Genomic DNA, 72,089 nt, shown 5'->3' on the forward strand with positions numbered 1-72,089 from the left:
TTACTGAACTTCTGCAAGAGCACTCGGCCCCACCGGTACAACTGGTTCCCCCCCCCCACTTACCTCTCGTGCCCCTTTGCAGGCAACGGCATGTAATCTGGAGGGCGATATGTTACCTATCATCACTTCTGAGGAGGATGACGATCAGGATATAGCATTACCATCAGACGATGCGGACTCAGACAAGGCCCCAGTGACACAGCTCTCCTTATCGGCAGAGCTTATGCCCCTGATGCAATGGGCTACTGCAGAGTTGCAGGTACGCTGGCCAGTGACAAAGGAAAAAAGGCACTCTATTTATGATGAGCAGCCTACTATTGTCTCTGCTGCTCCTCTGGTCCACCCAGATTTTCTATTTGAACTGCAGTCCACCTGGGAGCACCCAGCTACAGCCATGGCCATTTCCTGCTCTGTGGATTCCTTGTATAAGGTGTTTGAAGCGGACAAACTGCGTCTGACCGAGTTTCCGCCAGTGGAGGCCCCCATTGCTGCACTTGTTCAACCAGCCAATCTGCCCTTGCTGTCCAAGACGCAGTGTGCCCGAACAAACAGTGCAGGGTGAAGGAGGTCATCCTTAAGAAGGCATATGTGGCTAGTGCGTTTATCACACACCTGGGAAGCTATAACAGCATCCTTGTGGCTTACCAGGCACACCTTCTTGAGTCCATCACAAAGACTCACTGACCCTCGTCTCAACAACTGGACGAGCTGCGCTTGGTCTCCAGGAACCTACTCCGGCTGTCCAAAAACAGTGGACAGGTGATAGGCAGGCACGGGTGCCTGACGCAGATAAGACAGCGCTGCTGTTCTGACGCGTGTTCATGAAATGCATGGAGGCTATACTGACCCCGTTGAGACTCAGTGGCATCAGAGTCCTCAACTACCTGGACGATTGGCTCATTTGCGCCGAGTCACCAGCACAGGCACACACAAACACAGAGCTTGTCACAAACCACATACATGGGTTGGGCTTGAAAGTGAATCATGTGAAGAGCCAGTTAGCACCCATTCAGATAGTCACCTATCTAGGGGTACGCCTGGACTCAAAATCCATGTTGGCCACTCTGTCGGACGACAGAGTAAAGAAAGTAACCGCCTGCCTAGAACTGTTCCAGCTTGGCAGGGCGTTAACAGTAGTGACTTTCCAGAGGCATCTGGCCACGGCTTGTCAGTTCATGTTGAATCTCAACCTCCTCCCCTCAGGCACTCTCTTGGTGGAGACAGACAGCCCATCTGCGTCTTGGCGTGGAGTTGGGTAGTGTCACCAGGAGAGAGGTCGTCATCACGGACGCATCCAACACGAGTTGGGGCAGCGTGTGGAATGACTGAGGCATGCAGGGTGTGTGGCAGCTCCCATGGAAGGGTCACCACATGAATATTTTGGAAGTGCAGGCAGTCTACCTGTCCTTGCAGAGTTTTTTGGAGCAGGTTCGGGGGAGACACGTGCTCATCGATACTGACAACACATCTGTCACCCAGTCTCCACCTTGTGGCCCACAAGCTGCTTTTGTGTGGTTCTTGTTATTCTTTTAATAGGTAATGTGGTGGGTAGTGAATGCAATTTAAAAAAAATCCTGTCTGAAAGGTATGTCATACTTCACTTTTTCTTAAATATCATGGAACAGGATGGGGCAGGACATTTTTTTGATAAGACAGGATGGGACAGGAATGAAAAAAAATTATATGAACGGAACAGTACGGGATGGGAAAATTTTCTGGTGGGACAGGATGGGAACAAAAAATTAATTGAACATTTTTTCACGGGATGAGAACATTTTTGATGGGATGGAACTCAAGTTTCATTCCTGTGTCACTCTAGTGTATGGTGACTAAATTGCAGCAAGGCAAAAAATTATAGTATACATTAGTTCTGACATCACAAAGTCAAAATTATACAAGGTTGATAACAGGCTATACTAATGAGCTCCTGGCAGTTTTAAGGACATTTACACCATTTTAAGCTAAATGTATACTTTAAGCCCATTTTTACTCTACTCACAGGTCAATAGTCTGAATACTCAATATTCAGAATTAGTATTACAGTCATGTAAAGAGCATTGACAGCATAAGGTAAACAGTGTTCTGAACAAGAGTATTCAGAATAAGATATGTGGAAGCTACAGTATCTCTTGGAATATTAGTTCAGGTAAACAGCATATTCCAAATACCTGCCTTTCTCTATCAATGTGCATGTGTGAAAATCCTCTGTACATATGGGGCACACAGCATTTGTATTGGAAATGGATAAACACATACCCAGACATGTGAAGTTTAAAACTATATGATGCAGGAAGGAACACAGTGGCAACATGCTAAGATAATCTGTGTAGTGCTTGTAATTAATACATAGAACATCTAATTACTGAAGTTAATCTTGCTTCATAAAAGCATGTAATCCTACCTTTGAACAAGGTATATAGTATTCTGTATATTTCTGTCTGAATGTAAACATGGAATTGTGTAATATTAAATTCCACTTGCATGTAAACAGATTATAGTATGTTTTTGGAATACCACAGTATTCCGAATATGTCTTGCATGTAAACATACTGCTTGTCACAGAGTAACATAACATGTAGCAGGAAATTAGGAGGAGGAATCTTGTGTTCTCGTTGGAGAATTTACATATAATTAAAAAAAAAAGTTTAAAACTGAACACGATTGTGTCTTTAAATGATAAGGATGATTTCAAATGTTACATTTGAGATGGTCTCTTTTATATTAGTTTGGAAAATCTACTAATTAATAATTAAATCCTGGCTCAGCCACTTACTTAACCTCCTCATGCTCCATCATTCAGACGAGATGTAAAACTGATGCCCTATTCTAAGTGACTCTGCAGCAGCAGTTGATCCATAGTTCACCTTTCGATAAAAGCATTTGCTAAATGACTAATAACAACGGAAAACTAATTTCCTTATAATAACTGGTGAGCCATTTTTTTCAATGGGCAAACACGCAACAGAACGAGACCCCAGCACGAGCTGTCAAACAAATGAATTCCAACTGTACCTCACATTGCTGCTGTCTTCTCTTGCTCGCTTTTCAGCCGGAAAAATAAATAAGTGCTCACCACAGATTATAAAAAATACTGCATGGGGTAGTGTGTGATAAATGAGAATGTAATCCCCGCCCTTGGGGTGGGATGCTTGGATAAACCCCTCGGGCTTCGCCCTCTGAGTTTATGTAGCTTCCCACCCCTTGGATGGGCATTAAATTCTCATATCACACACTACACCATGCATTGTTCTCTATTTAACTTACAGTATAAAACAAATAAATTAGTTTAACTCACTTACTTCTGTTATGTAAAAGTTTAACTTACTTACTTATGTTATGTAAAAGCAATGTGAAAATACTATTTGACTAGGAATAACAAATAAAACAGAAATTAGAAGTATTTTAATAGGCAATACAATGGCATATACAAAGTGTATGTGTACGGTGAACTTCAGTACAAATTCCTATGTTGTCTTGAAACACAATGCACTCAAAAGTACTTCTCTCCATCTATTGGAGTGCCTTAAAATAATATAAGATTTATTTTGCAACCAAAACAAGGCACAACACTCTTAGGCCCCAAGGTTTATCTCGTAGAACATTTCCTTGGTTTTTGCATTCCTGCAGGGTATAAGGAGAAAATCTCCTGGGGCCGGTTTTTAATCTGGATAACAGTGATCCGGATTTTATAATCCTGTATTTTGTGATCGAGATTACTTTTATCTGAAACATTTTGATCCATTTTTTCAAATAATGGCCATGATTTTTGATAACCTAATTTAACTATATATATATATATATATATATATATATATATATATATATATATATATATACACAGTACTGTGCAAAAGTTTTAGGCAGGTGTGAAAAAATGCTGTAAAGTAAGAATGCTTTCAAAAACAGACATGTTAATAGATTATATTTATCAATTAACTAAATGCAAAGTGAGTGAACAGAAGAAAAATCTAAATCAAATCCATATTTGGTGTGACCACCCTTTGCCTTCAAAACAGCATCAATTCTTCTAGGTACACTTGCACAAAGTCAGGGATTTTGTAGGCATATAGTCAGGTGTATGATGAAACAATTATACCAAACAGGTGCTAATCATCATCAATTCAATATGTAGGTTGAAACACAATCATTAACTGAAACAGAAACAGCTGTGTAGGAGGAATAAAACTGGGTGAGGAACAGCCAAACTCAGCTAACAAGGTGAGGTTGCTGAAGACAGTTTACTGTCAAAAGTCATACACCATGGCAAGACTGAGCACAGCAACAAGACACAAGGTAGTTATACTGCATCAGCAAGGTCTCTTCCGAAAAAGATGCAGATTTAAAACTCGAAATCTTCAACTGTTTATGAGCTGAAAACAAGTAAACAGCTCTAATTAAGTAATTTATTTGTTCAATTAAGGGTTCAGCTGGAGTGAAAACCAGAAAACACAGGGGGTCCCTAGGATCAGGTTTGAGAAGCCATGAAAACCCTGCAGATCTTTTCAGCATATTTGTATTTAGTGATGATAATATTGGAGGAGATATTTCACCTCTGCTTGAAAACACCATCAAGAAAGGGTTAAAGGGGGTAGTAAAGCCAATTTAATTTATAGCATGTCATAATACAAAATGTTCCTGTGAATCTTAAATAATTTTAAAGCAATATAAACATTACAACAAGGAGTTCTGGTGGTTTCTGTAAATTACTTGTACAGATATACTTAAACAAGCACCATCTATGCAAACAAATATCTACAATGTGCATACACAAATTGTATTTGCACAAATAGGCATCTTAATAAAAGGAAATACACACACAGTATCTTTATTGTAGGGGTGTGCTCATACAGTATTTTCCAAGCAATTACCTTTCACACCTATTTATTCATGTGTTCATGTGTTTCAAAACAAGAAAGGCTGCCCTTCCCTCACCTTCACCAATGAGTACAAATCGATGGCAATTAACTTCTGCACTGTGTTTAAAAAGCAGATTAGAGGTGAATTTTCCTCTCCTTTGGGAGGGCACTGACATTTTTACAGCCATACCAAGGCCATAAACCGACAATGGAAATATGTTGCAGAACTAGCAAATGCAACTGATTCATCACGTAAACGTGACCTTTTGTTAAACCAACCTACCAGTGTGGAATGGGATATGCATTTCTTTGTTGAGTTTAAATCAGAGGTAACAACCATGCCCAGGACGACAATCTCATAATTCACTGCAGAGGGGATGCATTTCTAAGGAAAGTGGGAGCAAAATGATTTAATATCAAGAAAAATAAAATAAGACATAAAATTGCTTATAAAATATGAATTGGTTTTAGTTTGATCATGACAGGTTCCATATTAAATACCATTGTCAGGTTGTTATTGATTGATACTCTGTAATTGTGTAAACAAGGGAAACCAAGGTAATTAACACATTTTATTCCATTTAATTAATACCTAACAACTTCAAATTTCTTACAGGTAATTACTATGAAAACACGACTTTAGGCACACCCCTACTTTATAGATATACCATAATTCATGTACAGTATGCACTACTCAATTTCTGCTGCTAATAAATGAGTAAGCTCAATTGTAAATTAGTTGTTTCCTCTCTTGCAAAGGACACCACGTTACATATAAACAGTATCATAGATTCTAGAATAATAAGCGTGTGAAATATTACAGGAGTGTTCATATTTTAATTTATAAAAGATCATTTTTCAGCACTAATGACTGATTTTTAAAGCAGAATAATTCATTGCATGCTTTTTCTCCATTGTAATCATTGTGACTTTCGACAGACTATGAATCAGCTGGCAATCACAACCTCTGACAGCTGTACAAATTAGAATGCAAACATCACTGCTGAAAGCTCTATTCTGTAACCCCAACACGTTACTTGATACAGTATATTTTATTTAACCACTTTCTTTGGAGAAATATACAGTATGGTTTGATTTTGTACTGATGGGAAAAGGAAATAGAATAAAGAATCTTCTGTACACGTGTATGAATTTAGGAATCACAAAGAACAGAGTTTTCCAGAGTAAAATCGTATCGAAAACTAGCCAAATTATCATTTATGTCCCCTGAAACTAGTGCATCGGGAATATCAGTAAAACTTGTCTGCAATGCAAGAATATGGGGAGCCAAAGTGAAAGGCACATCACTGAGAAGCTCAGACATCAGTGGAGCTCCTTCTGCAGTTTGATTCATCGCTTGTGTCGGCTCAACAGATGCTGAAGGTGGATTCACTGCTGTTGTCTGAAAAACAAATGAAAGAAACAACACACAAAACAGTCATAAAATCAAACTGGGAAAAAAAAGTGTTGACCAGTAACTTCTGAGGCTGTAGACAGATATTTTTACAAAAAAAAAAAAAAAAGTGTATACTTGTATGCTGCTTTGTCATCCCCAATGCTGGAAATGTTTTCACAATAGTTAATTTATTACATGTGATAAATTTATTGCATTTTTATACATATTCATCCATGTATTGCCATAATTATATTTCTGATATTTCCATTTAACCACATTTACCAAGAATATTTTCAAAAGGCCCTGAGGAATGACACTTTAAAACTACAGTATGTTAAGGCTCAAAATACACAGCTAACTTAGCAAGTCTGAAGAATTTTATACACAATTCATGTACGATGTGATACAAATGGGACTTCCCCTTTATATGAATGTTTATGAACAAGTCAAGCCCAATATCCAAATCTTTTTTTTACACATTTCTTTTACATAGCTATACAGCCAATAATTACCACAGTATACTGTACCAACACAAATAGTTTACTTCCTGAAATTCGAAAGACAATTGCTAAAGGTCTTATATTGTGTCATCACGTGTAAATAGAAGTTCTATTTCAAAGTGCTCAGTCCAATATGATACGATGACTAATGAAAGCAAATTATGTAGAAATATGCTTTGCATAGCAAATTGCCTACACAGTAAAACTCTCTCATTCATATACACATTTACGATGCATATGTTGTTATTATTATTATTATTATTATTATTATTATTATTGCTGCATCTCAGTTAAAGTAATCAGGTTGAAGGTTGATATAACATTTGTGTACTAAAAACAGCTGCATGAGCAGAGAAGACATTCAGCATTGGTCACATTTGATTCAATTTCCCTCTAATATAATGTATGCCTATTTATCTGGTTTCTATGGAACACAAAGCTGGCAAAACACATTCCCCTGACATGTCCTAAACCTATAATCAATCAGCACAAAATAACTTCAATTAACACTTACTGTAGTTTTAAAAAAAACATGTGCTATAACAAATCAAGTACACTGCATTTCACTATCATTAGAAGTCTTGCCCATGGTAAAACATTGCTTACACCTTCTTTCAAAAGCAAGTTTTACAAAAGACATTAAGCTAACTGGGTATTATATTTCTAATGAGAATGTATATTATTAAACAGTATACAACTTATTTTTGTAATCTTATTTCATATGCAGAACATACTGACCTTATTGCTGATATTGCTATCTTTTAAATTATTGATTTTTGTGAGCAAATAAAAGTTAACAAATATTTTAGACCTAAAATCTAGAATGTAGTGTTTATCTTCTAATTATATATATATATATATATATATATATATATATATATATATATATATATATATATATATATATATATACACACACACACACACACACACACACACACACATACATATATACACACAGTATATACAGATGTGCTCAAATTTGTTGGTACCCCTCCACAAAAAACGAAGAATGCACAATTTTCTCTGAAATAACTTGAAACTGACAAAAGTAATTGGCATCCACCATTGTTTATTCCATATTTAATAGAAGACTTTGCTTTTGATTTTCTATTCAACATAATATTGTAAATAAGAAAACAAATGAAAAATGGCATGGACAAAAATGATGGGACCGCTAACCTAATATTTTGTTGCACAACCTTTAGAGGCAATCACTGCAATCAAACGTTTTCTGTAGCTCTCAATGAGACTTCTGCACCTGTTAACAGGTAGTTTGGCCCACTCTTCCTGAGCAAACTGCTCCAGCTGTCTCAGGTTTGATGGGTGCCTTCTCCAGACTGCAAGTTTCAGCTCTTTCCATAGATGTTCGATAGGATTCAGATCAGGACTCATAGAAGGCCACTTCAGAATAGTCCAATGTTTTGTTCTTATCCATTCTTGGGTGCTTTTAGCTGTGTGTTTTGGGTCATTATCCTGTTGGAGGACCCATGACCTGCGACTGAGACAGAGCTTTCTGACACTGGGCAGTACGTTTCGCTCCAGAATGCCTTGCTAGTCTTGAGATTTCATTGTGCCCTGCACAGATTCAAGGCACCCTGTGCCAGGCGCAGCAAAGCAGCCCCAAAACATAAACGAGCCTCCTCCATGTTTCACTGTAGGTATGGTGTTCTTTTCTTTGAAAGCTTCATTTTTTCGTCTGTGAACATCGAGCTGATGTGACTTGCCAAAAAGCTCCAGTTTTGACTCATCTGTCCAAAGGACATTCTCCCAGGAGGATTGTGGCTTGTCAGTATGCATTTTAGCAAATTCCAGTCTGGCTTTTTTATGTTTTTCTTTCAGAAGTGGAGTCCTCCTGGGTCTTCTTCCATTAGAGCCCACTTTCGCTCAAAAAGCGACGGATGGTGCGATCAGAAACTGACGTACCTTCACCTTGGAGTTCAGCTTGTATCTCTTTGGCAGTTATCCTTGGTTCTTTTTCTACCATTCGCACTATCCTTCTGTTCACTCTGGGGTTGATTTTCCTCTTGCGGCCGCACCCAGGGAGGTCGGCTACAGTTCCATGGACCTTAAACTTCTTAATAATATTTGCAACTGTTGTCACAGGAACATCAAGCTGCTTGGAGATGGTCTTGTAGCCTTTACCTTTACCATGCTTGTCTATTATTTTCTTTCTGATCTCCTCAGACAACTATCTCCTTTGCTTTCTCTGGTCCATGTTCAGTGTGGTGAACACAATGATACCAAACAGCACAGTGACTACTTTTCTCCATTTACATAGGCTGAATGACTGATTACAAGATTGGAGACATGTGTGATACTAATTAGTTTGAAATATCACTATAATCCAATTATTTATTATCTTTTCTAAGGGGTACCAAATGTGTCCAGGCCATTTTAGAATATCTTTGTAGAATAAGCAATAATTAATCTCTTTTCACAGCTTCTTTGCTTTATTCTATGACATACCAAAGGCATGCAAGTATACATGATAAAATAGCTTTAAATTTCGTCACTTTTCAGGAGGAATGAAACATTATTTCATTGAGCTGTAAGGGTACCAACAAATTTGAGCACGTCTGTATGTATATGTATATATATATATATATATATATATATATATATATATATATATATATATATATATATATATATATATCTATATATATATATATATATATATATATATATATCTCCATACAGTGCCTTGCAAAAGTATTCAGACCCCTGACCAATTCTCTCATATTACTGAATTACAAATGGTACATTGAAATTTCGTTCAGTTTGATATTTTATTTTAAAACACTAAAAATCAAAATCAATTATTGTAAGGTGACATTGGTTTTATGTTGGGAAATATTTTTAAGAAAAATAAAAAACTGAAATATCTTGCTTGCATAATTATTCAACCCCTGTGCTGTGGAAGCTCCCAGTTTACACCGATGAAAGAAATTGCCCTAACGAGGACACAATTACCTTACCATTGGCCTCCACCTGTGAACCATTAAAGTTGCTGTCACATTTTCTGGATAAAAACCCCACTGTTGAAGGATCACTGGTCAGGCTGTGAATCTGAAGGAAAATGAAGACCAAAGAGCATTCTACAGAAGTAGAGATAAAGTAATACAAATGCATAGATTAGGGAAAGGGTACAAAATAATATCCAAGTGTTTGGATATCCCAGTGAGCACAGTTGGATCAATAATCAGGAAGTGGAAGCTGCATCACACCTCCCAGGCACTGCCAAGAAAAGTCTGTCCCTCAAAACTCAGTGCTCAAACAAGAAGGATACTTGTGAGAGAAGCCACAGAGAGGCCAACAATCACTTTGAAGGAGCTACAGAGTTCAGTGGCTGGGAGTGGAGTAATGGTGCACCAGTCAACCATATCAAGAGCTCTGCATAACACTGGCTTGTATGGGAGGGTGGCAAGAAAGAAGCTGTTACTCAAAAAGTACCATCTGAATGCACATCTGGAGTTTGCCAGAAAGCATGAGAGTGACCCAGCTGCAATGTGGGAAAAGGTTTTGTGGTCACATAAGACCAAGATAGAGCTTTTTGGCCAAAACTCAAAGCACTATGTGTGGCGCAAACCTAACACTGCCCATGCCTCAAGACACACCATACCTACAGTGAAGTATGGTGGTGGCAGCATCATGCTGTGGGGATGCTTCTCATCAGCAGGGACTGGGCATCTTTTTAAAGTTGAAGGAAGAATGGATGGAGCAAAATACAGGGAAATACTGCAAGAGAACCTGCTTCAGTCCGCTAAAAAAACTGAAGCTTGGGAGGAAATTCACCTTTCGCAGAACAATGATCCCAAGCACAAAGCCAAAGCAACATTGGAGTGGCTCAAGAACAAAAAGGTGAATATCCTACAGTGGCCCAGTCAAAGTCCTGATCTCAATCTCATTGAGAATCTGTGGCACGATTTGAAAATTGAGGTCCACAAGCGTCGTCCAACCAACTTGAACAACCTGGAGCAAATCTGCCAAGAAGAATGGGCCAAAATCACTCCGACACTGTGTGCAAAGCTGGTACATACTTACCCCAAAAGACTTAAAGCTGTTATTGCAGCGAAAGGTGGCTCTACCAAATATTAATATGTGGGGGCTGAATACTTATGCAAGCAAGATATTTCAGTTTTTTATTTTTCTTAAAAATATTCCCCAACATAAAACCAATGTCACCTTACAACAATTGATTTTGAGTTTCAGTGTTTTAAAATAAAATATCAAACAGAACGAAATTTCAATGTACCATTTGTAATTCAGTAATATGAGAGAATTGGTCAGGGGTCTGAATACTTTTGCAAGGCACTGTATGTATTTTTTTTATAAATATATATATTTTTATTTAAGCTTAAAATTTTGAAATCATGTTTCACTTCTGTTTTACACACATCTATTTATACATATTTATATATATACATATATATATATATATATATATATATATATATATATATATATATATGGCTAAGGAAACATTTTTGTTTTTCTACAGAGCAACGGTATACAAGAACTGTATTTACACAGTGTGGTGTACACTCAGAGGCCAACTCCTATATTCTAATAAACAACTTGCCAATAACTTGTTGGTTACTACAATCTGAAATGTACCACCTAGTACCCTTCACTTACAAATACGTGTGAAGTAGTGGTTAGGGCTCTGGACTCTTGACTGGAGGGTCCTGGGTTCAATCCCAGGTGGAGGACACTGCTGCTGTACCCTTGAGCAAGGTACTTTACTTAGATTGCTCCAGTAAAAACCCAACTGTATAAATGGGTAACTGTATGTAAAAAATAATGTAATTGTATGTAAAAATAATGTGATATCTTGTAACCATTGTAAGTCACCCTGGATAAGGGCGTCTGCTAGATGTGGGGGGGCAGACGATGCTGGCGAGAATGTTCTTGTCGACTCCAAAGAGATTATAGCTACAAGAATATCTTCGGGTCCCGGCCAAACCCTTCAGTGCACATTGTGTGCAACTATGCTGCGCCCTGCTGGTGGCCTTTTAAGTGTTTGTGTTTACAAGAAACAGATTTTTTTCCCCAATACCCAACTATTCCAGACACACTGCCCTTTCAGTTTGAGCTATAGATCTTAACAAACATTTCCAAATTTATGACAAATGGGGCATCAAACTTTCTAGCAATTGTTCAACCATTTCTTCTAAGAGAATAACATTTTACCTAAAAATTCTACAAATTACAATACTGTGCAAAAGTTTTAGGCAGGTGTGAAAAAATGCTGTAAAGTAAGAATGCTTTCAAAAATAGACATGTTAATGGATTATATTTATCAATTAACTAAATGCAAAGTGAGTGAACAGAAGAAAAATCTAAATCAAATCCATATTTGGTGTGACCACCCTTTGCCTTCAAAACAGCATCAATTCTTCTAGGTACACTTGCACAGTCAGGGATTTTGTAGGCATATAGTCAGGTGTATGATGAAACAATTATACCAAACAGGTGCTAATGATCATCAATTCAATATGTAGGTTGAAACACAATCATTAACTGAAACAGAAACAGCTGTGTAGGAGGAATAAAACTGGGTGAGGAACAGCCAAACTCAGCTAACAAGGTGAGGTTGCTGAAGACAGTTTACTGTCAAAAGTCATATACCATGGCAAGACTGAGCACAGCAACAAGACACAAGGTAGTTATACTGCATCAGCAAGGTCTCTCCCAGGCAGAAATTTCAAGGCAGACAGGGGTTTCCAGATGTGCTGTCCAAGCTCTTTTGAAGAAGCACAAAGAAACGGGCAACGTTGAGGACCGTAGACGCAGTGGTCGGCCACGGAAACTTACTGCAGCAGATGAAAGACACACCATGCTTACTTCCCTTCGCAATCGGAAGATGTTCAGCAGTGCCATCAGCTCAGAATTGGCAGAAAACAGTGGGACCCTGGTACACCCATCTACTGTCCGGAGAAGTCTGCTCAGAAGTGGCCTTCATGGAAGACTTGCGGCCAAAAAGCCATACCTCTGACGTGGAAACAAGGCCAAGCGACTCAACTATGCACGAAAACAAAGGAACTGGGGTGCAGGAAAATGGCAGCAGGTGCTCTGGGCTGATGAGTCAAAATTTGAAATATTTGGCTGTAGCAGAAGGCAGTTTGTTCGCCGAAGGGCTGGAGAGCGGTACACAAATGAGTGTCTGCAGGCAACAGTGAAGCATGGTGGAGGTTCCTTGAAAGTTTGGGGCTGCATTTCTGCAAATGGAGTTGGGGATTTGGTCAGAATTAATGGTCTCCTCAATGCTGAGAAGTACAGGCAGATACTTATCCATCATGCAATACCATCAGGGAGGCATCCGATTGGCCCCAAATTTATTCTGCAGCATGACAACGACCCCAAACATACAGCGGAAGCCATTAAGAACTATCTTCAGCGTAAAGAAGAACAAGGAGTCCTGGAAGTGATGGTATGGCCCCCACAGAGCCCTGATCTCAACATCATCGAGTCTGTCTGGGATTACATGAAAAGAGAGAAGCAACTGAGGCTGCCTAAATCCACAGAAGAACTGTGGTTAGTTCTCCAAGATGTTTGGGCCAACCTACCTGCCGAGTTCCTTCAAAAACTGTGTCCAAGTGTACCTAGAACAATAGATGCTGTTTTGAAGGCAAAGGGTGGTCACACCAAATATTGATTTGATGTAGATTTTTCTTCTGTTCACTCACTTTGCATTTTGTTAACTGATAAATATAAACTATTAACATGTCTATTTTTGAAAGCATTCTTACTTTACAGCATTTTTTCACACCTGCCTAAAACTTTTGCACAGTACTTTATAAACCATCAAGTTATTGTCTAATTCCTTAATGCAATTGCATAATACAGGTCCTGCTACAGTATTATTTACTATGTTTTTACAACAGCACAAATTATCCACTCCTTGTAAAAGGAAATAATAACTTATCACCATGACCGACATCCACATAGAAAAAGGAATGTATCAAATAAGTATGTACAAGCAGACAGCCAGGGAGGTACAGTCTCCAAATATCCAGATTCTGACACTCAATAACAAACTTCAATGTGGAGTGTTTATTTATATACAAAAGAAGAACAGCAAAAGCATATTTAAAAAAAATACATATACACAGTAAGCTTGATTTGTGAAGCATGGTGGTAAACTGTGTGGTTTTTGGTTGTGACAGTTTGTAGCTGTCCTGAACACCTGCAGACTTTGTTGTGTAAAGATTCTACTTTAACAAATATGCACGCAGAGAACTACAGTACTACTGCAGGCATAATTGAACAGAAAACTCTGTGACCTTCAGGCAGTGGACAGATTTCATGTCTGAAATGATCTTGAGACAAAAATTGACATCTAAATAGAAATAAATTGTGTATAGTCTGGCTACTACATTATACCAGGGATCTGTCTTCACAGTATGTACATGAAAAACTACTACATTATTATTTATTTGAAGTGTTACAGTATAGTAGTTCAGCCACTTCACATGAAGGGTTTCACTTCATCGAACACCTTTTCCTATGGTAGATCTAACATTCTTTCTGTGTCCGAAAAAAAACAAAACCTAAAAAAACGTGATTTCTACCTGGCATTTGAAATATTTGTATTGATTGGATAATAGGTCATTTTATTCCCCATGCAGAGTTGCATAAACTGAGAACTTATTTGGTTTTTTGTACTTTTTTTTTTTTTTTTGCACAAGAAAATCCTATGTAATTATGTAAGTATGACAAGACTAGAATATATGTGTTTTCACCAAGGTGTCAGTCAATATTACAGTTAGCTGGACGTTTCATGAATTTAATACAGGAGGAAACAAAACAAATAAATTATTTGTATTAAAAGGATGCACTTTTATTTATTTTTTTACTCTGAATAGAAACAACAAAACATGTTTGTTACACTGCACTAACATCTTTCTAAATACTTACCCCAAATCCCCTGTGTAACATATGTTGCCATCTAAATAGTAGGTTATAAGTATAAAGTGCAAATTTCATAATAATCAAAATGATTTCTTGTATTTTTTACTATGAGAGGTGTTCTCTGTTTTGCAGACTTTAATTGGTGACCTACAGTAACAAACTTGTCATGCTTAATCAGTTCTTGCTGGATATAAATGGAATCATTAGAAGGGGGAAAATAAGATGGAAAAGGTGCTAGCAACAAATCTACAATGTTATTAGCTTTTAACCTGTAGAGATGTAAAACAATAAAAGGTGAATTGGCTTTTGCCAGGTGCAGGTTTGGATGTAGAATTCCTGCTTGTGAAATTTGAGAGGACGACTAATCTTGATAGAACTTAAACGTCAACTTTAAAACAATTCTTAAATAATGGCATTCACTTTTACGTGATTGTATTTAACAACAAATATATATACAGTATATTCCATAAATTCAATTTACCTGTGAAGGCTGTATTAATACATTTGATCCTTGTTGAACATGTTCCATTCTTTGCATGGTCTGCCTCTGTTCTTCTATTGTTTCCCCTACAAGTAGAAAAAGAGATATAGTAGTAAATTAAAATTATTAGAACTATTTCAAATACCTCCCCTTCCACATGTGTTGATTCTTACTCTTCTTACACTTAAATTACTTTTCACATTGTTCTCTCTATACAGTGAGTTGAGCTTACTGTTTTCTAATGATGATGCCCATTTTTTATCCCCAAATTTTCCCATCATAAATATTTTAAGAGTCTAGACAATGAAATCACACAGTTAGAATACTGTAGCTCAGTAGTAGCGTAGAATGAAGAGACTGCATTGTGTAAGTGCAAGCACATAGAGTATCCATTTTGGAGTCTCAAGACTGATTTAAATCAATCCTGGAACAATTTGGAATTATCCTGCAATATCCTGTTCTGCAATAACTCTTGTAGTTAAAAATTGTATTTATTTGGTTAATCTTAACAAAAACATGTAATATATAAAAAAAGAACGTTTTAAAATTTATAAAAAACACATTCTGTAACTATGTACCACACTATTTTAGACTGAATCCACACAAGACAAAAACCTGTTGTAGCCTAAATAATATAACCATATGCAGTACAGTACGCTCAATTCAGGGAAGCGCGCACGTCACATCTATGGTCTGACATTTTCATTAAATTAGTTAAACAAAAACAACAACAAAAAGAAACAGCATAGTACATTTTAATCCTGCCTCTTGATAACTTTACTAAAGGACCAGAGGAAACACCAAGAATCATTAGATGACCTCTCGCTGTCCCTTTCTTTTTCCTCCCTCACTGTCTCCCTTTTTCAAAAGCAATCAGCTCTCCATAACAAAAACGATTAAGCACTAAATAATGTTTTCTTAGGACAACAGGTCAGTAATATGGATTACATAAGGGATAAACAACGATAAGTGTTGAGACAGTAAAAATAATGAATTATTTTGAGTGCCATTAGGGACGAGAAACTGATTTTTTTTTTTTTTTTACTGATTCACATTCACACTTAACATTTATGCCACTTAAAACATTTCTTCCTAATTGATACTTGTTCAATAATGACATACAAATGATTGTTAATTTAGTAATTGGATTTTTGAATAGGCTACCTGTAACATAAAATAAGTACCGCTGTTGCATTGTACACATTACTGTACAATGTGAAAATAATAAAACAATATTTAATTGAAACAATTATTTTAGCACTTTTTTTAAACCATAACCTACTTAACTACTACACAGTTAACACAATAAGTACAATATTTGGATTCTAATGAAAAAATAATCTACTAGCCTTTCTACAGTTGTGGATAAGATGTTGGGCTACCTAGAAAACGCTTGAGACGAGAATCAGCATCATCCCATTTTTTTGGGTCTGTTTTTCACGTGCCCATAGGGTGCTGCTCCCACTTCCACACTGTTGCAACAGTCCTTTTGCCTCCTGTCTGAAGGTGTTTATTGACTTATATATGGGTTGCTCCACAACTTCACGAAGCAGGTGCTCCTGGTTTTGTTGAGCACGCTTAGCAAGATCAAGAGTTGTCTTCTGCTTTCTTAGTTGTGGAGGTAGTGTGCCCGATAGTATTCCATGGTTGACAGGAGTGTATGTTACACACCTAGTAACTATTCCCATTGCTGAATTTAGGGCAACATCAACTTTGTTAATGTGGCTCCCCAGGTGGTTCCTGCCAATCGTCTAATAGCACCAACGCAAGCAGCTAGGAGGATATTATATTCATGTTCCGGGACAGTGCAGTTTCAATAGTTGGAATGGATTTTCCAAAGATGGACAAGGCCAAGTCATCTGCATAGGAATACATTTTTGCTGTGGTGGGTGGAATATCAGATATATAGATGTTAAAGAGGGTTGGTGCTAGCACTGATCCTTGTTGTAACCCATTGCGCAGACATTAAGGTCTGCTTATCTTCTCCATTAGTAGAGAGGATGAAGGACCTATTTGATACTATGTTCTATCACAGCCACCATCCTTCTATCTGGAATCATCTTGAGTAAATTGTGCTCTTTTCCTTTCAGCCATACGGTATCATATGCAGCTGTTAGATCCACCAACACAGTGCCTACTTTTTCCCTTCTTTGAAAGGCATCCTCAATGTCTTGAGTAAGCATTACCACCTGAGCAGTGGTACATCGGTTTTTACAGAAACCTGCTTGACTGGTGGTAACTGTGGGTCAAGAATGTCATCAATCCTATTTAGGATCAGTTTTTCCAACAGTTTATAAACAACTGATAGTAAAGATATCGGTCTGTAGTTAGCAGGATTGTCAGCATTCTTACCTGGTTTGGGTATTGCTATCACATGGGCTCGTCGCCAGCATTGTGGTATTTTGTTGTTTCGCATGCATGATGACAGGAACTCCATCTGCCAGTCAATCAAGCGGGGCCCCATCTTAATCAAAAACTCTGGGTTTGTGGGGTTTAGTAGTGGCTATGGCAATTTTCATTTCAGATTCTGTGAACAGTCCAGTGAGATGATGATCTGCAGTAGGCTGATTTCATTGCAGTTGTTTGATGTTTGATCTCTCTGGAAAAATTCTTATCAGAGTTTATGTACCTGCTACTTGAGATCAGTTCTGCTGCTACTGCGTTTGCTTTCACAGGACATTGTTGTTTAGACTTGCCTGCTCCAGTAAGCTTTTTTTATTGTGTTCCAGGCTTTCCTGCTGGTATGTGTAAAATCACTATTTATGGTTTCCATCCAACAATTTCTTTTCATGGTGTTAATATGGTCTTGGAGTCTCTCTGTTGTCTCTGTAATGATGCTATTATTATTTGAAGTAACGATTGTTTGTAAACAGTTGTTGCAAGTTTGGTCCCAGCAGGAACTGTAATTTACCCTGAAGCCACTTGGTATTGTCACCTTGGCTATTTCTTTCACACCTTTGACAAAAGCCTTGTAGGTAGTAGCATAATCTTCCACATTGGTCGGGTCTGGTAGCCCATCTACTAGCTGCTCTGTTTTGCGGAGGAAGTCAGGCCAATGCGCTTTTCTGAAGTTCCATCTAGGAGTTTGATGGGTCTCAGTGATTATCCTGAGACAGTCAGTAATTGTGATGAGGGATGGACGATGTTGTGATAATGGGAAGTTTCCTAAAGTGGTAATGCTCATCTGTGATGTCATACCAGCATAAGTTATGTCAGGGTTGGTCTCGGTTTGCCATCTGCCTGAACGGAATGTTCTTGCCTGTTTGGGGTCATGTAGCAGATTGATGTTGTTGGTTGAGCCCATCCACAGAGGATGAGGCCATCCAGAGTGTTCTCGGCGTAACCCCATTCACCATAGTGGCTGTTGAAACCACCTGAGTAGATTGCTGGTGTTGGCAGGACAGGAATGTCTGTGGGTTGGCATCTCTCTAGGTGGTTTGTACACATTCATGATGTTATAGGTGTGTAGTTTAACAGCCCATTGTGTTGTACTACCTGCTGGGGATGTTTTAGGATTTTCAGACTGTGCTCCAGATTTAACAAAGGTGGCGAGACCGTGATGTCTACCTGGTACATAGGCAGCCAAGTAGTAGCCTTTGAGCTTTAGTTTGGCAGGATCCTCTATGTGAATCTCTTGTAGCAGTACAGCAACTAGTTGGTATTTAGCCGTCAACTGCTCCAGAACAGTGCTCTTGAAGGACGTGAAGCCCTCTGTGCGTAGTTGGATGATACATACGCCACTATCCCTTTGGAGAGGGTCGGGTTGGCAAATATATCATGCAAACATACCAAATAAAACATTTCTTTACACTGAAAAAGCAGTACACAATACTGGTACACTATAATTCATACTGAGGGACACTCTGTTCAACAATAGTATGCAAATACTGTACAATGCAAAACGTTGTCTGATTCGTCAGCATTTCAACCACAAAGATTAGAAGACTTATTAAAAGCAAATGTACATTACATCACCATCTAGTCTTGATATGGATCTCTTTAGAAAATGTCAGCTGCAGAGTTCTATACTGCACTGAGATGTTTCAAATTTGAACAACTTTAATTCATGTGGTTCATCAATCATAGCACAATATAGCACTGTAGCTACTGTATCTACAATAAGACAGCACTGACTAGGGATTGGCATTTCCGTATATTTTAATATAGTACAGTAGGGTAGCATATTGTAGATTTACTACCAGTATTCTGAAGAAGTACTGTACTAAACATTTTGACTGGATAATTTTTATTTCATTAGCCTAAAGTGACAGATTTTTGCTCCATTCATATAAGGATAAGAATAATAATTACTGAAGTTCCATTTCTGTAGGAAATATCTGTATATTTATAAAATGTTTAGCATGGATAGTACACAGCACTTTCTTATGGAATGATTAGAGGTTAAACCAGTGCAGCAGTGAAACATTTAATTATTTATTGAACAACACTGTGTACCAACTAATTTAATGATCCAACAGTATTGGCTCTAACATTAACATTATTTAACTGTATTGTATTTAGTAACATTATTAAGTTGATCAATAAAGCAGGCCTGGGGGGACCCCACTATAATTGTAGAGTGTTCTGTATCATTGATATGGTCAGAGGATACATCAATTTGGTAGTACAGCTTGAATTGAGAAATGTACAGATGTACAGTATGGCAAATATGAGGGTAATAACTTAAAAGTATACTGTGTAGGTCTACTGTATATACAACAGACTCTTAAAAAGACACCTGACCTCAGTAAGTCCAAGGTCAGTGTCAACACCTGCAGGGTTTAACCCTGAAAATACGAAGTTGCTGCACCACACTGAACTGATGTTGTTTGTTTTTCTCCTTTCAAAAAATAAAGTAAATGTTTTGAAAATGTGCCCCATAGCCTCTGAGATAAGAGGCCTTGACGGTATTACTGTAAGGATTCTGTAAAGCTATAAATATTTGAGATCAAAATATTTGGCGAATCACACCCATAAAACCTATTTTGCGCCAGAAATGTTGGTGACCTGTTGCTATATACGAAGTATGAATTGTTAGTGGAGTTTGATATTTGTGCCATTTTAAAAGGCTTGCAAATATTTATGGCTTTACAGTATTAGCAATTATACAGTACACAAAAGTCAGGCTCCAATACTCCATCTTGTGGTGGTCAAGGTAACTGCAGATTGTTTTTCTTCAGTAAAACTACCCAAGGGAATTACACTGGATTACCAAATGTGGAACAGCAGACCTTAGCATTTGAACACAACAGCCAGCCACTTTCTTTCCTCAATAACTCAATAAGTCAATTTTCACAATGGGATTACTACAACCACGGTTATGTCTCACTCAAACCTAACTGTCAAGAACACGATTTACTTGTTCAGGTCATGTTGCTAGGTAGAAACACAAAACTACAGTTCTAATTAAAAGTTTTAATTTCTTACTCAATACCCTTAATCATTTTGAATGTTAAATGCAAGCTTTCACAGCTATGCCGCTTCACTTATTGTTAACACAATAGACTGGATAAAGTAGGACAGTAAGAAAAACTGCCTCCCTCACACATTTGTCTCTACCAATGTAATTTCCAATCAAACCTTGGTGCACTTAAACTCCTTGGTTAGAGCTGAGACTGGCAGCTGCAGTAGCCCTTTACCATACAGTCCCACTCTACTGAGGCAGCATAATGGAGAAAGCGTAATGGAGAAAGTACAAGACCACAGTCACTCTACCCAGGAGCGGTCGTCCTACCAATATCTCTCCAAGAACAAACCGGAAAATCATCAAAGAAGTCACAAAGAACCCTAGAGTAACATCCAAGGATCTGCAGGCCACTCTTGCCTTGGCTAATGTGAGTGTTCATGACTCAACTATCAGAAAAAGACTGAACAAGAATGGTGTTCATGGAGGGATAGCCAGGAGGAAACCACTGCTCTCTAAAAAGAACATTGCTGCCCATCTGAAGTTCACCAAAGAGCACACAAGTCTTGTGGATGAAAAGCAGGTATGTCTTGGCAGGGTAGGGGTAAAATTTCTCCCTGTCAAAACACGGGGAACGTGGCTGGAGCTGTGAATTGAATTAATTAAATAGGGTGATCATGGGTGTTAGATAGTAATGATTAGCGTTAATATTGGTGAAGGTACGTGTTCAGTGTTTTCGTGTACCGTGCTGTCCCACCCTTTGTTTATGTTTAGTTAATGTTTTCTGTAGTGTTTGTCCGTGTTATTTTTGTTCCACACTCCGTGAGTTTCTGACTCTGCTATTACTATCGGGGCTGGGAGGCTACCATGCCACAGGCTTCTAGGCCAAAACAATTGGTAGCCAACTCCAATTGTTGGGTGCAATTATATTCAACTGCTCAAAACACTTGCTAAGACACTAGTGATATTAAAACAGTAACTTAGTGTCTGCTTCCTCATTCTGGTGAATGGTTAATCTATGCAGCTGATGACTGCAATGAACTCAACATGTTTAATTATATTTGAGATATTTTACGTGTTGTGTATGGAATTGGTGACTGCACCTTTAATTGTGTACAGTTAAAATATGGGAAATAGCATGCTGCAGCTGGCACTCGGTGTTAGTTAGTGAAGTCCTGATCTGCATGTAACACAGATGCTCTTATGTTTACATGTTACTGTTTATTTTTGCAGTAAAAACAAGTTTAAGTTTCAGTGAGTTCATTCTGTTATTTATGACAGTAAATACACCACAGCAAGCACACTGTCATACATTTCAGATATTTCCAAACCTTTCTTTTTCATTACCACAATCTGAGAGCTAAATTTAGTAAATGTCGTACATTTCATTTTTAGTTCCCTAAATGTTTGTTTTTTTCCCCAGTAGTACACTTCCTAATTAGTCACAGGTATGTCAAGATAAATTTAAATGTTTCTGTCCGAGTTCCAAAAAAGCAAGGGAAACAAAACAAGAGCCCAGACATAGCGTTACACAAATACCAAAAAATAATTTAAAAAATACCAACAGCTACTTCCATCAGAGCTCAGTTGTTAATAAAGAATAGCTTGGTATGACCTTTAGTTATAGCAGAAAGTTGTGTTATGTTATGTCGCAAACAGGCTCTTCAGAAGCATGACGAATGTGTGTGTGTGATATGTACATGTTACGTCACACTCTCACAGCAATGGAGAGAGGATTTGGAGTTTATAAACTGTATGCAAACCCTGCCATTGTTACCATACTCGCACTACATTTGCAACATTTTTGGGGGTACAGGCGCCTAACCCCAAAATAATGCAAATATATTTGAAATGTTAATGGCATCTTAGCAAAAATACATTGTCAACAAATTGGTACCAGTAAAACTTTCACTCACTACTACATTATCTGACAATTCTAAAAATAGTCCCAGTGGCTGCTACTTACCTAATAGCACAAATCCATCTGCTTCCTTCTCAGGAGTCAGCTTCTTAGAGTCTTTACGAATTCCAAGAAAATTAAACATTTCACCTTATTATCTGTGACCTGTAACCAAAGAAGCAATCATAATCAATGTACTATATTCATGCAGCATACTGATGGCTTGGATACTTAGTATTTACCCTCCCCATGGATGTACTATTTACATTGAACTGTTGAACCACATAGGGGCCTATTGAATTATCAAGTGCAAAAATAGTTTGGTTCATACTAGTCTTCCTTGACATGGCTCCATTTTACTTATTCATCCGTATTTAACACATGCTATTTAATCTATATAATGGCCTGATTCTTTCCTTGTCCGCTGACTTGAGCCTTTAAGTTATTCATATAAGTAAATAACCCCTTTAAACAGTTTCAACTTATCTGTGCATCAATAGTTATTCTAATTAATTACAAGTCTGTGAGTATGAAAAATGTATTCCGGTAATTTTAATAATTTAAACATCTGGGTTTTAAATATAAACAGAGCAGTGACAGTTTCAGGTCATTTTTAGTCTTCGGGGTTGACAAAGTTGCATGATTGAATGAAAGGCCTCGTTTAATTAAAAATTAAACATGAATGCACGGACTGCATATAATGTACTTTAACGTGGATGCAGATATTTAAATTCACTAAATTAGTTTGATTCAAATACACTTAAAATAATGACCGAAAAGAAAAAGCTATATTGCGAGGGAAAAAAAAAAAAAAAAAAAAAAAAACATGTTCTCAGCTCGGCCTTTTCACAAAACGGTACGGTACTTACACAGTCGTGTCTATATTTCTGAGCAAACAACAGCTTTTAAGTATTGGAAGGGATACATCTATCTTTCTATTAAGCGGTTTCGGCGAGTTATCTATATCCAGTTTTGTTTGCTATTAATGCTTTCTGTTTTAATTAAATGAAGTTCGACTTTATGTTTTGCTTTCTTTTTAGTCGTGCTACGTCTCTTGTTTACAACAAACTTCCTGAATAACGTCACAGGCTTGAGCACGTGATAGATTACAATTTTAGGGATGGTCTACAAATTCCAAATTATAATAATAACAGTTACAGTATAAATGTTTTACAAAGCTAAGTCTCTAAAATGTAAACCATCAATATATATATATATATATATATATATATATATATATATATATATATATATATATATATATATATATATATATATATATTTTCATATTATGTTTAAAATGTATTCAAGTCACCCTTGCTCAGTGATAATTGGATCAATATTTAATAAATGCCTGACACGTGGTGAAACAAAAAATATTAATGCCGACCAAGGATAACAAGATAGTAAAATAAATCAAATCTATGAAAATTCTTCTGGGCTGGATTGTGAGACCCCGATTAAAGGAACATGTTGGGAGGGTTAGGTTTTGGGAGGGAGCTGTGAAGAGAGAATGCATGTGTTGAAAGTATATCTGTAACATTTAATTGACGCAATCGTTTATGGCGTGCACTGCACTGCAACTGTTTTTGCGAAATGCAAATTCGCCACAAGAAGTGAGAGATTTCCCAGCGCGTGTTTTTTCCCTACCCTTATTCCTGAAGAGACACGCCTCAATGCAGCTGGGGGCGTGATGAGGGTGTGGTTTCAACTAAGAGACTGCTATGATTGGATACAATCTGAGAAACTGGGTATCGCTACAGGCACAACACAGAAAGGTACCACAAATTTTTCTTACCAGGACTTTTTTCCTTACAGGACAACAGGAAACCGTATGTAGAGTAGCGGTCTCATTGGTCAGCCTTGAAAACCTCCACCGATTGTTGATTGGTTCACGCCGCCTCTTTGTTTGCTGAGCAGCTCGATTGGTTGCGTTTTAGCCCATTCTGTTTATTTGATTTATTTGGCGGGTTTCTGTTCATTTCAGTTGACTGCAGGATTTGGAACGGTAATTAGTACCTAGGTTTCATCATCTCTTTTGAACATTATTTTACTTTCCTAATATGACGTCATGTCGTTGCCGAAACGAAACGAAACAACAATGTATTTGAGCATTAGCTACTTTGTTAACGTACTTATATATATATATATATATATATATATATATATATATATATATATATATATATATATATATATATATATATATACAGTACTGTGCAAAAGTTTTAGGCAGGTGTGAAAAAATGCTGTAAAGTAAGAATGCTTTCAAAAATAGACATGTTAATAGTTTATATTTATCAGTTAACAAAATGCAAAGTGAGTGAACAGAAGAAAAATCTACATCAAATCAATATTTGGTGTGACCACCCTTTGCCTTCAAAACAGCATCAATTCTTCTATGTACACTTGCACACAGTTTTTGAAGGAACTCGGCAGGTAGGTTGGCCCAAACATCTTGGAGAACTAACCACAGTTCTTCTGTGGATTTAGGCAGCCTCAGTTGCTTCTCTCTCTTCATGTAATCCCAGACAGACTCGATGATGTTGAGATCAGGGCTCTGTGGGGGCCATACCATCACTTCCAGGACTCCTTGTTCTTCTTTACGCTGAAGATAGTTCTTAATGACTTTCGCTGTATGTTTGGGGTCGTTGTCATGCTGCAGAATAAATTTGGGGCCAATCAAATGCCTCCCTGATGGTATTGCATGATGGATAAGTATCGGCCTGTACTTCTCAGCATTGAGGAGACCATTAATTCTGACCAAATCCCCAACTCCATTTGCAGAAATGCAGCCCCAAACTTGCAAGGAACCTCCACCATGCTTCACTGTTGCCTGCAGACACTCATTCGTGTACCGCTCTCCAGCCCTTCGGCAAACAAACTGCCTTCTGCTACAGCCAAATATTTCAAATTTTGACTCATCAGTCCAGAGCACCTGCTGCCATTTTTCTGCACCACAGTTCCTGTGTTTTCGTGCATAGTTGAGTCGCTTGGCCTTGTTTCCACGTCGGAGGTGTGGCTTTTTGGCCGCAAGTCTTCCATGAAGGCCACTTCTGACCAGACTTCTCCGGACAGTAGATGGGTGTACCAGGGTCCCACTGTTTTCTGCCAATTCTGAGCTAATGGCACTGCTGAACATCTTCCAATTGCGAAGGGAAGTAAGCATGGTGTGTCATTCATCTGCTGCAGTAAGTTTCCTTGGCCGACCACTGTGTCTACGGTCCTCAACGTTGCCAGTTTCTTTGTGCTTCTTCAAAAGAGCTTGGACAGCACATCTGGAAACCCCTGTCTGCCTTGAAATTTCTGCCTGGGAGAGACCTTGCTGATGCAGTATAACTACCTTGTGTCTTGTTGCTGTGCTCAGTCTTGCCATGGTGTATGACTTTTGACAGTAAACTGTCTTCAGCAACCTCACCTTGTTAGCTGAGTTTGGCTGTTCCTCACCCAGTTTTATTCCTCCTACGCAGCTGTTTCTGTTTCAGTTAATGATTGTGTTTCAACCTACATATTGAATTGATGATCATTAGCACCTGTTTGGTATAATTGTTTAATCATACACCTGTCTATATGCCTACAAAATCCCTGACTTTGTGCAAGTGTACCTAGAAGAATTGATGCTGTTTTGAAGACAAAGGGTGGTCACACCAAATATGGATTTGATTTAGATTTTTCTTCTGTTCACTCACTTTGCATTTAGTTAATTGATAAATATAATCTATTAACATGTCTATTTTTGAAAGCATTCTTACTTTACAGCATTTTTTCACACCTGCCTAAAACTTTTGCACAGTACTGTATACATATATATATATATATATATATATATATATATATATATATATATATATATATATATATATATATATATATATATATATATAAGAGATTCCTGTTAACTGCATAGCCAGTTTGCCTTACATTTGGATATCATTTACTAGCATTTGCAATTACTTGGAACAATTATGTGAATTTTCATAAGAAATAATTTCAAATACAATGCACTTAACTAGAATATACACAAACTGTTATCATGAGTATACAGTAGGTCTAAATTACGTACAGTAGTTCCTTCATTGTAGTAATTTAATATTAACCTCCTTTGGTTTAAGAAATGTGTTTTTAAATGTTTTACATTCAAGTAACAAAGAGGTGGCATGGATGGAGTTTGTCCTGTGAGGGAAGCTTGTCCTCCCTGGAGTGTCCCGGGGCTTGTCCTGAGAGGGATTATTATTATTATTATTATTATTATTATTATTATTATTATTATTATTAAGAAAGTGAGGACTACAGATTCTGGAATTACAGGTGGTTTGTTTATTTTAGGGACACCGTTTAACAGCTAGCAATAATCTTGCTAACACAAGAACTGCACTGTATTTGATATGTTAAAGTAGACAATAATGAATAATCACTTCAAATTAAACCAACCCTTTAACTTTATAAAAGTGAAGTTAAAGTGAAAAGTTAGAAGTGATAAAAGCTACTGTAAAATAACCAGACCCTACATAACATTTGGACCGTATTGATTTGGACCAATCAGAATACATAAAATAGTATGTATTCTAAATAACATTTTACAGTAGTACCTACGTAGGAGCTGGTCATTTTACAGTCATGCAGCGTAATTACAAGATTAGCCAATCACCTTCGGGATAACATCTTTAATTTCAGACATTATTATTATTATTTAATTATTTAGCAGGCGCTTTTATCCAAAGCGACTTACAGAAATGAAACTAAATATTACAGGCAACATTACAGATTGCTAAATATTTTACAATATTACAGGCAGTAAAAATCCAAAAATGTATATAAATAGGAATTTACAAATAAAGGTTGAGGAAGTGGGTTTTGAGAAGATGGGGGAAACCGGTAAAAGACTGAACAGTCCTGAGGATAACTGGTAGCCGCTTCCATGACATACACTTTAAAAACATCAAGAATAAGGAAAATTGCAGTGGGTTTACTACCTCTGAATTAAAGCGATTTCTAAGGCTCTGAAACTGCTGGTTGATGCTCATCTTGGAGGTTCCAGGTCTATCAATCTTTCACTAGACTTTACCCAATGCCAAGTCCATATACTGCCATGAATTGGGTGGGAGTGGCAGATGTAAGGCAACTTTTAATTGGATAATTTATTACACATACTATTTTCTTTAAATTCATTGGTTCTCATTTCATTTTCAGTGATCTGATTGGCCAAATTAGTAACATGTATTAAAGTCAAATTAGAACGTGTACTAAATAACAAGTTTTTGACCTGGATGGCCTTCCATACATTTGCATACCTCTATGTTCCCGCTAGCCGCTCGCCACGTCGCCACAAGCGAAACGTTTTCCTTTGTTGCTCAACTATTTTTCACCAAGTTCGCCATGGTGGCGAAGGCTTTGAAAAATGTACTTGTGTAAGACTGCCAATACCATTACTTTCAACATGTGCTGGTAGATGAATCAATACAGGCTGTTTAGTTTGATTTTATTTCACCCAATGAAAGCCCTTATTTATTTCTTAGCAGACGCCCTTATCCTTTATCTTGGTCATGTAAAATGTATGCCACAAACATTGTGTTTGGCGGGAGGACAGAGGTTCTTAATTTCAGCAGACGCCGCTGCTTGTAATAATAAAAAAAAAAAAATTGTACAGACAAATTCTCAGAATCATGTTCCGAAAGATGTAGCCCAAGGAATACCAACCATGTACACACAACTGCCTTGCACTTCGAATTAATGCACGGATATCACGATCCTGGAGTATGCGCTTCCGCCCACTATTGCCCTTTGCTGATGATGTCTTTCCCTCGGAGTTCCATGCCGACATCACCTTAGACACCATTGCTCGAGAAACATCAGCAAGTTGAGCTGTCTTGGTCACTGAAGCTCCTGCCAAACGCTCCCCAACAATCACCTCTCTTTCAAAGTCACTGAGGTCTCCTCTTGCAGCCATGCTAGCCATAATTATAGGCAACTAGGCCTGTCCAGCATTTTATACATGACCCTAAGCATGCTGGGATATTATTTGCTTAATTAACACATGAGCCACACCTGTGTGGAAGCCCTTGCTTTCAATATACTTGGTGTCCCTTATTTACCCAGGTGTTTCCATTTTTTTGTCCACTACCTGTACACTAATAGCACTGTCCTGCAGTGGAAAGAAAACCGCGTCACAGTCAAAATAATGTAAAGGATTGTGCAGTACATGAAGATCTCTGCAAACCTATTCAGAATTTAGGAAATCTACTGACATTTTTTCATGTGGGACTAAGTTTGGCATTTATTAAATGAGAGTCAGAGTTACAGTGCACTTTACATATACGGTTTATGTGTATTGTAAAGGGTAGGGTCTGGCATTTAAATATTTACGTGTTTTCAAATAAAATACACGTCTTTTTGCCTTGTGAAACAGTATGTTTAACTTGTTTACAGTATTGTTAAGTGGCTTAAGTTTTTCCAGTGTGCTTAAAAAATGTTAAGTTGTTTTAGCCACAGTGGCTAACTAAATGAAAGTCTTAGAGGGAACGTAGCCTCTGACATTTGGTTAGATACAATCTCTTGGTAACAATCTGTGACGGCAAACCAGATCTATAGCATGCAACAGAAACTACAGTTACACTGGTAGGCATCTGGTATGTAGCATGTTTTTGTCATGTATTCTATGAAATATACACAAATCATATTCACAATCATTAAATAACAACCATGTGTTATACTTCCAGGTTTTACTGTATATTGTGAGTAGTGAAGACAAACAAGGCCTGAGGTTTCTCCAATATTAGCCCCATTACTCAGAAATTAATATTTTGTGTAACCATGTTGTTGTCGATCATTATGCATTAACAAATTTAACAAAGTGAGTGACTGCAATTTGAAATGTATGTAGCCTACTTTTTCACCATAGGCTTCCCATTAAAAATCCTGATATAGTATTTTACAGTACTGCTAAAAAGCATATTGTAGCGATCTGTCCATTTGTGTTTCCCTCCCTGTATTCCTGCTGTTTCTAATGTGTTTACTTCTGTCTGTGTGAATCAGCCTGCTTGATGTGCATTCTGTGTCTCCCCTGTGATTGGTCCTGTATGTGTGTACCCATTGGTCCAAAGTATGCGGCCAAAGACCAATGGAATGGGCTGGACCGGCATTCTGGGTCTGGGTTGGTTGTCATGGTTGTCAATGTTCCAGTATGTCACAAAGACGGCCAGAGTGGGTGGTGTCAGACCAGAAAGGGATTCAAACACAGAGACGGTGATGGTGATGAGCTGAGTGCAATGGCTGCACTCAGCGTTTATTAACAAATAAAAGGTTTAAACAATGGAATACAAAACAGGACACGGCACTATAGCCAAACTAAAGAGACAGACAAAACGGAGTAACACTAAACAAACGGTGCACGGAGACAAACAAACACGGTGAGAACAAACACTTATATTTCACGTTTTTACTGCTTTAACTCTCTCTCTCCCCCCCCCCCCCCCAACGTCATTCTAATTAATTATTCACTTGAATCCCAGCACGTGAATTCATTACGTGAAACCCCGTGTTCACATATTATATTTTAAATGCACGTGCGTGATGTGCAATCCCGTGCCTAAATACAAATATACACTTTTTAAATACACGTGAAACACAGACCCGTTTATATCCCGTGTACCAATGACTATACACCAACATTAACACACGCACGCAACACACAAATGCACACAGGGACGGGGCACATTGCCACACAGTATTATAAAGGAACCAAGTGTCTCTCTGTTTTCTGCCTCTTGCGTAAAAAGCTCCTGCTTCACCCACCCTAATATCAGAGTGGAAATCTGCTCAATAGAAATCACACATGCATACAGGTGGAGGATCATTTTGAAACTCACTGTAATCTTTCATTTTTATTTTTGCATTTCTGAGTCGGCCTGCATACCCCCTATGATCTTAGAAGTGCCCCCAGGTGTATTCCTACCCCCGGTTGAAAACACCTGTTCTAACTGAAGAGCTTGTTTGTTTAAGGGTATATAAGAACCTTTTTATTTTATTGTGTTACATGTTCCCATGTGTTGCTACAACTGTTTACATAAGTTGTTTTGTTTTTTTCCATTTTGACCACTTTTTTAAACTTTTAAATTGCATTCCCTGCCTCAAGATGGCTTCACATGTACCTGCATGGACCTCTCAGAACTACATTTCCCATCATCCTCCTGCTCACATATGTAACTGAGATGGATTTACCAGTGAGCAGGAGGATGATGGGAAATGTAGTTCTGAGAGGTCCAGAACATTTTTTGATTGCAGGGAACACCATTAAGATGGAGTGGGTGTAATTAATCTCCGTGGTCAGCCAATGGTGTATATGATGCCACCCACTAACTTTGATTGACACGGGTGTCTTCGCAGCAACAAAATGTAAAAAGCAAAGCAGAAAAAGAAAAGGGGAGGGAGGAATATAAATATCGAAGCCACGGCCAAAATGAAATGTAAAAAGCAATTGGGAAAAGTCGAAATAAATGTCGTAATAAATAAATACATGTCCAAATTATATATATATATATATATATATATATATATATATATATATATATATATATATATATATATATATTAGGGCTGTGAAATGATTCAAAAATTAATCTCGATTAATCGTGCGATTAAGAAAATAACCTAGATTAATTGCACTATTAATCACATTTTTAAACAACAAGATAATACAACTTTAATTAAAGCTATGTTTAGGAAAACAACAAATCCCCCTTTAAATAAACATTTTGTTTAGAAAGAGTTCATTATGAAGTAAAAACCTCCCAAGAAAGCAGGATCCCAACTCGCCTCCAGGTTGCTCTTTATTACATTGGCATGTATAGAAAAATTTTGCTTAGCTTGGATGTTTTTTTTTTTTTTTTACCACTTTAAATATATTGGTTTCAGTAGCAATACAGAATACAAGGTATACAATGCTCAATTTACTTTTGATCACAAATGGGTTTTTTTAATAAAGTGCGTATACATCCACTCAACAGGCTGCACAGATTATAGAAACTGTTTATTAACACGAATAACTGAGAATGCTTCTTGCAAACATACTCCTCCACAATACAAACTGTGCATTTAAACTAGATCGTTAAATGAAATGCTTAAAAAAAGAAAGAAAAGATGCACTTAAGCACTATATAGGTAAACTAAATAATTATGACAAAATCCAATAGACAAATGTAACTAATACATAAACACATTTGCTTTACTTTCAGAGTGACTCAGCCTGCCAGTATATATCAAAAGAACCATAGGGATGGTTTTTTTGTTTTGTTTTGTTTTTAAATATTATTATTTTTATTTTTTTAATAAACCCATTCAAAACTCCTGCACATTTGGTGCTTTTCACCAGTATTTTTTTTAATTTACGCCCACTCGACAATGCAGCGGCAGGCAATGATGCACGGAAAGTTAAGAGGATCAAAACAGAGGACTGCGATTAACGTGCCTTAAAAACATTTTAGCGTTATTAGGTTGTTAATCGCAGAAGTTAACTGCGATTAATTGACAGGCCTTTATATATATATATATATATATATATATATATATATATATATATATATATATATATATTCATTTTGGCATAAAATATCCTCCATAGAGGCTGAAGTAGAGAATGAAGACATGGATATTGCAGAGTGATTGTAAATAATGAATAGACTATCAGTTACCTGAATAGGTTTTTCCTGATATTTGCGTTAATATTTTGAGGTGTGTGCCAGGTTTACGGTCTACTTTAGTTTACAAAAATGAATGAATCAGAATCTGGTCAATCTTAACATTTACCAAATAATGTGGTAAATGTCCAAAATTATGAAAAAATAGATTGCTTTTCAGACATTTACCGGTTAATCTTATGATTTACCAAGGCTTATTGGTAAATGCAGGTATATCATCGAATAATGTATTTATTCCTGCATATAAAATTGTCAGTTAACAAAAAAAAGAAAGAATATATTTATTTCTGCATACACATTTTGCATTAAGAAAACAATCACAAATGAGCTTACAGTAATGCACAACTGAGCAATTTAAGCTAGTTCAAGATGGTGCTGAACAATATAGTGATCCACTTGAGTAGAACAACCAACATTCTGGTAAATTTGCATACAAAAATTCACACTGGTTTTGAAGGATACTGTTCTCCAAATATGCAGTAGTTTGATGAAATATAACATGTTAAATGCAAATGAAATCATTTAGGACCTTAGGTTTTTCAACAGAAAATCACACTTTGGTAACTTATGACACAAAACACCACAAAGACAGGCAGTGAATAGATATATTTACTTGCTTATTGCAGCATGGTAGTCTCTTGTTGCACTTGGAGGCACTCCCCTAGTAATTAGTGAATGAATGGGTATGCGTGGCATGGAAATGATGCTGTTGGCAACAGTCTATCCTGTGCATTATTTTTACACTGCATGTGCGTTTAGTTTGCCCAAACTTAATTTCCAAATGATATTATTTGATGTTCTTGTTCTCTTAAACAAATTAAAATATGTTCTCCTTAAGGAGAAGAATTAGGTCTACATACTTACATTGTTCAAATGTGTATCAGCAGTGCAACGTCATTCTATTTTGTTTTTAAAGAAAATGTCAGTTTTAGTACACCAACATTTTAATGGGTAAAGTACCAGCCAGCAAAACTACAGTATGTTCCTCCATTAATACATTTCAAAATGCAAATATTTAAGGAACTGGATTGTGTATTTAAAAAAAACACGTATTTTTCTTAATGGAGCAGTCAAACAAAAACACAGCACATGTGATATGTCCTTGTTCTATGACAACATTAAATAAATTAATTAGGGGTGTGATATGTTTGTATTTTTAATTAATTAAAGACTTACAGAAGGGCTTTTAAAATGTACAGAAAGCACACGCTTTGTGTACTCATATGTCTGGGTTGATTGAATAGCACCATTAAGCAGGAAAAACTATTTTGTAATTGAACCTAAATTAGCTTTGATTTTCACAGTGGATGTTAAATTATTATGTGTATACATGTATACAGTGATTTATTTTAAAAAGCAATACTTCATTTTCTTGCATTATGATGACGTGACAGGCACAGATTGTATTTCTGTGAAAAAAAACAAAACAAAGATCATAAGTGGATACAATTGAAATAGAAATACTACCAAACAAAAAGATAATACTATTATCGGAAACTTTGTGCAAAGCTAACAGACACTGAGTACAGAGCAATACAGCTACTTCAACTGCCCCATAATTTACTTAAAGGCTTTACTATTACTTAAAGAGTATGTAGAGGGGTTCAGAAAAATGAAGTGTTACCTGTCCCCACGTGCTGCTACAACTGTTTAAAAAACGTACCTGTGTTTTTTCTTTTCATTGTTAACATCCTGACAACTTATTACACTTATAACTTTAAAGTCTGTTTCAAAGCTGTTTTTAAAATGGCTGCTCTAGTGCACTGATAGTGTAAGGATTGTTGCCCATATTGTCAAACAGATAAAAAATATATATATATTTTGCCCTAAAAATTACTTCTGCTTGTTTTACCCGCAAATTCACTGTTTCACCTGGATTATAAATGCAATAAGGCCCTTCAGGGTGTCTGTATACGTCGAATATACAGACTTCTCTGTGGTTGGAGGCAGTCAACTTCGTCTCATGTCGCACAACACCCCGAGGCGTCCGTGTATTCGACATATAGGGACACAAAATAAAAAAAATTGTGGCAAAGGTAGCAGATCAGTTTCTTGTTGCTCGCCACAAAGCAAAATTCATTTTCCCAACTTTGCTGAAATTACTGTTTCTCTTGCTCCAAACTTCTGACTGGTCGGCCACTAGTACTAGTTTCTGCCATCGGAGCTGAAGCTTTACCTTGAATTACAAATGTATCCATAATTATTATGTTTTTCTTATCTTCTTAAATTTCTGCCACGCTAAATCAATTGTAAAAAGCTGTGATGTGTTCGTCGGCTACTATGCACGTGCATACTGCTGGGACACGTTTGTTGGCTAGCAGCTGTGCAGGTGTATGCTGCTGCCTAGCAGCCAGTGAGTCATTCGTGCTTGCTGTGCTAAATCTGTCCAGCAACAAGTGACTCAGGACAGTGTGAGTGGCAGAACAGAAATAAATATTTGATCAATTTAAAAATAAAAGTAATTAACAATGCTCCCGGGTCGACACAAAAAGCATTGTGGGTTGCCGGTTCCTGACCGCTGATTTAGAGGTTCTCAAACATTTTTTTGTTAACGGACCTCTTTTCAAATGGAATAATCACGCCCCTCCAACTAAATGACAATAGTATATGATATGTGTACTGCGTTGAAAGGAGCAATGATCCTCTCTTTCACACACTCAACTGTCATGGTGTTTGTATCCAGAAATTCTGTCAGTAGCGGGAACATATCTAAGATTCCATTGCTCAGTCTAGTTTTCCAAATCTCTTTTCTTCCTAAATGCTGCATTGTTGTCACTCACCTCCAATATGGTTGTCTTGCCCCCTTGTGTGGAGAGGTTCAGCGCATTTAACAGGTTCAAAATGTCTGCCAGGTATGCAAGCTACGTTATCCAGAACAGGTCAGAAAAGTTTTTGGCTAATGTAGTATTGTGCAGAGAAAGAAAAGCCAGCAGCTCTTTGTGAAGCTCAAAAAACATTTTCAGGACTCTGCCGTGAGATAACCAACATACTTCTGTATAAAACAAAAATTCTTCATGTTCTGCACCGCTTTCTAAACACAGCTTTGTAAATAAACAATAATTCACAGGCCTGACACAGCTGCATTTAGCACAGCGTATAAATCGGGTTCCATTCTCTTCGATGCAAGGGCTTGGCAATGCAACATACCATGTGTTACGATTACAAGTGGGTTTATGGCTCTTATTCTTGCTACAGCACCACTCCTATTGCCTGTCACAGCGGCAGCACTGTCTGTGCAAACAGCAACACGTTTCTCCCACTTGAGCGATTCAGATTTCATGAAATCATCCAATAATTTGAAGATTTCCTCACCGGTAACTCCTGACAGAAAAGTAAATCTTCCATAATTTCCCCCAGCCAAACATAATGAACATAAACTAATAATTGCGCTGCATTACCCACATCCGTTGTCTCATCAAGCTCAATTGCAAACTGCTCACATGCACATAACCTTTCAGTCAGTTGACATTTTATATCCTTTGAAAGATCATCTATTCTCCTAACCGCGTTGTTTGAAAGTGGTATGGCCTTCAATTTCTTTGCTGCGTTTTCACTCACCATAACTTCGCACATTTCTACAGCAGCTGGAAAAATCAGTTCTTCCCCAATAGTATGGGCCTTTTTACTTTTTGCAATCTGAAGCACTGTAAAAAAAGATACCTTCAGAGCCCTTTCCGAAACCGATCTTATATTTGTCATTTTAATTTTCTGTCGACTGTATTATTTCTTTCAAGAATACCACGCTGAGTAAACAGAAAGAGTAGATTGGTATGTTTTACTCAGTAGGCAAGCAGAACCCAGTTTGAGAACCACTGATTTAGTGGACATATCTCAAACCCCAGTGCACTAGATAGGCAATTTGAAAAGAACTTTGAAACAGACTTTAAAGTTATGTGTAAAAAGTTGTCAGGATGTTAACAATGAAAAGAAAAAATGCAAGTACGTCATTTAAACAGTTGTAGCAACACGTGGGGACGTATAATGCTATATTTTTCATAACCCCGCTATTTACTCTTTAAGGTTAGTATACTGGATTTTGTCATATGAACCAATTTTGGAGACTTAATGTTTTATTAATAACATGAAATGACTATTTTTATAATTTCACATTATTGGATTCTCCCACTATTTCATTCCACAGAAATTAACTTGTCACTGCCTGATCTTGAATCATCCATGACATACAGGCAGCCATTTTCAAAGAGGTGTTATTAGCTTCCTGAGGAATTTGAAGAAAAGTTTTTTACAATTTCAGTGTTTTGTTATAAGGCTCAGTTCTAACAAACAGTACCAGCTTGGACAGATCGCAAATGCTAATCAGACCCCCAATATTTCTCAAAATGCCAAGCAATACCACAGTTCACAAAAAGGGAGAAAAAATGGTACGAGTAATCATGACTGGAAATGAGAAGCAGCACATAACTGTAATGCTCTGTGTGACAGCAGATGGCCGCAAACTGCCTCCATATGTCATTTTCCTTTAATGCGCAATTGAAGTTGTATCTTTGTAAATGCATCTTCATTTGGTGTTTTATTTTTTACTCAAATTGTGGGTGAGGAATTGCGTCTTAAATTCGAGGACGTCTTAAATTTGAAGAAATACAGCAATACATCAGCAATCAAAGTATTGAGAGGTTTAATAAAACAAAGTACTCACTTAACTGCAGACAGAAATATCTTTTTCGTTCACTTTGGGCTAATGAAACTTTTTTTTTTTTCGTTTTTGTCTGTATTCAGTGTTGTTGCAGACATTTAGACAATAGTGGCTGTTTTTTTGTTTTTGTTTTTCCTTTATTACTCGATTGGGCTGTAATTGCTCCTTACTGGTGTCTGTTTTCTTTCTCGATCTGTATTTTGCAGAATCGGAAAACAAGCAAATTGTTACCATGCATCTGTAAACACAGCATCAGGTGCCTGAAAGAGTGCTGGTTTGATGCCTTCAAACAAAGGGGCAGAACTCTAAAACTACTGGAGCTGCTGTGTAACAGCGGAGCAAACAGACAGCCCAATTTTATTTTCAGGCACAGCTTGTGCCTGATGCATAGTTCACACCCTAGTCTCTGTAAGTCGCCTTGGATAAAGGCATCTGCTAAATAAACAAATAATAATAATAAGTTTCTAGCGTGTTGCCCTATGCTAAGTAAATAGGATTTTTTTTTTTTTTTAAGCGTACAAGTTTTAACTTTGTAATCAAAATCATGAAAGTTTATTATGGCATCCTACAATAGAATGCGCTGTGCTACATATCATTTTATTCACGGGAATGTCCTTAATGAATTCACTGTTACAAAAAGGGAGAGAAAACCCAACCAAGTAACCAATAATTCTGAATGACCAATAAGGTAATTCAAAATAATCTAGACAGCATTCAGAACTGGGCAGACACATGGTAAATGACATTTAATATAGAAAAGTACTGCACGCATGCAATAAAAATGTCCATTATAAATACTATATGGGAGATAGTGAAATTGAAGAAGGAATCTATGAAAAAGATCTATGAGTGGGGAAGCTATAAAAAAGGCCAACAAAATGCTCGGATATATAGTGAAAAGTGTTACATTTAAATCAAGGGAAGTAATGTTAAAACTTTACAATGCATTAGTAAGACCTCATCTAGAATATTATGTTCAGTTCTGGTCACCTTGCTACAAAAAGGATATTGCTGCTCTAGAAAGATTGCAAAGAACAACCAGAATTATCCCAGGTTTAAAAGGCATGTCATATGCAGACAGGCTAAAAGAATTGAATCTATTTAGTCTTGAACAAAAGAAGACTACGCGGCGATCTGATTCAAGCATTCAAAATTCTAAAAGGTATTGACAATGTCAACCCAGGGAACTTTTTCAACCTGAAAAAAGAAACAAGGACCAGGGGTCACATATGGAGATTCAATAAAGGGGCATTCAGAACAGAAAATAGGAGGCACTTTTTTACATAGAGAATTGTGGGAGTCTGGAACTAACTCCCCAGTAATGTTGTTGACACCCTGGGAGACTATCAGTATTAGTCACCTTACATTTTGAGGTTAAAATATTTTCTTTGAAGCCATTTTCTTCTGCCATAGTGATCATTATGTCACCAAATAACTTATTCAAAATATTCAAAATGCCACAGGCTTCTAACAACCGTTTGAAATGATATTCCTATAAATATGACAGTTACACACCCTACTAAATCCAGGATACTAACCTTAAAATATCATAGCAGTCACATGGCATAACATGCAATAGCATACCTCAAGAGCTTCTGCCACAAAACACCTACCTTTTTTTCTCTAACACAATGGTGTTTACAATCATCCTCTGTATCAAACCGGTTCCCATTACCATTACACCCTCCATACCAGAATTTGGCACATGCATTTGCTGTGGAGTCATAGTACCATTTAACAACATACTCCGTGCATGTTCCTGGTTCCACAGTCTGTTCACATCTTAGACCTGAAATAAAAAATAAACAAAAAAATCTACAAGTAGAATTTAGTCAGTTAATATATTAAAAAAAAAAAAAAAACAGTAGTTTTTGTTTGCTTCCTCTTGATTTCACTTTGTTTGCAGGGGTGGTAGGAAAATGGATGTGAAAATCTTAATATTGAACACATTTAAAGTTGAATGTACACAAGCGTTTGGAAAATACTGTGAGTCTTCTTTCCAGAGGCACACATGTTCTTGGAAAGTTGTGGCCTGAGATGATCTGATTACCTGCAAAAAAGGTTTCCCGGGTTGGTGGGGCTGCTACAGGGGTGATGGAAGTTCTGCTCGATGATGGAGCAATTCTGTCATTTGCAATACCGATCCTGTTCCTCTGGAGGCATGGCTGTGAAAATAAATAAAGAATTGCTGTCTCCAGTCCATACATAGCTACAAGTTTCAAACTCATACAAGCTTCTTCTGATATACTTTCACCTAGGGGCCATTGTGTTCTTGAAAACTTGTCATTTTATTTCAAAATAATTATAAATTAGTAAGTCAGTAAGTATTTACACCAAGCCTACACACAGAAACTAGGCTACATCAAGGGAAAAATATATTTTCCTAATTTTCACCAAATCCTCTACCAGTAGAGAAATGTTAACCCTTTAAACTTTAAATGGCAGATAGGTGCAAATTGTACTTTCTTTGTGGTAGAATGGGGCGTTCAACCTTACAAATTTTTGTTTCAGAAACGTATTATTTTTTATGTAGTTAAAATAATAATTTCATTGACAGGACCAATTTTTTTTAAGGGATAAAACATATGTATCTGAATAACAGGTAAGAATTGCTCCAATGGAGCATACAGTTCTTGTTTAGTAGCTGGCATTGACTACAATATATTTTGTATTTCTTTTTTTTCATACTGTAATTGATCAAAGTTCTTGGTTTAATAAAGCAAATCTTTATAAGTCAAGACAACATTCACAATTTTGATATGATTGAAAACTGAAACGGCAAAGCTGTTTCCATCAATGCCAACATCTGAATCTGAATAAATACATTTATAATATTTAGATTAGTAACTAAATAGGCTTATGAGCTTGCATTTTCAACATCTTTTTCATACTACCTAAAATATTTCCCATCAGTATTTGCTGAAAATCTCCAATTCTAAATAACAAGAAGACATTAGCCAAACATTATATTTCTGTAATGTTCTAATAATAAATGAAAATAAAATCTAATACACCAACTATGTTTTCCCAAATTTTTGTATTCAGTTTAAGCTGCCATGCATTATAGATTATTTGATTTATTTACCTCTCTAGATAGCGTACTAGGTGGCAATGTAGATTTAGGGACTTCACTTTCACAGATTCTGCTGAGTAGTTTACTCTCAAGTGCTGCAAGTTATATGCAGAAATCAAGAGTTAGACATGATTAACCACTAGAGATAACTTCAATCATGTTGCAGAATAGCAGCATGCCCAAAGCTTTCTAGAAACAGAAATCCCTACGATAGTTTATGTAAATAAGGCAAATGTTATATTCAGTATTTAATATATATTATTTGGTTATATGTATACTCAAATACTCAATTACTAATGCCCGAGTATTCAAGTACTTTAAATCTAAACTATATCAATTATGAAGGATCCTCAAGGGAGTTTATCTACTAATAAGATACATTTTAAACATACCTGGAAGTGTCATAAAGTCATTAATTAGATAAATATGATCCTCATCTGGATCCGAAGCAATCATATTCATTTCGTTCTTGAAGTCGAGATAAAAGGGGTCGCTGCTGTTCACTACTCCAATAACAAACATTTCAATGCTGGCTGAATGGGCTTCCCTCACCACTGCCTCCAGTTTCACAGAGTCACGCCTGTCTGCCTGTCCATCTGTTATAATTATTGCCACTTTCCTAACCCCTGGCCTGGAGGCCTGGAAGATCTGATTAGCTTTCTGTATGGCGCTGCCTGTGTAGGTGCCCTCCCCGAGATATGTCATTGAGCGAACCGCTGCCTTCACGTCGTCTTGGTTTGAGTGCTGCTGGAGGTTGACCACAACAACATTAATGTGGCTGTACAGCACAACGCCAATACGGGTGCCTTCGAGACTCACAGAAACTCTGTCTATCAGGGCATTGACAAAGTCTTTGACAACATTAAAGTGTTCTGGTCCAACACTTTCCGAACTGTCAATCACAAACACCAGTTCAAGAGGACTTTCTCTACATTTTACACCACAACCTACAAAGTGAAAAAAAAATTATATAGTTCAGGTTCCAGAAAAAAAATATATAATATATAGTCTTACAAATTACAGAATTACTGAAAAATAAGTCTTGTTTCTAACTCAGCTGCTGTCCTTGTTCTTATTGACATCACTAATAGTACTATGGATGCACAGGGCTATAAAATGGGTGGGGTGAAATGGGGATGGGTGTGGTCAGCATGGGACGAAAAAACAGACTTGTCCACTTTGGACACTTCCATGTTCACTTCTGGTCTGGTTCTGCACATTTCTGAATCTGAATCTTGCACAACCTTACTAAATACAAGAAACACAGTGGTTTTACTTTAGCATTTTTCATTTTTACAGTCATTCAGTATCATTATTGAGACAGATGAATGCAGAATGGCTGTGGTGGGGCATATATTGTCTATTTTGTCCTTCATTATTAAATATCCTGGCATCCCTTTATTTATAAAAAAAATAGATTTAATTACATGCAAACAATTTCATGATAAATCAGTTTTTCATTTTAAGTACAATCATCTTACCACAGATTTCTCTGATTATTTTGATGATTTCTTCTCTCTAAATTAAAATGAAACAGGATGGAAATACAATTGAAATATACTATCAACCACTTTCATTTAATTTGTTTATTTAAAATAATTTTTACAACAGCTATTTCTTGGTCTGATTACAATGATTCTTACTTACAGTAAGGCCAATATCCCCTTTCTGTCCAGGCATCCCCTACAACATACAGGCACAATCACAACATACAGATTTACTTATCATTTCCTTTGCAGTACTAATCTAGTATATTTCTGCAATATGTAATAACTTACTGGTGTTCCAGTTGGCCCAGGCTCTCCAAGTTCTCCTTTGTCACCATGCCTCCCTCGAGCTCCTGAAAATCCACGGTCACCCTGCCATTTTAAAAAAGCAAATCTGTCAAAAAAAACCCTGTACGTGTCTGCATGGTGCTTAGAAATAAGATAACCTGCACCCAATTTAAATTTTCTCTTTTCAGTCCTTATTGTATTGAGTCACATTAGCATCTTATTGTTGGTTACAGTATTTTGTTAAATCTTTATTTCAGAATCAAATGACAAGTGACCATGAAGTTGGTAACACTGTGTATATGATAATCATAGTACATAGTCAATTAATGAAGTAACTTTTAAGCCACAGAGTTAAACATAAAGGGATAAATAAGGCCATGTTTGACCAAGTGACTATAAATTACACAGTAAAACCTCTTTACAGACACCTTACAATACAGTAAACCCCATATGTTTTTAAATGATGGAGACACTTTGTGGTTCAGGTCTCCCAATATATAAAACACACCTTCTCTCCAGGGAAGCCTTCCCCTGGTGGGCCCCTTGGCCCAGGCACTCCCTGAAATCCAGGCTCTCCCTATGAACCAAAAACAACACAACGCTTATACATTTCCAAAAGTAAAAGCATAGTGATGTGTATTAAAGCACAGTGAAAGCATCTTAAAGCATAGGCAAGTATTGTAAAGTCCACATTTAATTTGCTTGCTGTCTTTGACTTAGGATTCTGATTGTGATTATTATTCATCATTAGTCCGATCGGATTTACCTCTGATTTCACTATAATCCCAGTTGATTTACATCTGATTTCACAGAGGTCCAAGATGACTTACGTCCTATTTGATTTACGTCCTACTTACAGTGCTTGGTCAGAAATGGTTTTGGGCTGAGTTAACTGTAAACCCAACACCTTGATGAAGAGGTAAACAAGCTATGCATCATTTGCAGAGCAGCAAAGCGCAACTTCCTCCCTGGCTGTACATTTAACGATTCGTTAGTTTCTGAAATATGATGGAAATCTATCTGATCTGTCAGATGTGAAATATGATGGAAATCTATCTGATCTGTGTGACAGTGAGGGCTGCAGGGGTGACGTCAGACCAGGGAAATGAAACAACACAAAATGTACGGGGTAAACTGAGGCGCAATGGCGCTCAGCTTTTTATTAATTAAACAAACAAACAGTTTGAACAAAACACAAAATAAAGGGCACACTGGCCAAAAGTAAAATAACACACAATAATAATTCTCAACAACGAGTACCTTTGTTCGCTGGCTGGCAGCATTCGCTGTCGCTCTTAACTCCTCTTACTCTCTAAACTCTGAGCTTGGAGTGGGTCTTCTATACTGTGGCTGGAGCCTTAATTACCCATTAAACAATTACATTATTAAGACACCAGCCAAATTCCCACGAGCTACTCAGGATGGGGATTCAACCCCATCCATGCCAACCACATTTTACGAGACCGGCTTTTTCGTCGGTCTCAAACAATAAATAACAATGTCTTTCGTCCATCCGCACACAAACACATGATAACAATAATACTAATAACAACAACAACAACAACAACAACACAAATGTATACATACATAAATATCCACATGCCTTTACTGGAATGCTTGATAGTAAACCAATAAGTAGAGTAACAAATCCACACTAAAAAAGAACAGAGCAGTTTTCCAGTAGAACAGTTTGAGTTGTTTGATTTAACAGTTGTTACCTTGGGTCCTTGGATATCATCTCCAGGTAAACCTGGTGGACCAGGTGGACCAACAGATCCCTGAATAAGAAAATTAAAAAAAGAATCAGCATACCACGCAAGCAGTATTTAACAGGAACTCTCTAAAGCTGTAAAATGAAATCTAGTTCGGCCTTCACCCTCAATGCTCTGTGACCAATACGGGTACAAACCACAGCATTATGCTCTCAATAACTTTGTCTTTGTATGCATAATACATGCAGAAAGCACAATGACACTACAATACACATCATTAGAAAACCTATAATCCAACATTATTAACAGCAAGAAGTAACTGATTATCTCAACTGTTTCAAACCTTGGGTCCGGTGACTGCACAGATTCCCGCTGGTCCTGGTAATCCTGGTAATCCTCGGTCTCCCTGAAACAACAATGAGAATATTAAACACCAACTGAAGGCTGACAGTGGGTCAGTATATCAACTATGTAGTCAACTGTTGCTAATGGAACTGAGGCATTAGCCTACAGTAGAGTTTGCATGTTTACTTTAACTGGTCATTTATATTGTAAATTAAAATGCTCAAGATTTTGTGCTTTTTTGGTGCCATCAAAAACATTGTGGACCTGTACGTCAGAGCTTATTCTGGATTTGTTTTCCTCTGCAATAACATCTTTTTATAAGAAACCTTGATCTTTGCTGAGGGGGCTCTCAAAATACAAAAAAAACCCCCCAAAAACACTGAGATGACTTGTTAAGCCCGCCGCACACAGCCCGACTCAAGACGTCCCGACTCATCTCATCTGATCCAGTTATTGCACAGATTCTGCGATCAGTTGTGCTCAGTTTTGGTTTGACGTCACAGTTGAGTTTTTCCCAACTGGGTGTCACACACTGCTAAGACTGAATTACTGACCACAACTAGATCCTGGTGATTACTATGTATGCACATTTAATTAATACTGCCCTGTACACATTTTTTTATTAACTTAGCCCAACATAGTGACCCTCATATTATGCATGGCATCGTAAGCTGATTAGACGGTGGAGACAGCGCTGCGAGGCAACCAAAAGAAGCGCTTAACCTATTAACCTAGCTATTGACCATTTACACCGTGCAAACATTTCAGGTAGTATTTGACTTTTTGTATAGTTTGTCTACTACACTTTAGCCTGTGGTAAATAAAATCCAACCTGTTGATTTTTATTTGACTTTGGCGTTTTTTTCTCAGTGTGTGGATCTAGGGGCTTGTGATTTGAGTCGGGCTGCATGCGGCGGGCTTTACTTGCCTTGACATTTTTCCAAATTAAAAAATTAAATAAAACTTTCAATAAACATTTAAAAAAACAAGCCTTGCAGAATAACACAAACCAGTAATTTCATAAATCAAATGATCTCAGCATAATTCACCTTGGAACCAAAAAACCCTTTTCCTTCAGGGCCTGCTTCTCCTGGAAGCCCTGGTAATCCAGGTGGTCCCTAGAAAAGTTGGGTGCATCATAACAAGAGACAGAAGTTATTTACAAGGAACAGGTTCCACAAACTTGTCCAGTCAGTGTCGCTGGGCTATCAGCATTGCTACATTGTGGTGCGTGAGATACAGCAAGATATGTTTATATGTTTAGTAATAGAAGTCGACCGATATATTGGCCGATATTTGCCCTTTGAAAAAATATCGGCATCGGCTTACGCGGGGCCAATATTCGGCTGATATTACTTCTCATAATTATTACTATAAATTATTTAATTTTCTCTTCCTATCAACTTTACAAAGAAAAAATAAAGTGCTGCGATTGGTTGGTATAGTCTACAAGCCAGCAGATAGGCAACCTTCCCACAATCCCTCTAAAATGAGAGAAGATACTGCTCAGGATCGAGTACAAGAACAGACATATCCCATTATTCGCGGAAGCAATGTGTGGATAAGAAAAGGTAAGGAAGTAATGATTTATTCCTTAATACTAACATTTACTGTATTTCTGTGAGCACTCCAAACAAGAAATGGTGCAACACTCGCCCGCTAAGTTAAAATATAACTATACTTTATTAGATTAAAATCATGAAGAAATGTCCGATGTTTCGGCATTCGGCCTTCGTCATTTATTTCCAATATACATTCTTATATGCAAATGGTAACGTTTCATTTTGAATTTTAAAAAACTGTTTTTAAAAAAACTGTTTAAAACTGTTGTTATTAATGTGGGATGTAAATAAGTGCCCCTTTTTCACTCTCGAAAGCATAGAAAATCTGTGCTTTATTATTATTATTACGTAACAGCATCGCTTAGCTGTCAGCATTTATTTATTAAACAAAAAAAAAAAATACCAAGTTCACCGATATACATCTGGGAGATAATGTCTGTGCTTTAGCTCATCTTTTTACTACAAGGGATAAATGCAACATTGTATTGTTTTTTGTGGTTTGGATTGAAGTTTATTTATTTTAGTCAAAAGCATACTGAATTGTATTCATTTTCTTATAAAAATCAAATGTCATGTTTATTAATTTGTTTAACATTATTTTTATTTGTGGTAAACATGATCACTGGTCAGTAACTGTACAATGTGGATTTTATTAAGGTGTTGTATGAAACTAAAACTACGTCATTTGTCAGCCAGTACATGTGTTTAACCTTTACAAAACCTGTGCAATATTTCTATTTCTTAAGAGATTTTAAAGTCTCCATTACATGAGAGTAGATGTTAAAACTTCATGCTTATTTTAGACTTGGCTCCAATGTGAGTCATCTGTGTTTCCTTCCATCTGATGATGTAGATATCCTTCTGCCTGGTGTTGATGGCTAAAGTGTAATGCTGGCTCCAGGGATCAGCTTATTTTGCCTCCCTGACGCATCAGCACACACAACGGCTGCGATGCTGGCTCCAGGTATCAACCACAGTGCGGTCTCCCCCGCACCTCAGCATGACAACTGACTGGATTGATCTGAGTAGGGTACATCTCTGGGTTATTCAAGTGTGCACCTTCCATCCTTGGTGTTTCTTCGACTAGCCCATGACACCTCAAGAGGGCTCAACAGTGACTCTGGCATCCCAGAATCACGCCCCTCCATCCCCCACTCAGCTCAGCCCAGCTGACTTACCTGTGCATCAACATTGCTTTCTTTCTATTGTGCTTGAAATCCTCAACCAGAATCTTTCTGTCTCAACCACAGCCAGTTGCTGCTCCTCTCTGCTGCTTCAGATAAGTTCTTCACTGTGTGGCACAACTCTTGGCAACTGAATCTGACGTCTCTGAGAAACCGGGTTGTAGAGTGTGCAACAAATCCTCGACAACCCACCTCCACTGGGTAAACCCGGACTCTACATCTTCGCTGTTCTGCTTCAGCAGCTAGTTGAGCATACCAAATTTTCTTCCTCTCATACGCCTCATCCACAGTATCCTCCCATGGCACTGTTAACTCTACAGGTGAAGGAAGCGTGCTGATCTAGACCACAAGACAATATCTGGTCGAAGGTTAGGGGTGGCAATCTCAGGTGGAAAAATAAGCTGTTGACCAACATCTGTCAGCATTTTCCAGTCTCTAGCAGCTTCCAGTTGTCCTAGACGAGGCTTGGTTTTAATACCTTTTCTTGGTGGTTGCTCCCCTGGATGGAGGAATGTTGTCCTTCGTGTGTAATGTTTTGATGGAACTGGTGGCGACTTATTGGCCATGTTATGTTTGTCTTCCAGTGCTAAGACCAAACAACACAGCACCTGGTCATGACACCTAGTAAACCGTCCTTGGCTAAGACCCACCTTACATCCTACGCTTGCGTGTTAATAATTAGTTGTACATATAATAGATGTCTAACATAATATAAACGGGGCTTTAGTCAGAATTAAAAAGCCGTAATAGAAAATATGACCGTATTCTAATGTATTATAAATAAAAAGACGAATTTGAGCTTTCTAAGTGGAGTTACTGCACAGCACATTGTGTTTTTTTTTGTTTTTTGCTTTGTCATCCTGTATTAAAAAGGGGTGGGGTTAGCAATGACTCGGAAAGGGGGGGGGGGGGGGGCTGTTTGTGTTGTTTACCATTCTACATTGACATGCTCTTACTAAGTAGCAACATAAATTGAGATTCTTTTTATTTTTTATTTTTCACAGATGACACAAGGTGGCCAAAAGAGCACAGTATGGCTGTTCTTTTCAGAAACTGACACTGGTACAGCACAGTGCAGCCTCTGTTCTGTTAAAGTTAGCTTAGGATAAAAAAAAAAGGAAAACAGAAAAATACATCTAATATCTGGAATCACCTGAAGACCCGTCACCCCAGTGCTTATAACAAAGCACAAGCTAAGAAACAGGAGCAAGAAAGCACTAAATCTTCACAGAGTGCCGGAAAGCAACCTACACTGTTCCAAGTACTGGATAAATCGAAGGCATGGGCCACAAATGATCCCAGATCTAAGGCAATTGACAACAAATTTATAGAAATTTTCAACAAGATACATTATCAAAAGTAATAAATTTTACCGCACACGCATGCCTGAGGAAACATACTGTAAAGTGGAAAAAAAGTAAAGTCTCTAGTGGCAGCAGAGAATGCTGGCTACAGCAAATGTTTCACTACTGACTTGGTCAGAATCCCTTATGAGTCTGACTGCTCATTGGATTGGCAATGACTGGAAGAGAATGTCAGCTGTTCTCAATGTACAGCCAATGTGTGGGTCTCATATTGCAGAGTACATTGGACAGACCTTCATGGATATGCTGAATTACTGGGAGATCAGCACAGATCGAGTACTGCTAGTTCTGAGAGACAGCGGAGCGGACCTAATCTAAGCTGCATTGCTCATACACTACAGCTTGTGATAAATGATGGCATTTTCAGTCAAAGAGCAGCGATGGACATTCTGTCTAGTCTTAAACGAAGTGCAACTCATTTCAACCACTCTGTGCTTGCCAAGCAACGTTTACATGCCATACAGGAACAGCCTGGTCTCCCCAAACACAGCATAATACAGTCTGTCCCAACTCACTGGAATAAAACTTTGCACATGCTACAGAGAATGATCGAACAGAAACGTCCACTAAATGTTTACTGCAGTGAATATGGACATTTTCCATGCATGACTAATGATCAGTTGGACATCGCCTCACATTTAGTGGAAACTTTAACTCCTGTTGAAAAAATTTCTCTCGAAATGAGTAAAGCTTCATCTTGCATAATTCCGAGTGTCACTGTTCTAAAACACCTACTTCAGGATAAAAGACCTTCCTCCAGAGGAATTCAAACTATGCGCAGCACAGTGTATTGCTGTATGACGCATGGCATAGAGAACACATACTGAACAATGTCAATGTATTTCTACTGATCATTCATATCATAGTCCAGGGCACATGACACAATTTAATAACCCATGAATGGCTGCTGTTGTAGTTTTGATGTGCGTACATTAAGATGTGCCATGCACCCTGGACTATATGAGCTTTAACTGCATTCCCAGAGACAATGCTGCATCAATAATCTTTACCTGCATATACGACCCAATGTATCGATATCTGTTCCATGATGGAAAAAAACGGCAGATTAAATTGTTTCACTGGCAACCGGCTCATCAATAAAAATAAAAAAGCTGTTGCCGGTTGAAAACAAATCAAAATGGAATAAAGTAACAATTGTGATAATGTGTCCTTGTAAACTCCAAATACATATCAGTAAAAATAATACAGAATCTGTGTTGCATCTATTAAGAGACAAATGAGTTTACTTTAACATTCCGATATGTTGAAAGAGAAACGTAACTCAAAATGTCAGCTGTTCAGCCGGCTATGTGCGGGAGTTCTGGCGGTCAATGAAGAGACAGACAACGGTGCAGCGAAAGCAGTAAAACTGCTTTTTTTATTTTTATCAAATAGTTTTCGCGTCGTTTTAATCAAAGGGCCAATTTATTCTCTCTTGCTCTCTCTCATATTCCCTGCTCTATTCAAGTCCCTCAATTGGCACGCAGCATGCCCTTTTATGGATGCGGACTCCGCCCACTCATCACCCATTGGCCCATTGATATCCACTCGCATTCATACACACAAGCAGAACTGACATGCAGGCAGGCTGCTAGGGAGAGATATTAGCCAGCGAAACAGACTCACATAACACACCCACTCACAGCAGAGGACAACACAGGAAACATTATGTGTACAATATACAGTTTAGGGTTGCCACCTGTCCGGGTTTGACCCGGACAGTCCGTGAATTGGCATCTGTGTCCAGATGGCAGGAATTAACAAACCCGGATGCCCTAATGTCCAGTTTTAAGTGAAACACATAAGAAACACCAACCGTCCTTTAATATTTTCTTTGAAATACCGTATAACGGGACATTTTGGAGTGGAATTTATTTTGGCTTTATTAGCGGTTTGGATCGCATCGCCAATAATACTTCCACCAATCAGAGTGTGTGCGATCCCGCCCTCTGACAGACTGGTGGTATACAGCACAGGTTAAAGAAGCGCGTGCTGGACAAGGGAAGGAATAAGCCCCGGAAAAAATTGTTTATGCCAGACTGGAAAATATGTAACAATTAATGGTGCTACATTCCTTTTAATTTAACAAATGTTTAAACTTTAAAATATATATAGTGTAAACGTTAAAATAAAAACAATTTTAATAGTAAAATTGGTTTAATTTACGTTTGTTTGTTTTTTTCTATGAAACCACTAAATGGGCTTTGTGATGGAAATATAATGAGTTCTGGTTGTAAATCTCCCTCCCAACTTGTGAGGGCACTAAGTAGTGAAAGCGAAAGGCTTTGGACGAGTTGGCCAAGACAGTTCATTTCCTGGGTCGGAAAGTCAGTCAGCCTGGAAAAAGGCAAGACTCTGTTGTAGGAATGTATTGACCCGGAAGGTAAACAAGGTAGCATAAAGGGGGCCGGAGAATTGAAAATCTTTTCCTTCGCTTGGGTTCAGAGAAGCACGGAACTGGAGTTGTTTATTATTATTATTTTGTTTATTATTTTAGCAGACGCCTTTATCCAAGGCGACTTACAGAGACTAGGGTGTGTGAACCATGCATCAGCTGCAGAGTCACTTACAATTACGTCTCACCCGAAAGACGGAGCACAAGGAGGTTAAGTGACTTGCTCAGGGTCACACAATGAGTCAGTGGCTGAGGTGGGATTTAAACCAGGGACCTCCTGGTTACAAGCCCTTTTCTTTATTATTATTATTATTATTTATTTCTTAGCTGACACCCTTATCCAGGGCGACTTACAATTGTTACAAGATATCACATTATTTTTTACATACAATTACCCATTCATACAGTTGGGTTTTTACTGGAGCAATCTAGGTAAAGTACTTTGCTCAAGGGTACAGCAGCAGTGTCCCCACTGGGGATTGAACCCACGACCCTCTGGTCAAGAGTCCAGAGCCCTAACCACTACTCCACACTGCTGCCCTATATGTCTGGGTTTGGTCTGTGGAAAAGGTGGCAACCCTAACACAGTTCGTTGTGTTTGCCCTGCTGCTACTATATATGAAGATCATATGGGGAATCCCCCATGACAGCCCTTCTTGTGGCAATATTACAATGAAGTTCCGCTCTCGCTCTGTCTTTGATACAGCTCTGCCAAGGAAGATTCCGCGGGCCAGACGACACACGTCAGCGGGCCGGATTTGCCCTGCGGGCCGCCATTTGCCGACCACTGAGCTAGAGGAACAGATTGATCTATATTTAAGTAAGCCAGTCATAGATCGCAAAAGTGGCAAGCCGCTGGAGTAAGAACATAAGAACATAAGAAAGTTTACAAACGAGAGGAGGCCATTCAGCCCATCTTGCTCGTTTGGTTGTTAGTAGCTTATTGATCCCAGAATCTCATCAAGCAGCTTCTTGAAGGATCCCAGGGTGTCAGCTTCAACAACATTACTGGGGAGTTGGTTCCAGACCCTCACAATTCTCTGTGTAAAAAAGTGCCTCCTATTTTCTGTTCTGAATGCCCCTTTATCTAATCTCCATTTGTGACCCCTGGTTTTTCAGGTCAAAGAAGTCCCCTGGGTTGACATTGTCTATACATTTTAGGATTTTGAATGTTTGAATCAGATCGCCGCGTAGTCTTCTTTGTTCAAGACTGAACAGATTCAATTTTTTTAGTCTGTCTGCATATGACATGCCTTTTAAACCCGGGATAATTCTGGTTGCTCTTCTTTGCACTCTTTCTAGAGCAGCAATATCATTTTTGTAACGAGGTGACCAGATGGTGGAAGGTAAACAGAGCGCGATACAAAGTTCTATCACCACTGGCAAGAACATTTCTCTGTGCTCTGCCCTCTTCAGTTCCAAGTGAACGTGTCTTCAGCACTGTTGGCAACATATATGATGACAAAAGAAGCAGCATGAAAGATGAGAATGCTGGAAAATTAACCTTTCTGCATTACAACCTGCAGCTCTTAACTGGAACTATTAGAAGCAGACAACAACAAAAAGATAAGTCTACCAAGACTTTAAAGTCTGACAGAAGAAAAACTGGACTGAAATATGACGTTTGTGAGGTTATATTTAACAAAACATTCAAGTGTTGTGTTTATGTTCTAGTTTTTAGTTAATTGAAGGTGTTTTGTGTGGTTCTTTTTTTTTTTAACTAAATTATTAATGTTCATATCAGCCTATAATATCAGCAATCGGCAGTGTGTTTTTTTAAATATCGGTATCAGCCTGGAAAAATCCATATCGGTTGAGCTCTACTTAGTAATGCTGTAAAGTCATTTCACCAACATTTCGTTCAGGCAAAAGGTACTACAATTGAAAAAATGTTTTGCCTGGCAAGGTTATCAGAAAACCATGTTTTTTTTTTTTTTTTATTGGTTAAATAAATAAAACTGATATAAAACATGTGGCATAGTTATTACAGTACTAGTCTTTTTAGAAAAGTTAACTAATAAACATGAAGTACAAGAATTCTGTTTGTAATTCAGATTTGAAATGTGTAAATCATACCGGAGGGCCAGGATAGCCGTCCCCTTTTGGTCCAATTGGTCCTGAAGGTCCAGGCAATCCTCTTTCACCCTAGAAACAAATTAAACAGATTAAACTGAACGCAGAGACACACACTTCAGCATACTGTAGAATAAAATACCACTATAAAAAACCGTTTGTACACATTCTTCATGCTGTATCACAACTTCTGAAAAATGTTTGTGTTTTGTAATTTAGGAGGATAGTAAAATAGGTTCCTTTGTTTTGAAAAGGGAATATGGGCCATGCAGATACAGTTTCTATTACTAACATTTGTTGGGAGTGATCACAGTGCTGCTACTCACTATACTGCTGTCTATATACCTTTGGTCCAGTTATTGCAATTCCTGGGTCCCCGACTGGTCCAGGTGGTCCTACCCGACCTGGGTCACCCTGTCATTTAAAAAGAGACAAAACTTAAAATAAATACACATGCTTTTTCTTGTGCAGTCTGAAACATTATTCCAAGTACTGTACTGCAACCACTAGGATACCTTTTATATGTAATCGTTTATTGTTCTGTTTAGTTTTACATATAATATATATAATATATATGCTGGCTTGTGAATTGTGCTGGACACAGGTAAATACAGACAGTTAGAAAGGAATTACAGAATCACTTACTTTTGGCCCTTGAATTCCCCGACCAGGTGGGCCTGTCAACCCAGTTTGGCCAGTATTTCCTGTCACACCCTAAAAAGAGAAAAAAAACATGCCTACGTGAAAATCTACAATAAATATACTAAAAACCAGTTACTACATTTCAAGACTTCACATAAATACAAATACCAGTAGGACTCATGTTGGTTAGACCTTTCCTTTTTTTTGTTACACAGAACCGCTGTTTTCTGTTTATCCTACTAAATTTGTTCTAACATTTGAAACAGAACCTTTTTATTCTGACCATTGAAATACAGAAAACAAATATCCATCTGAAACACACAAAAGGTGATTTATTAAATGAACAAATTTGTTACAATCAGAATAGGATACTTAAATACTATAGTTGCGATACTGTGTCTATGACAGTGAAGTAAATATAATGAGAACCTACATTGTGGAAAACAAGTAGGAATGTCGAACAATGGCACTTTTTTTCAAAATACCTTATTATTATTATTATTATTATTTATTTCTTAGCAGACGCCCTTATCCAGGGCGACTTACAATTGTTACAAGATATCACATTATACATTATTTCACATTATACAGATATCACATTATTTTTACCTTAGGCCCCATTGCTCCAATTTGTCCTTGTAATCCAGGTAGTCCTCTAGGACCTCTGTCCCCTTTGTCTCCCTAAATAAGAAAAAACAATAAACAAAGACCAGAACAGTAATTATACTTATCAAAATTAAATCAATGAAGAGCATATGTGCTCTCCTCAATGTACATGGGTTACCTTCTGTTCTCTGGGTTGATAGCATGGAAGATAAATCAGGCAGGACCATAGGATTCTGCATCAACCTCCGAAACAGGATTTATTCAACAGCGAATTCCACACAAAGGTTCAGCAATCAGGTAAATAACTGAACAACGACGGCAGATATTATAGCTCAAAACTGCGTATAGGATTACATAAAAAGGAAAAGCAAAGATGGCGGACTCGCTCCAACCTACAACCTGTCTCCTTCAATCATCCTAACTCTTCCCTTCCTCCCAGCATTCTCTCCTCTCTAACTACGGAGGCCATTAAGGTACTAAAATAAAAGAACAATGTACTTACATTGAAAAAGTTAATTAATTTAATTAATTAACTTAACTTAAAAAAGTTAATTAATTTTATAACCCCTTTCATATTAATTACTACATCTCACATTGGTCTCACCATGGGTAAGAAACATCCATGTTTCAGTACTGTGTTATCAGAAAACAACAAATGAAAAACATACATATACTAGCAAAACAATAACAGTGAATTAACCAAGAACAAAGGCCTTGAAATGGGCAGGCAAACGAACAGGTCTGCGAATCATGGTCTGGGTGAAATGGGCTGAATCAGTTTCCATACGGTGAGGGGCTATCTCAGCGGCAGGACCATCTAGATGAGGTGACTCCACAGTGGATGGAGGCAAAACATCACCATGGTCATTGGTAGAGTCAGCGGACACAGGTGGCACAGCAGATTGACGGCGAGCGGCTGCTCCGGAAGGGATTTTACTCCGGCATCGCATACTGGAAAAACAGAACTAGGGAGAAATCAGGATTTGGGGATGATGGTTGGCTGCTGCAGGTGGGTCCTTGAGGCTGAACTAGTACAGGATTCTAGGGAGGTGCAGTCGTAGCAGGGCTGGCTACATCATGACGTGGAAAGGTAGGAATCACATAGGCCTTCAAACGATTGTGGTGCACGACCTAAGTTTGTCCATCAGGAAAGCACCTGTCTCTGATGCGATACAGGGCACCCTAATGATACTGAAATTGCAGAGGCTGCATCACGACACAAGGACCTTTCCAGCGTGGTGCCAACTTACTTCTGGAGGTGTTTGTTACTTACTGCAAACAGATATCACATACTCTGCAGGTGTTCCAGGCGAAGCTGTGGATAGGGCTTCTGGGCAGGAAAATAACAAATGCAAAGGTAAAGGAGCGTCAAGGCCACACACCAAAAAAAAAATATGGTGTGTAGCCAGTGCTGGAATGCACACTGGTGTTCTAATCTAATTGTATTTCGTTCAGGTGACTGTCCCATGAATCCTGTTTGTCATACAAACACATAGCTAGTTGATATTTTAAAGTGCGATTGAAACGTTCAATTAATCCATCACCTTGTGGGTGATATGGCGAAATTCGTGTCTTATTAATGCCCAGAAGGGAACACAGTTCTCTCATCAAGTCCGCTTCAAACTGTCATCCTTGATCAGTATGGAGGTATTCTGGGACTAGATTCCCGCACATATTGCTCGAAGATGTACTTTGCAACAGTGACAGGACGCTGATCCTTCATTGGGTACAAATGTAAGTACTTGGTGAAGTAGTCCTCAATGGCCAAGATGTACCTATTACCCGTCCGAGTTATTGGAAGTTCAGCGATGTAAAGCAGCAACTTTCTGAAAAGGTTGGCAGGCCTGAACAGTTTGAAGTGGAGCTTGATTATTTGGTACAGGCATTGCTCTCGATTGACATGCTGAGCATTGCTGACAATAACGTTCAACAACTCTTAGAAATGGTCCTGTGCATGAGCTAGGGTCTTCTTATGATCTAAATGGGCAACCGTTTAGTGTCCATGTACAGTGCCGTGAAAAAGTATTTGCCCCGTCTGATTTTCTGCATTTTTGCACATTTTTCACAATGTATTTGGTCAGATTTTTTTGTGGGTTGTAGTATATATAGAAAAAAATGACACCAAATAATGAAATTGTTTGGTGCTTCTTTTATTTGTTTGGTGTGCAAGGTAATCAAACATGCAATCGTCAGGTGTGAAAAAGTTATTGCCCCCCCCCCAATTAACTCAAACCAATTAAATGGATAATTAGGGTCAGCTGTTTGAGTACTTTGGTTAACAACCAGGCCTGATTTGGACCAGCCCTGCCCAATATAAATCTGACTAACTTTGGCCTTACCATCAGAGTGAAGTTGTCAGCACACAGGTTCTAGATGCACATCATGCCACGAACAAAAGAAATTCCTGAAAACCTCCAGAAAAAAAGTTGTTGATGCCTATCAGTCTGGAAAGGGTTACAAAGCCATTTCTAAGGCTCCGAGGCTCCACTGAAACACAGTCAGAGCCATATTGTCCAAATGGAGAAAGTTTGGGACAGTAGTGAATATTCCCAGGAGTGGCCGTCCTGCCAAAATCTCTCCAAGAGCAAGGCGTAAAATCGTCCAGGAAGTCACAAAGAACCCTAGAACAACATCCAGGGATCTGCAGGCCTCTCTCGCCTCGGCTAAGGTCAGTGTTCATGACTCCACCATCAGAAAGACACTGGGCAAAAATGGGATTCATGGCAGAGTAGCAAGGTGGAAACCATTGCTCACTAAGAATAACATGAATGTTCGTCTCAAGTTTGCCAAAAAGCACCTGGATGATCCTCGAGAGTTCTGGAACAATGTTCTATGGACAGATGAATCAAAAGTGGAACTTTTTGGCCGACGTGGGTCCCGTTATGTCTGGCGAAAACCAAACACTGCATTCCACAGTAAGAACCTCATTCCAACAGTCAAGCATGGTGGTGGTATTGTCATGGTTTGGGGATGCTTTGCTGGATCAGGACCTGGACGCCTTGCCATCATTGAAGGAACCATGAATTCTGCTCTGTATCAGAAAATTCTACAGGAGAATGTCAGGCCATCCGTCCGTGAGCTGAAGCGCAGCTGGGTCATGCAGCAAGACAATAATCCGAAACACACAAGCAAGTCTACATCAGAATGGTTGAAGAACAAGAAATTTTAACTTTTGGAATGGCTGAGTCAAAGTCCAGCCCTAAACCCCATTGAGATGTGGCAGGACCTGAAATGAGCAGTTCATGCTCGAAAACCCACAAATGTCATTGAGTTGAAGCAGTTCTGCATGGAGGAGTGGGTCAACATTCCTCCACGGTGCTGTGAGAGACTAATCAATAACTACATGAAGTGTTTGGTTGCAGTTATTGCTGCTAAAGGTGGTGTAACCAGTTATTGAGTCTAAGGGGGTGATTACTTTTTCACATGGGGGCATTGGGTGTTGCATAACTTTCTTTAATAAATAAATGAAATATGTATCATTTTTTGTGCTATTTGTTCACTCAGGGTCCTTTTTATCTAATATTAGGTTTTGGTTGAAGATCTGATAATATTCAGCGTCAAAAATATCCATAAATGCAGAAAGGGCAAATACTTTTTCACGGCACTGTAGATACTGCAGAATGTGATGTATTAAAATTTCAGGAATGAAGATCTGGTAGGTGAAACTTTTTTTTTTTTTTATCTCTGAGGATGGTTAAATGTAAATTTATTGATTGGGCTGCACAGAGAGTTCGGCTTGCTGCTGACATTTCAGTGGTTTTATCAATGACAGCCTGGACTGTATATCTCGACTATTATTTCTTAACACAAGATTTGCAACGGGATTACTGGAGATTCCTTGAATTTGAGACATTTTGACCCATGGAACGATGTTAATTGTACCAAATTGGCACGAGCCTACCCCTCTAGGCTTTCCACACTTATAACACGCATTTCCAACATCTAGAAAAGTATGGTAACGACGATGCTAAGAGGCTCCAGAATTTATAGACACTTGAAGCCAGGTCAGGTTTTTTAACTCGCCTCTCAAACCACAAATTAATTGATTTTATTGAACATGTAGCTTGAGTGTAAATTGCGTGAGCTGTTGCTAAAGGAATATAATTGTTTTGCTAACTATTACTAAAAGCACACACCTGTCTGGGGGCAGGAATTACTTCCTGTGAGGATCGTTTCCATCAATCAGACCTATACAGCTTGCTGATTTGCTGTATATGTCCGACTGGGGCGGGACTGTGCAAAGCAGAAATTATTACATTAATAGAAACTTAACCCCAGTTAAACGAGAAAGAGTGCGGGTGAGTGCATAATAATTCTCTACAACGATGGAATTGCACTATTTTGATACATATTGTATACCATATAACATTTCAAGCAATATGATTTTAATACATGTTATGATGCTCTCCAGATAGAATTGCCACCGCAATTAAACAATTGAACACATTTATGAAGCCGCTCACGCAATCACACCCACTTTACTTGTTGATTTAACATCAATTAATTTGTGGTTTAGTGGCGAGTTAAAAAACCTGCCCTGCCTTAAAGTGTCCGTAGATTCTGGAGCCAATTGGCAACCCTGATCAAAATTCAAAAAAAAAAAGAACATTCCATTCTGGTTGCCAAAAGTCGTTGTAAACATAGCCATAGTTAACCATTATCTAGATTGTTGAGATTTTAGCTCCAGTAGGAACTCTAGATACCTTTTCTCCAGATATTCCTTTTCCAGGAGCCCCCTCAGGTCCCCTCAGTCCTGGAGAACCTGAGTCACCCTAGTTTCAAAAAGAAAAATAAATATTATACATAATACACAACACTGCAGGTTATGGTGGTCTGCAATAGTATTCATACAGTTTAAGGTACTGACTTTGTACAAAAATCATGGATCCAAAACCAGTGTTCAGAATCAAATTGAATCACTGCAGCTCAGTATACAAAAGTTAACTGCTACACATTTAAAAAATGCTTTGCGATTTCATATGAGAGGTTTCAAATTGCTGTAGGACATCTTAAATCTAAGGACCTGAGGATAAACACCAAGCACTTTTCTTCAATCCGTTTCCCACTTTGCTACTGTGCTCCCTTGCGTCTATATAATGCAGTAGTGCACATATTTATGTCATACAGTATGTTGGTTTATGAACTGCCATTATGGGTTCTGACTCCTCTCTGGGAACGGAGGTTAAAAGATGCTGTATGCAGACAAGCCTGGCTCTTTTGATGTTACCAGTTCACACCCAGCCTCTTCCCTGTTTCAGGTGCACAATCTCCCCTTTACCTTTGGTCCCACAGCCCCGTCCTCCCCTGAAATACCCTGAATTCCAGGCAGCCCTGGTGGCCCTGCATCCCCCTATAACACAAAAGGCACATGGTTAGTGTTTAGGACATTATTAAAAAAACAAAATCTAAAATACATTTTAATACAGTAGAGTGCTCAGGAAAGCCCAAAACCAGAGACTGAAATAGTCGAAGGCTTGTCCTTTGCCGGCATTAAAATAATTTCATTATTAGACAACATCACAAAGGTATACTGTATACTGGCAGAGAACTGGAATACAATTAGAGAAAGCTTGCTTACTTTAGGTCCTGTTTCACCAACTCCCCTGTCACCTGGCAACCCAGATTCTCCAGGAAAACCCTGGTCTCCCTGTGGAATTATTATATTATTATTATTTATTATTTAGCAGACGCCCTTAACTAGGGTGACTTACAATTGTTACAAGATATCACATTATTTCTACATACAATTTCATTATTTTTTACACATTATTTTTACATACAATTACCCATTTATACAGTTATACAATGTTTTTCTCCTACTGTACTTGTACTAAAGTATTAGAGAAACATTTTTAGGAGGAACCTAAACTACATTCGTAGACTGAAAGATGACAGTGTGTACTTCGTGATCGGCAAAAGCCTCTTTAGGTTTATTGCGTTCTAGCCGTGCTTAATTTGTAAATCGGGAGGTCCCGGAACACATAGTGAGCGCGAGAGGGGGAGTGTTCCGGGGGGCTCTGAGGTACCGGAACACATGAGAAAAAAGTGACAAACACAATGTAGCCAGACAGTGTAACTATAACCTGTGTTAAGGTGTCATCTTTAGCCTTGACTACAATGCTTGCTGCCGCTAAATGGGCCTTGGTTCGGGCATGTTCAAAAACTTTTTTTCTGAGGGCTCTTTGTTGTTTTTAAATCAAAGATTCAATAACAAAATGACTAGCGGTACGTATTGTGTTGACAAATTGTACTTTTACCAATTTTCATGCTAATGTGGGTGTGGCATAATGTCGATTTTAATGGGAGGTATGAGAATTCACCTTAAAATATATGTATTGTAGCGATCTCAGTTCACACAGGTAGGCGAATCACACAGGGCGAGGCAATCCAAACACAGGCGGAGGGCGGGCGCGAACCCGGCATAGACGACACCGGAGAGGGCTACCCGAGGCATTGTGGCGGCAGGAGGAGTGGCGTAAAGACCCCGCGGTTCAACGGGAAGGTTGACTAGGAAGCCTACCTTGCCCATTTCAACCTGATGGCCCGTTTGGAAGAGTGGACCGTGGAGGAGAAGGCTCTTCAACTCGCCGGGGGGTTAGCAGAGGACGCCGTACCCTGCCTGCTCTCGGGCACCGGTTCAGCCGCAGCCAACAGCCAGGGCTGCTGCGTAACGAGCTCTGGGATCAGACCAGGAAGGCAGGGAACCCCTCCGCGACCTTCAGGACACTGTGTTGAAGGCACATCACGGCACCCCTGGAACGGGCCACTTCAGAGTCACGAAAACTTTGCGGTGACTTCGGAAGGGCTTTTACTGCGGCCGATGCCTCCGTGATGTGGCGGACTACTGTCGCCACTGCGACGACTGCACAGCCAAGAAGGGACCGGCAGATTAGTTGCGAGCCCCCCTCCAGCAGTTCTCAGTCAGCGGGCCCATGGAGCGGATAGGAGTCGAATCCTGGGCCCCTTCCCCGGCTCTGAAAAGGGGGAACCGCTTTGTCCTGGTTGCCATGGACTACTTTTCAAAGTGGCCCGAGGCGTATGCCCTGCCCAACCAGGAAGTGGAGACTGTGGCGGACGCACTGCTGGAGGGCTTTGTCTGCCAGTTCGGGGTCCCCTTGGAGCTCCACTCTGACCAGGGCCGGAATTTCAAGTCCCGAGTCATGGCGGAGATGTGCAGCCGGCTAGGGATCGCCCTGTGTGATGCGCCTGTCTGCGTTAACTGAGATTCCTACAGTATTACTATTATTAAAATAAATACAGTTTGCTATTAAAATGCTTCTAGTACTGTATTGGAATTTAAGAAAAAGGTATTTTAAAAAGTACTTTTAAAGTTTCAGTTTCCAATCACTTAAAATATGTAGATGTTGCTTAAACGTCAAACTGCAGCAGGGCACAGACGATAAGCAACACCGAGCTACAGTGAGTTTCAAACTTAAAACAGTCTGGGGGCCATTCGAAACTGAAGCTGAAGGTGTCCTAATTGTACAGCCTAACATCACCAATTGCTTTCAACTCACGCCTACTTTCTGGACTAAAATGGTATGTTTTCCACACCAATTGCAGAAGGTCATGTACTTTTTCAGTCACCGAAAGTGATCTTTGAGTACTCAACATTGCCAGCTCAAGCAATGAAATGATATAATATGCTGTCCAGCCCCCCCAAGAGAGCACCAACCCCTCCTGTGCTCCCCATATTGACAGATCAGTTCCAAAAGCAATCTGAAAAAATCTTTGTCAACATTTCCAAGCAAGGTCTTGGTTGTGTTTAAGATGTCTTGTGCATGACAGTGCTCTAGTTAAGCTAAGCCTACCAGACGGTTCACACAGACACACCTGCAGAAACATACCTACAGTACACCATTACATTCTCTCTCCCTGCTACATCTGTTCCACAGTTAATTAGAACGGAATTCGTTTCTCACCAGAGTCTTTATCTAACGTAGATGTGGACGTTGTATTACTGCCAGTACCACTAGATGTCGTAGACAAACTTGAGAGAAAATCTGATATTTTTCTTTTCGACATAACTCAAAACGTATACTCCATCTATACTAAACTCTACTCTCGGTTTATAGGAGGTTACACAGTATATAAACAAATTAGCTTGATACGTTACCATGTTTTCTGTTTTTCTTAATTCCTCACCCTTTTATTTTAAAATATTTATGTTTTAGTGTTCTTTCGTATGTCCTGACCATCCCACATGCACGTTAAAAGACTTTGTTGTATTTACATGTTAAGTATGAGCGTAATGAGTGAAAAAAAAACAGGGCTCTGCTTGGTTTTTTTTTTTTTTAAGTTTTTTTTTTTTAAAGGACACTGTCAATTTTGTTTTAAGCACAAATGGCGCCTAGCATAAAAAATATTCTCGCCGAAAATATGTTGAATGCATTGGCGACTATTTTAGTCACAATCTTGAGCCCTGATATGCCTGTAATGTCTGTCACCTGTTTTGTATTGTCCTGATCATTTTAATTAATCAAGAAAATTAGTTGCTTGTTAGGAGGGGAAATAAAGGTATAGGAGAAATGGGAGGAGGGGGGTTGCGATGCAAAACGGGAGCGCTGAGTTAAGCGCCGCTCGGGAAGGAAAGAAAGAAAGAAAGAAAGAAAGAAAGAAAGAAAGAAAAAAAGAAAGAAATAAGTAAGTAAAGAGAGAAATTGGTTCGAGAGTTTTTTTGTGGTATACTATGCCACGGATTTTGGAAAGTTAAACCTGGACGTTTGTGGTTGAAGGCGTATGTAGCATCGAAAGCGAACTTGATCTGAATTGGCTGTTTCAACTTACTGCAGATGATGTGCAGGTTCACCGACCAAACTAAGTAAGACAAAACCTTCTTCCTGTAGCGGTTGTGATATTTTTCCCTCGAATAGTACTGCATGTAAATTTATATTTTAAATATTTATTATAATTGTTAGTTTAATGGGGTGGGACATTAGAACTGAAGGATTACGTTATAAAGTATTATTGCAGTCTGCTTGTATGTTATTGAAATCTGGGGGAGGGGGTGTTGATTGCTGACTGGGTTGTTAGCGCAGCCTACAAGGGTTTTGCAACTGTGTGGATTTATTATTGAGTGTTTATTTTTATTGTAGGTTTGTTATTGCACATTGAGTTTTATGATGTTCTTTTGAGTGTGTGAGTTTGATTTGATGTCTTGCAGTTTGATTACACCGTGTAACAATTTTTTTTTTTTTTTTGTTCCTGGGTAGTAAGTGTTATTTCCTAATTGCTTATGCCTCAAAAGTATAGAAAATGGCTATTATTCCCCACAAACTTTGCTTTTGTGACCAGGACAGTGATATTTAGAAATTTACCTATTTTCCAGAACAGCAAGAGGCTGCAAGCATCCGGCAGACGCATTTTGCTATGTCTGCGGCCAATTTATCAAGACAAGAGCGAAAAAGTACTCCGTGGAAGCATCTGCTAAGATGTATGAGGCCTACAAGGCATATTTCGGCATGCCTGTCGGGGATCAAGACAAACCCTGGGCACCTCATTTCACCTGCGAGCACTGCAAAGAAACTCTGGAAGGTAAGATGGACAATTGTTGCTCGGAATTTTATGTTATAAAATTTTAAGTTTTAAAATTGTAAAAGTTTAATTAAAATGTTTTACAATTTTCAATGTTATTGAAAAAATATATCATATATGAAAAATGTTGCGAGAATCTCTTACACATTAGTCATGGGTGAAATAAATGTATTTTTGTAGGATGGTACAGAGGGGAAAAGAGAGCCATGAAGTTCGCTATCCCAAGAATTTGGCGGGAACCCACTGACCACTCAAGCAACTGCTACTTCTGCATGGTGGACCCTTCCAAACGTCGGACTGGCAAGAATGCACCTGCTATCACGTATCCGGACCTTCCTTCATCCATCGCCCCGGTGCCACACTGCCATGAGCTCCCCGTACCCACTCCTCCAGAGAGAGAGCAGCAAGTCAGAGAGTGAGGAAGACGTTGTAGATCCAGATGACAATTTCAGAGGTGGAGCTGAGGAGAGAAACCCATACTACCACAACCAAAAAGACCTCAATGACTTGATTAGAGATCTTGGTCTCACCAAGTCCTATGCCGAGCTTTTGACGTCTAGGCTCAAGCAGTGGAACTTGTTGGTTGAAAGTGTGCAAGTCGCAGATCAGAGGAAGCGTCACCAACCTTTTTCCAGCTTCTTCACCCGTCAAGATGGGCTCTGCTTCTGCCACAACGTGACCAGTCTGTTCGAGGCAATCTGAATCGCCTGTAACCAGAATGAGTGGCGCCTCTTCATTGACAGCTCATCCAGGAGCCTCAAAGCCGTGCTGCTCCATAATGGTAACAAGTACCCGTCTCTTCCCCTGGCTCACTCGGTGCACCTCAAAGAGGATTACAACAGCGTCAAGACCTTGCTGGATGCCTTGAAGTATGATGAGTACGGCTGGGAGGTCATTGGAGACTTCAAAATGGTGGCATTCCTGATGGGTCTCCAAGGCGGTTTTACCAAGTTTCCCTGCTGTCTTTGCCTTTGGGACAGCAGGGACACCAAGGCACACTACCACAGGCGGGACTGGCCACAGCGGACCGAGTTCTCTGTGGGGAGGAACAACGTCAAGTGGGAGCCACTGGTGGACCCCCGGAAGGTGCTGATGCCACCACTGCACATCAAATTGGGCCTTATGGAACAATTTGTCAGAGCTCTAGATAAGGAGTCGGCAGCCTTCAAGTACCTTCAAGACTTCTTCCCTAAGCTGTCTGAGGCAAAGGTCAAAGCCGGTGTCTTCATCGGACCACAGATAAAGAAGATCCTGGAGTGCAATGAATTCCCCAAGAAGCTCACTAGTGAGGAGAAAGCGGCTTGGAACAGCTTTGTCGCAGTGGTTCGGGGCTTCCTGGGCAATCACAAGGCAGAAAACTATGTGGAGCTGGTTGAGACTCTGGTGAAGAACTACGACACAATGGGCTGTAGGATGTCCCTCAAAGTCCATATCCTTGATGCTCATCTTGAAAAATTCAAGGAGAACATGGGAGCGTACTCTGAGGAGCAAGGTGAGCGCTTCCACCAGGATACACTGGACTTTGAACGCCGCTACCAAGGACAGTATAACGAGAACATGATGGGAGACTACATTTGGGGGCTGATTCGTGAAAGTGATTTACAGTATAATCGTAAGTCTCGAAAAACTACTCTTCTTTTGTAGTCATTTTTTATTATTATTATTTATTATTTGTTTATTTAGCAGACGCCTTTATCCAAGGCGACTTACAGAGACTAGGGTGTGTGAACTATGCATCAGCTGCAGAGTCACTTACAATTACGTCTCACCCGAAAGACGGAGCACAAGGAGGTTAAGTGACTTGCTCAGGGTCACACAATGAGGTGGGATTTGAACCGGGGACCTTCTGGTTACAAGCCCTTTCCTTTAACCACTGGACCACACAGCCTCCTTTTTGTATTACTTTAGTATAAATACATGTTAACTTGGATTCATGTTTTTTTCTGACTATGTGAATGAAAAGACACATTCGCCCGTTTTCTCATTGGAAATAGGTAAATTTCAAAATATCACTGTCCTGGTCACAAAAGCAAAGTTTGTGGGGAATAATAGCCATTTTCTATAGTTTTGAGGCATAAGCAATTAGGAAATAACGCTTACTACCCAGGAACAAAAATTGTGTTCCACAGTGTTATTATTAAGCACTTTAGTTTGGAGTTCCTTTATGATTATTTGTTAAACCCTTCTAGGTGTGCTCACATTTATTGTGCGCATTTAGCCCCCCCATTCTACTAAAGCTTTGATTACACAACATTACTTTATACTGCTGCTACTGTTTGTAATTACTGAAGGATATTTGATTCAATATGATTTTAATTAGACTAGCAAATAAATATCAGTGGTTTGTGTTGTTCAGACCTCGCTGGACAACAAAGGTGGTGGCAGCGGCTGCGCTACCCGAACCCGAACGACCTCGCCTGTAGACAAGGAGTGAGCGTTGCATGCCTTACACACAAAACCATTCACTATATACCATGTTAAAAATAACGCAAAGTGTAATTCATTTTAGTGAATGAAATGTAAAGCATACGCATAGTAAAGAACACTATAGTAAAGCATGGTAAAGCACAGTAAGCAACACATGCACAATATGCAGTAAGCTTGGAAAAAGTGTGATAACTGCAAATATGGCAAACTTTCATAGGGTATATTAAAATCATTAAATACAGAATACAAAATATTACAGAATGCAGTGACCAGGTGATTGCACGGCATTAATTATCAGAACTTACCTTTGGGCCACTAAATCCTATCCCTGGTGGCCCTCTAGGACCAATTAGGCCTACAAGACCTTGCTCACCCTATAAAAAAAAAAATAAAAAAAAACCTTAGCAACATAATGTGAGATGTCCTTTTCAGCATTTTTAATGTAAATACTTTGTTTTATTTCTCAGGGATTGGGGTTAAAAACCCATCACAAAGGAGAACCAAAAATATGTGAGATAATTGACTGCCAATCTAACCTGGCCACTTGTATATTAAGAAAATTCAGTTTGAGGATGAACAGGGTGGGGGAAAGGAAAGCTATGTCCTTCTAAAGCAGGGGTCTCCAATCCTGGTCCTGGAGGGCCAGTGTCCCGCCCAGTTTTTGCTAACTGTAGACTAAATTAATTAATTGGGCCAATAAGCACTCAATTGTTCCAATTAAGTAATTTGGGGTACAGTTGGAACAAAAACCAGAGGGCCACCGGCCCTCCAGGACCAAGATTGGAGACCCCTGTTGTAAAGCGATGTGTCAATTAGCTTGTTATAATTCAGTTGTTTTACACAGTAGTTGAAATATAAAATCTACCTAAAGGCTAACTGAAATTACATGACTCTAGACATGCAGTGCTGTCACATGTAACAATAGGAATAATTTGAACACTTTTCAAAGTTTTATATCAGTGTGTGGGTGTACTATTCATTATGTCAAGGATGGTCTTAAAAACCAATCACAAAGGAGGATCAAAAACATGTGAGAATGTGTCTGGGATAAATTGGATAATTGATTGCCAATTTAATCTGGCCATCTGTATGTAAAGAGTATTCAGTTCGTGGATGACCTGGGTGAGGATAGAGCTGTCTGTGACCTTCTGAAGTGATATGTCAAACAGCTTGTGTGTGTGTGTTTTTTTTTTTTTGTTTTTTTTTTTAAAAAAAGGTTTTCAGTTTATTTGAGAAATAAGCATAATGCCTAACTGGATAAATTGTTACACTTCCCTCTGCCTTTATTAGAAGTACCTGAATATATGTACTGTATGAATGATATATAGAATTTGCATAGTATGGTACCTGCTGCTGGTAGACTCCTGATTGATAGAACAGATTGCATACATATGCAGCACTGTTGTGTGGGTTCATCGATACTCACTTCAGTGTGTAAATGTGGGGGAAAAGGGTTTTAAGAAAATACAAAGTAATTCCACAAACATTGCACATGTGCAGCCATTTTAATTTCTGGTATCTTCCCCTCTGCCTTCAAAAAAGCCTCTATCACTCCCCTCCTCAAAAAACCTACCCTCGACCCCACCTCCCTCCAGAGCTACCGTCCTGTCTCCCTCCTACCCTTCCTCTCCAAAACCCTCGAGCGGACTGTACACAGCCAGCTCTCTGCTTTCCTGTCCAACCACTCTCTGCTTGACCCTCTCCAATCTGGCTTCCGCTCTGCTCACTCTACTGAAACCGCCCTCCTGTCTGTCACCAACTCACTTAAATGTGCCCGAGCTGCCTCTCTCTCCTCTGTCCTAATTCTCCTCGACCTCTCTGCTGCCTTTGACACTGTTGATCACTCTATTCTACTATCATCTCTTGCTGACCTGGGGATCTCTGGCACTGCTCTGGCCTGGTTCTCCTCCTACCTCTCCAACCGCACTTACCAGGTAACCTGGCGTGGAGCAACCTCCACACCCCACCCTCTCTTAACTGGAGTCCCCCAAGGGTCAGTCTTGGGTCCTCTCCTGTTCTCTCTCTACACCCGCTCCCTGGGCCCCCTCATCGCATCCTATGGTTTCTCATACCATTTCTATGCTGATGATGCTCACATTTTCCTCTCCTTCCCCACCTCTGACTCCACCATCTCCTCCCGTATCTCTACCTGTCTGTCTGCTATTTCCTCCTGGATGCACTCGCATCACCTCAAACTCAACCTCTCTAAATCTGACCTCCTTTTCTTTCTTTCCCTCCTCCTCCCCCTCCTCTAATCTCTCCATCTCTGTTCCTCTGGAATCTACCACACTCTCTCCCTCTTCCTCAGCTAAGAACCTTGGAGTCACCCTGGACCCCTGCCTCTCTTATTCCCAGCACATCTCCACTCTGGCACGCACTTGCAGATTCTTCCTGAGCAACATCCGAAGAATCCGCCCTTCCTCACCAACTATGCTACCCAGCTCCTGGTCCAGGCCCTGGTACTCTCCCGCCTAGACTACTGCAACTCCCTCCTGGCTGGCCTCCCTGCGTCCGCCACCCGTCCGCTCCAGCTCATCCAGAACTCTGCTGCCCGCCTGGTGTTCTCTCTGCCTCGCTTCGCCCACGCTACTCCACTACTCCGCTCGCTCCACTGGCTCCTGATCACCGCTCGCATCCAGTTCAAGACTCTTGTACTAGCCTACAGATGCCTTGACCAGTCTGCACCCAGCTACCTCCAGACCCTCATCTCTCCCTACACCCCCACTCAACCTCTCCGCTCCGCCTGCACTAGAAGACTAGCTCTACCACCGCTACGCTCCCCTGCCTCCAAAGCCCGCTCCTTCTCCACCCTTGCTCCGCAGTGGTGGAATGACCTTCCTACAGATGTCAGGACTGCCCAGTCCCTGACCACATTCCGGCGCCTCCTTAAGACTCACCTCTTCAAAGAGCACCTGTAGAACTCCTCTGTATCCTGGGACACTATCACCCTTCATGTAAATGTGCTTTATTTTGCTCTTATCAGCCCTTATTTTACTGCATTTAATCCTGTACTTCAGAATACTGTAATCTGCCAAGTTTTTAACCTGTAGTACTTTGTATTTAATCACATCCTGATGTAACTATCACTATTACCTGCTGTATTATTGAATTGTGGTTTGTCAAACTTGTACTTTACTTGAACAAAAGTTATTGTATTTCTTGCTCTTATTGTATTACTTGTATTGTAACGCTTGAATTTTTTTTGCCTACCATTGTAAGTCGCCCTGGCTAAGGGCGTCTGCTAAGAAATAAATAATAATTTGTTGTCAATCGGAATAAAAAATGCTGTTTATTGTATAAACGTATATCTTCCTGAAATGCTGTCCCCCAGCAAAAAGCCAATTGAATTGGGTTGATATATCACAACATTTGCATATATGCGTAGAAGTAAAGTTATCAGTTTAATATTTAAACGGTGGTGGCATTTAGATCTGCCACTATTTAGATGTTGGGATATCATGAAAGAAGCAAGCGTCACACCAAACATTACAAATCATTTTAACAGATGAAAAGCTTGTCAGTTAATGAGCACCCTTGTAAACGTTGCTAATCAACAGCTCAAAACACTGGTTCCGACATCACAGTGTAGTTCACCTTCTGTCCCTGAATCCCACTTCCTGGAAAGCCAACTGGTCCAGGAAGCCCAGAAGGTCCAATATCACCCTGCAGAGAAACAGACCAGCAAAGAAAAACAACTTGTAATGACACCAGAAAGAACAATTAAAAACAACTTTGGATTTAAAAAAGTCTATATTTTTACCTTCTCACCCTTAATCCCCAAACCTGGTAAACCACGCGTTCCTCTGGGTCCTTCGTACCCTCTGTCCCCCTGAAAACAAAAAAATAAAAACACCAAATGCAGAACAAAGTCAGTTCTATAAAGTACAACATATATGCAAAGGGTAGTTTGTATGGATATAGTGTATCCTCTTAGAATTTCGTACTAAGCCCCCACATATTAGAGATAATCCCTGACAGCTGTGTATTTTTGTGCAAGTGCAAGTTTGTGCAAGTGTTGGGAGTCTTGCATTATACTTTTTATTTTATTTAAAAATCATGTAACTCTTGTGCCCAGGTTTTATATCAAATAGTATAAAACAATATCTGACCTTTGGACCAGGAAGTCCTTCTCCTGGAGGTCCTTTGTGACACTGTATCCCTGAAGGACCTGGAAGACCCTAATTAACATGTGTACATTACAATACAGCTGGTATTTAATCAGACACCCATGCAACAATAAGATAATGATTTCAGCAAACCAACCCAAGTAAACAACCTTGAGAAGGGAAATGTTTTCCCCAGATAAGAGCCTTCAACCAAAATAATTATTTTCCCAATATCTTTATAAGACAAAACAACATTAAAATGTTCTGAGAAAACCTAGAGTTCACCTTAGTGTTGCTTTGCCTCTTAGAACAATTTACTCTGCTGTTCAGACACAAACACAGATGGTTGTTACAGACCTATAAGCACAACCTATAAGTAAACTGCAGTAGCCTTAAGTGTAGTTTACAGTAAGTGCAATAGTACAACTAAAATACAATATGAACTAGGAAGCATATCTACAATGACATATTAGTAGCACAAGGATAATGCATTAGGTGAGGGTCCAGAACATGGTGCTTGGGTCAGGCAAGTATTGTGCATAGTAGGAGGGGAAGATCGAGAGATCTACAAGTGCAGTCTAAACAGGTGGGTCTTTAGGAGGAGGCAGAAGGCAGTGAGAGACGGAGCAGTCCTGAGGTTCTCTGGTAGCTGGTTCCACCACAGAGGGGCTAGGGAAGAGAAGGAGGGCACGGGAGGGCGGAGAGTGAAGGGAAGGCATGACCTGTCGGCCCATAGCGGAGCAGTGGAGAGGATGAGGGGGTGTAGGGAAACACATAAGAACATAAGAAAGTTTACAAACGAGAGGAGGCCATTCAGCCCATCTTGCTCGTTTGGTTGTTAGTAGCTTATTGATCCCAGAATCTCATCAAGCAGCTTCTTGAAGGATCCCAGGGTGTCAGCTTCAACAACATTACTGGGGAGTTGGTTCCATACCCTCACAATTCTCTGTGTAAAAAAGTGCCTCCTATTTTCTGTTCTGAATGCCCCTTTATCTAATCTCCATTTGTGACCCCTGGTCCTTGTTTCTTTTTTCAGGTCAAAAAAGTCCCCTGGGTCGACATTGTCTATATCTTTTAGGATTTTGAATGCTTGAATCAGATCACCGCGTAGTCTTCTTTGTTCAAGACTGAATAGATTCAATTCTTTTAGCCAGTCTGCATGAACAATAATTGGCTCATCTCTAGCACCTCCTTCTTCCCTGTGTGCCTTCTGAGCCAGCAAATCGAGGCTTGTTTATTTTATCGAGGCTTGTTTTATTTTTATTTTTTAATGACCCACTTACATTTTTTTGTAATGAAGTCCTATTTGTTCATTTTAAAATACACAATAACATACCCTTGTGCATGGGCTGCATTGTTTACTAATCGGTGTAGTTTTACTGAAATCTGTGACAAAAAGCAGGCACATCCATCACATTGCTAGGTAAGCATTTTTAAAAAATATATATATATTTTCAGGTAACATCAGTAAGTACTTCAGCCTAGTGATTAGAAAAGATCATTTTTTTTCTGTTTTCATAGGTATATTGTGACTATCTCAGATGGGGGTACGCGGTAGACTAGATTTTTTGGAAAGGGGTACGGGACCTAAAAAGTTTGAAAACCACTGCTTTACACAATTGTTACCTAAAACATTTCTAAGATCCCTGCCAGTGTAAATATTGTGTGTGTGTGTGTGTGTGTGTGTGTGTGTGTGTGGGGGGGGTGGTATTTAAGTTTGACTCGGGTGGGTTACATTCTCATCTCTGCCAAATCCTTGTGCAGAATGTAGCTGGAGCTTAATTGATTAATTGAGGATCAGTTAAGCTCAGTCACATGCTATAAAAGGGAAGATAAATCATTTGTGGTGGAGTTTTGAAGAGCAGTGAGTTTGTGGAGTGGAGGGGAGGGGAGGGGAGAGAGCGCTTAAACTACAGTTGTTTGTGTCTGAGTATTCCTCCTGCCGATAATGAGCCTTGCCAGTGACGCTACCCGGTCACAGATCTGTAAAATCAATCAGATGTTTCTGAATATGGAGGAAGAGGAGGTGGTTTAAAAGCTGTTCAGTCATATATTATCGTAGCTATTAAGGCACGAAAAACTGTGCTGAGCACAGTAGCATTAGACACCAGGGTAGTTATGTATATTCTTATAGAATATGATCAGCGCCTTGTTTTTATGTAGGACACAGAGTATAACTGCAACTGAACATTGTGTGCTATACAAGCACCTTATTTACACTGTCCACATGTTTCTTTTGTCAAAAAGCGATGGCACCCGTGACAGATACCCTCTTATACCCTTAGTTTATGATCGCTCTCTATAGCTTGAGCTAAACACAATGTATTATTACAGTGGTTCTCTAGATATATGTAAAAATATAAAAAGGTGTGCCCACCTCCACTACTGCTTACCCTCCAGGGGATAAAAAGAATGAATGAAATGCAACCAGAATATTTTAATCTATGACAAACTGTTGAAATTTGGGTTTTGCCTCGACATCTTTTCATCA

At 38.8% G+C, this 72,089-nt stretch overlaps 2 protein-coding genes across 4 annotated transcripts in view; both read right to left on the reverse strand.

Annotated features, from left to right (window-relative positions):
- Positions 1 to 4,579: 4,579 nt before the first annotated feature.
- Positions 4,580 to 23,549, reverse strand: umad1 (UBAP1-MVB12-associated (UMA) domain containing 1). Its single transcript, XM_034058989.3, has 4 exons — positions 23,324 to 23,549; positions 22,521 to 22,619; positions 15,151 to 15,236; positions 4,580 to 6,258 (listed from the first exon to the last, which is right to left on the reverse strand). The coding sequence occupies exons 2-4, from the start codon at positions 22,597 to 22,599 to the stop codon at positions 6,010 to 6,012; spliced, it is 414 nt and encodes a 137-aa protein (XP_033914880.1). The 5' UTR covers positions 22,600 to 22,619; positions 23,324 to 23,549; the 3' UTR covers positions 4,580 to 6,009.
- Positions 23,550 to 32,056: 8,507 nt separating this feature from the next.
- Positions 32,057 to 72,089, reverse strand: part of LOC117394167 (collagen alpha-1(XXVIII) chain-like) — a 63,405-nt gene continuing 23,372 nt past the window's right edge. The window contains exons 11-33 of one of the 3 annotated variants that reach the window (XM_033992203.3): positions 69,602 to 69,670; positions 69,253 to 69,321; positions 69,087 to 69,155; positions 65,798 to 65,866; positions 59,110 to 59,178; positions 58,810 to 58,881; positions 58,235 to 58,303; positions 53,535 to 53,606; positions 52,929 to 52,997; positions 52,629 to 52,697; positions 52,287 to 52,355; positions 44,755 to 44,823; positions 43,704 to 43,766; positions 43,367 to 43,426; positions 42,157 to 42,225; positions 41,652 to 41,732; positions 41,521 to 41,556; positions 41,355 to 41,391; positions 40,266 to 40,820; positions 39,886 to 39,968; positions 38,851 to 38,965; positions 38,414 to 38,589; positions 32,057 to 33,555 (exon numbers count right to left, since the gene is read on the reverse strand). In XM_033992203.3, the coding sequence (XP_033848094.3) occupies positions 33,511 to 33,555; positions 38,414 to 38,589; positions 38,851 to 38,965; positions 39,886 to 39,968; positions 40,266 to 40,820; positions 41,355 to 41,391; positions 41,521 to 41,556; positions 41,652 to 41,732; positions 42,157 to 42,225; positions 43,367 to 43,426; positions 43,704 to 43,766; positions 44,755 to 44,823; positions 52,287 to 52,355; positions 52,629 to 52,697; positions 52,929 to 52,997; positions 53,535 to 53,606; positions 58,235 to 58,303; positions 58,810 to 58,881; positions 59,110 to 59,178; positions 65,798 to 65,866; positions 69,087 to 69,155; positions 69,253 to 69,321; positions 69,602 to 69,670 (2,154 nt within the window). In that variant the 3' untranslated portion in view covers positions 32,057 to 33,510. Of the gene's footprint in view, positions 33,556 to 36,057; positions 36,994 to 38,413; positions 38,590 to 38,850; positions 38,966 to 39,885; positions 39,969 to 40,265; positions 40,821 to 41,354; positions 41,392 to 41,520; positions 41,557 to 41,651; positions 41,733 to 42,156; positions 42,226 to 43,366; positions 43,427 to 43,703; positions 43,767 to 44,754; positions 44,824 to 52,286; positions 52,356 to 52,628; positions 52,698 to 52,928; positions 52,998 to 53,534; positions 53,607 to 58,234; positions 58,304 to 58,809; positions 58,882 to 59,109; positions 59,179 to 65,797; positions 65,867 to 69,086; positions 69,156 to 69,252; positions 69,322 to 69,601; positions 69,671 to 72,089 lie in introns of those variants that run through there. The other 2 variants (XM_059012126.1, XM_059012133.1) reach the window with 2 other exon arrangements.

This window comes from Acipenser ruthenus, chromosome 3 (assembly GCF_902713425.1).
Source record: "Acipenser ruthenus chromosome 3, fAciRut3.2 maternal haplotype, whole genome shotgun sequence".
Classification (NCBI taxonomy): Eukaryota; Metazoa; Chordata; class Actinopteri; order Acipenseriformes; family Acipenseridae; genus Acipenser; species Acipenser ruthenus.

Bases quoted from the DNA above. Each gene is read 5' to 3' on its own strand.
- umad1 (XM_034058989.3), bottom strand. From the start codon at position 22,599: ATGTTTAATTTTCTTGGAATTCGTAAAGACTCTAAGAAGCTGACTCCT. The intron at 15,237-22,520 runs GTAAGTAGCAGC...TTCTACTTGTAG, and splicing joins AGATGGATTTGTGCTATTAG to GGGAAACAATAGAAGAACAG. The intron at 6,259-15,150 runs GTAAATTGAATT...TTTGTTTTTCAG, and splicing joins TATTAATACAGCCTTCACAG to ACAACAGCAGTGAATCCACC.